Source organism: Venturia canescens, chromosome 1 (genome assembly GCF_019457755.1).
Source record: "Venturia canescens isolate UGA chromosome 1, ASM1945775v1, whole genome shotgun sequence".
Lineage (NCBI taxonomy): Eukaryota > Metazoa > Arthropoda > Insecta > Hymenoptera > Ichneumonidae > Venturia > Venturia canescens.
In genome coordinates this window covers 3,442,452-3,514,540 of record NC_057421.1, presented here as the reverse complement: position 1 = coordinate 3,514,540, position 72,089 = coordinate 3,442,452, and the positions used below count along the sequence as shown (strand labels likewise).

The window sequence follows — 72,089 nt, the reverse complement described above, 5'->3', positions numbered from 1 at the left end:
AGTCAAACGTTCAACATTCAACTATTTTAGTGCTATAAAAATGGACAAATTTGAGTCAGTGAAAAACGTGTGGCATATTCAGTGTCAAACTAGATGCGAAATCGTGAAGAAACGAAGAAAGTTAATATACGATTCAGCGAAGTTTGACAGCAAACATCCAACAAATATTCCGTTATAGGGAAAGTGGTCTTGCATTCTCAGAAAAACTTTATTATAAAAGAAATAACGTATTTCATTTTCAGCACTTGGTTCCTTAACATGACTATATCATGGATTTATGACTATATCACTGTGCACGGAGAGAATTAATTCTGAAAAATTACCGTCCAGTAACGATAGTGCGGTGACAAGCTGCAATTCATAATCTTATTATTGTGGCAAAGAAATTTAATTTTCCTGTGAAAAAAATAATATTCATTGTTTAGAGGAGGCACTTTTACCGGAGCATTTAGTAAGCTTTGACGTCACGGTGAGTTTTACCCCGCCGTACTGCAAAAATTTCCGTACGAATGTTTATGCTAGGACGCGGTTTTTCCCATTATTTTTATATGCTCAGCCTGAAGTGTGTAAATCACTGTTTCAGTGTGCTACGAAATTTGGAATCAAGTGATCGATACCTGCGTTAGGGCAAAGACATTTAACCGCGACGCACCGTAAAATTCGCCAAGCATTTTGTAAACTTTAGTACACGTACCGTGAATTTCACTATCTGCAATATTTACTATTACAAAACTGAAAATTCCGCAAAATAGTGAAAATTTAACCGTGCATTGCTGGAATAAATATTTTTCGTTAACTGGTCAGTGAATTTACAGTGAATTTCACGCTAAATATTACCGTTTAATTCTCTCCGTGCGAGATTAAAAAATTGAGCCAAAGCTGAATATCATTATGCATGGTTTCGTGAAAAAGTAGCTGAATTGATGGAGAAGAATCTTAATACGATGAGTTTATAGTGATAGGAGAAAACGCTCGGGCAAATTAACGACGGTCTTGTTTCCCTCAAGCCGTTGTTATACAAAGTCTCTGTCCGCGTTCTCGAGTGTCGGGGCTCTCAAAATCGGGCACGCGAAAATCTTATTCACCCCGGGAGAACGATATTATACGAGCTCGCGAGTGGGCGTCGAGCGGCGCCACGTCGCAGCTTTTTACTATTATTAAACATTTTCCCTCAAATATGTAGCAACTCCTCGGACCCACAATTTATAGGCAATATCCTGGCCTATTATTCCCGGCGAGTGAGAGCAGTTATGTAAAACAAACCGGGTCGTCTAAGTCATCCCTTCGGACCGGCGGATCTTCGCGGACGAGTAACAGGAGGGAATAAAACGAGCGGGAAAAAAGTGAAACAAGAAAGGAAGCGATAATAAAAAACCTCGGTATAGGTTATTTTTGGTGACACCGAGTAAAAAAATGGGGAATAAATCTAAAACGGATGTAAATTTCCTGAAATTCAAACAGCCATGAATAGAATTCGGGAGCTATTATTTTTGGGAACAAAGTAGAGAAAAGAAGTACCAAGATTGCTGTAAGCTTGTGAATAAGGTTCACAAACCTCGTCTTTTTGAGGGAATGTCGTAACATTCCGATTGAATATGTTTCGCTCGAATTTACCGGCAGATCAATCGCATGCAATGCAATAACCCTAAACAACGTTTATCTGCATTCAATCTTTTTCATGTACAAGGTACATTATATACGTGCAGAAGAACGATCGTATGCACGTGTGCCAGAGGGTTGAAAGACGAGGAAAGGCCTTTTGTTTTACCCTCTGAACTCGAAGCACAGAGAGTAGCTTTTTGGAAGGGGTCTTGAACGCTGCTGGAACGTCCGTTTGTCCGGCCTTGTCGGGTCTGCATCCCATCCCCATGAGCCCGTCGCATTTCGTAGAGACCCAAAGCATCTCCCCATAAATAAGGGATGGAGTCCAAGAGGGAGCAAGAGGGAGACAGGAAGAGGGCAAATAGAGCTGGGAGGTCAGAGGGAGAAAGAAAATCTAGTCGACCCTCGCGTCTAGTCCAACGACTGTGTAACGGCATGCGAGCCCGTCGCTTCAAGCCCCGGATATAAATACGGCCTCGCGTTTAGGGACATTAAGTTTCGGAAGGGATACGTACCGGTCTCTCACCCAGGCTAGCCACGATGTAATATGGTCGCTGTCCGTTTTCACACGAGCTTCGATCCATATTCGAGGGAGGACTAAACAGGCGTATATGCTTCTACATTTGGATTGATGCTACGCTCATTTTACGGATGATTTATTCTTTGATATAGACCTATAATTTTTGTCACATCTATCGCATTCTAACATCCGAAATTCATGGAGCATTGGAAAAAAATGAGAGTGATATCGGTACGTGGGATTCTTCGTACGAAAAAAGTCCTCCAGCAACTAGGTAAGGGAGTTTATTTGCATAAAGATGACGTAAAAACAAAATCCCATTCACACGAAATCCATGAAAAATTAACACTGAAAGGCAGCGTCTTGAAGCCGAGTAATGAAAAGAAAATTCTCAAATGACCAAGCCAAGGCTCGCAGAGTTTTCGTACTCGAGATTCTACACGAACCACGTTGACTCGTCATTGCTTTACAGTACGAACACAAAGTTTTATTTTGTACTCGTGTTTCGTTATTTTTCGACTGCCATTGCCTTTGTTTCAAGAGCCGTCAGGGGGTTCGGACTGGTGTATGGAGACAACGGTCGTTTGGCAAATTGTCGTGGCCTCGACCACTGAATCAGGAGGGCAGAGAACTTGGTCATAGGAATTGGTCGGAAATCCTGTGGGGGATAAGCTCGCAGTGAGAGCAAGAGAGCGAGCGAGAAGAGAGATGCAGAGCCCCGAACCTCTGTCCGGGCCGATAATCCTTGGTGAACTTGAGACAATATCGATTCGCATCGTCAACGATCGATCTTATATAGTCATAGGCGAATGTGAAGGTGGATACATCGAGATGGAACTCTCACCATAACAGGAGATATAGGTTTGTTGGGTGATTAGTGGGAGATGGTCGGGAGAGCGTAACGAGCTTTGGCTACCAATTTCGCGGAGTTCGACCGGAGAGTTCACGGCAGTGCTTCAGGCGCACAATCAGACCTTACCGATACGAATCTCGTGCTCAGCAACAAAATGGCATCTTCCATCAAACTCGAGACCGGGGAACTATGGAAATTACGACCTTTTGATTGCCATCCAGGCTTTCGTGTACGGTTAACTATGCTTGCGGAAGTGCGTGTACTCTGGAATCTCTCAGTATCAGCGTATATGTTCGTGCATATGTATGCGTGAGAAATTTCATGCTTGTGTCGAGATGCGCTTCTATGCGAAGCTTATTCCACTGTTCGTGATTGCTGTAGTTCTCGCGCTGGATTTGATATAATCGTGTAAGGACGGGGAGCAAGGAGGCGGGGGAGACGAAGACAGAGAAATTCTCGTACTTCAAGACCGATGAGATGCCTCCGTATCTTTAAGAGTCTTGCCCTAGGAACGTACCTTCGACAAATTAAATTTATATCTGATCGTAGGATCACTGAATCTGGGAGCTCCTTCACTTGGAATCACAACCTATACGCGGGGAAAGTAATTATTTATAATTAACCGCAAGATTTCATTTTGAATGTAGGGACAAATCGATATTGAATTTTCATTACGGTTATCGGAGCTTTGGAAATGAAGTTTAGAATCGATATTATCGTAATTTTATTATTCGGAATTACGTTAATTGGTATGTGATTCAATTGCTGACTAAATTCATTGAGATTGCAAGATTTTTGTTTAGCGAGTGCTGCATCAATAGATCGAGCCAATATTTGGCAATAATTTTGGCAAACGTAATGAATTCGGAGCTCAAAATATACACGCGGCCCGGTTCAAAGTAAATCATTATTATTCTCATATAACATTGGAATAATTGGTATGCGCAGAGTGTAATAGCAGCTTGCTCGGTGATACTTTACGTCTGAAAATATACTCTGGGTGTATGAAGCGATAGCCATTTATTATATTCTTAATAACTAGTCTGACCAGCTTCATCCGTTTCTCCTTTAGGAGAGAGAAATGGCGGGAGTTTTGTGTGGGATGAGACGCGACGAGGAGAACATGCACCCGTGCGCCTCGTTGTCGTTTCCCGGCTTGCAATTTTACACGAGTGACAAGCTCGCCTCTGTATCAGCTATTTCGTTTCCCGACATATGCGAGCTCACAGTTTTAACGTTGCTACGGACAAATAAGAGTGGATAAAAAAATAAATGAAGCGGGGAGATCTGAAAGGGCTGACAAAAAAGATCGCTGTCGCGCGCCCTTCTCTAAATTTCTTCCGTATAGCGACGTAAAAGTGAAAGAGCATAGACGCAAAATAATCGGAGCGAGAGCCGGAGCAGACTTCTCTCTGTCTTTCCTATCTGCGATACGTCATCCAGAATTGGCTGCTCTTCGTTGTCTGATTTTGGCAACCGAATACATTTTCCTCTTGTCCCCATGCGCCTTCCTCCAGCGCGCACGATTCTTTCATTCGTGTCTCGTCTTTCGACTCTTCGTCTTCCTCCGTGGCGTTCCTTCGCTTTTCCTCACATCCAATCGCCTCCGTTCATACGTGGTGAACGCGCACACACACACACACACGATACAAGAGGAAAGAGACTCTCTCCCGTTGAAACTAAAGATGAAAACGAAGGAAACAACATTTTTCGCTGACGTTAAGAGGCGAAACGAGTATCGGATTTCCGAAATTGGATTCCTTCCTTGTGGCGCCAGTTATGCTTTCGTATTATCCAAACTTTAGCCTTTCTTCCGCACATACACTCGAATATATACGCCGCTTTTGTAATATATAGTTGCATTACGTACAATAGGAATAGTTTTTCTTGCGAATCCCACCCTGATTGGGCCGCATAAACGAAATACTTTCGCCACTTTCGTATCGCATCTTCAGTGTCGTATAATGTACGTATATAACAAGAGGATCAGTCGTGTTGTTTAGGAGCAAAAGAAACTTGGACCGAGAGCCATTAAGCCATAGTAATCTCACGGGAAATCTAACATTGCCGAGGAACGTAGTTAATCGAAGACAAGACAAAGACGAGTATCTATGTATTTATCGATGTATATATATATATATTGAGAGTTATAGAAGTACACACGGAGAGAAAATCAACGAGAAACCCTGCTCATGTAAGTAAGTAGATTTATATATAGTGCGTTCTACCGTCGGAGATCAGTCGAAAGGGATCTGCCTCGGAGCATTCGAGCACGTAGCAGTTCTTCTTCTTTCTCTTAGTCTCACTTCAGCTCTCTCTAATTCTCAACAGTAGTACGATTTTGGTTTCTCCGCCCTCGTAATACTCGCCCCTTCCTCCATTTTCCTGAATTTCTCGTTTATTATTTAAATGGCTTATTCGGCGCCGAGCTGTCTTACGGGCCGTCACGTGTCACGTAGAAGTCCTAAACTATTTAGGCCCCACTCGCGATTCTCTTTCATTGAATTCATTACGGATTATTTGGACCGGACTGGCGGGAAATCCGCAACTGCCTTTTGCAGTAGCTTCTCAGCTACTTGCACCTCTGCGTTCGTATATCGTGTTTTTTTATTTTATTTTTTTGACTTTTTTACCAGCAGCCTAGAATATAACGATATCAGGGCTCGAGCACGTGACGCCGCGCGATTGATTTCTTTAATGTTTTTATTTTCACCTCGCTGCAGGATATTGAAGGGAAAATGTTTTCCGGATAAGACAAGAAGCTCGTCCCTTCGCAGGCGTTTTAAGGAATAATGTCGCTTGCACTTTCGGATTACAATCTTTATGGGACCCGGCGGAGAGATAATGGATTCCGCGGGAAAGTCGACCAGTCTCCTCGATTACGAGCGTGGAAGGACGAGAGGGCAGGTGCTTCTGAGACATTGATTTCCCGTAGATTGCTTTCGGTATTTTCGACCCTCTTCCTTCCTATCTCTCTGGCCCTGGCTTCGAATCGAATACAGACGGATCTTTGGTACGGAAAGAGAGACCTGATAAGAATTCGCTTCGGTTGCACAAAGGTTTTATTTTAGTTTTATTCTCAGCTATCGAGAAGCTTCGGATTTGGCAAAAATTTTACGATCTTACTCATTCCGGTTTTGGCATCATGGATTGGCGAGCTTATGACGGAGTGAATGACGTTTTTTTTTTTACACGAAATAAATAGTTGTTTGGTCTTGAAAATTTAATCATTTTCACACCGGAAAATGAATCACACTGCAAAAACAGTTGCTGTTTTTCACCTCTGCACAAATGCTGTGGCAGTTTTTGTGAAAAATTACTTTAAATTTTTCTGCGGAACAAGAAATACGTTGGTAGAATCGAAAAATAGAGAAATGACGGGAAATTCTTTATACTCGAATAAAATTTATGGGTTTACCGAGCGCAAGAAACAAAGGAGAAAGAGAGAAAGAGCGGAAGAACGAGGTGGAGAGATTTCCGAGAATGGAATGTCACTGGACAATCGGTCTATCGAGTATTGCCCGTGAAAATATCGGAGTAACAACAAGTTCTTGGTTCGTTCCCTTCCCCGATAAAATCTCGTGATCTTCGTTTCGTTGCGACGAGCATACAATAAAAGAGATAAAAGATTTGCGAATTCGAATAAGACGATTCCGCACTCAGTGGAGAAACGATATTATTTTCCAGTGCATGGAAAAAAGCCAAAGCGTTATCGCTCGTGAATTTATGTTACGTTCTCTGGATTTCTCTGCACCCTTTTCTTATCTCCGTCGTATGATCGTTTCTATTTTCTTGCATTTCGGCTCGTTTACGACACACATTTATATAAAATAATAGTTCGCTCGTGAGACACAAAAAAAACGTTAACGAAAATCTTATTCCCAGTATATCGAAGCTGAGGAAAAAAATTCTTCGACACACGTGACATTTTAACAGCCCATAAAAAGATTATGAAGACTTTTATGAAAAAAGACTGCACTTTCGAATGCATTTTTGTGCACTATTTCATCGCTCGAAAAGTGCAATTGCTGAATTATTAATGACGAGAGTGCGGCATTCAGAAGGCCGTTATTCCATCTTCCGACTCTTTTGTTCAGCTCTTGTTAAAAAATGTGCTTCGGACTCGAACGGGTGAATCAAATTAGTACTAGCATGCTGATGTACCGTGCGACTTCGAAGCATGTAGCGAAAATAACAATGTGCAGTTCTTTGATTCTCCGGTATCCCAATATATTTTCACAAAGAATTTCAACTTTGTTTTTCACAACTTTTGTGCAATATTTATAATGAATCTGAATGTAGCGGGTGATGGACAAAGGAGAAAAATCGTGGAAACATGAAATTTAATGATGGAGCAAATATTTTTTTTCTCGTTTCGGCCGTGCAACAAAGAAATTTTCTGAGGATATGAGTTCGGTGTATCATTGAGTCGTATCCACTCGTACATCGACGTGAATCTATACGCCCGATGGAAAAGAGCTATTTCGAGTTCGTGGTTTTTCCCATTCGTTTCCATCTCTACGAACAATATAGAAGCTTTTGGTTCTCACACACGGAAACCCTCGTGACTGGTAATTAAATGAACGTGACTACAAAATTGTCCATCTGTTCAAAAAGCAGAATCAACATTACGTTCAAACGGAAGTAAGATTTATCGCCACTGATAGCCGCGAAAACACGCTTTAATTTTTTTACAATTTGAACGTGGAACTTTCCAGCCAACATCAGTAAACCTTATCATTTACTGGATCTAGAATCAGATGGAAAAATGATGCTACATCGGCAAGCAGTCAGAGATTTTCTATCAAATGTCCATTTCCACTAGAATTAAATGGCAATGCCTTGGATTTGTAGGTAGCGCAAGAATCGTCGGGCTCCTGTATCTCAGTGCGAATTACCGGTCATTATTTATTACTCGTGGCGCACGCTGCACTCTCAGCCGGCATTATCGCTGAGATAATTATTTGCTCACAACTATACGTGTATGGAGAATCATGAGGATTCTTCGCGTCATTGACTTTACACGAGTATTCCACTCGGCGATCGTTAATAGCAAATTATCGTTTAAAGCGCAGGTTAATACTGTACACGAGAGGAAATGCACATGCCAGATGAGAAGGGCTGGTGAGCCGCTCGGGAGGTGGGCGGAGAGATATTACATTACTCAAGCTATATCATAATAAATAAACTCGAAAAACAACAAACGTGTGCTTTTAGCAGCCACGCGCAGTCTCGCGTTTGATGTTCTCCACCAGGCTTAATCTACCTACCCACTTAAATTGCGCTAAGATACTGATAGCATACAACCTCTCGAATTTCTCTCACTCAATATTGTCATTCTTTTCAAACAATGTGTGTCATCCAACACATGAACCATTCTTAACCAAAAATCCCACAAATCCTACTTTTGTTTAATCGAAGTTCGGATCCTTATTGAGTTGCTATTGAATTTGATGATTTTTGTTATGAGGACATTTTTATAGCATTCGTTCGAAAAATTGTGGAGCTGGTAGCTCCTGGTTTTTTGGGATCAATTGAAATTTTCAAAATGTTTTTTTCCTTCTTCTTCTATTCGGAAGCTCCATGTTTACTACACGATCATTGTCGAGTACGTACATTCATGTACGAAACGTTCGACGCCACTTACATAAACTTTCAGTGAAATGCTTTTAAAAGCTCCTACAATCTGTGGGAATTTTCCCTTTTCTTGTCTACCAATAAATATATGCAAACCTGTTGGGCCATATTTCAATGTTCGTATAGCGATTTGAATTTTTCTACGACATTAAATTGATTGTAATATTTCATAGTTTTGAATGAACTTCCAGGAACGTGAGCATAACAATCGTCTTTGAGTGACTGATTTTAAACTATTTTTAGTTTGGAGTACTTGATTGGGTCCGTGTCTATCGTTATATTCACTATTCTCCTGCTTCATCCACTGAATAAACGTTTTAACTCCGGTACGGTGAAAGTCTCCTGAACAGAGAAAAATATCTGCTGATTCAATGTTTAAAAAACCTTATAAAAAATTGACCCGAGAAAAGTGAGGTCTAGATTTTTAAACCCAGAAGGATCATGGAATGCTTCGTATACAACATCAGTGAAGCTGCGAAAAGTGTCCTCGGTATAATATAAGTTTGTTGAGAGGTGATTTAGAAAATTTGATGCGGAGAGTAAATTCGTCCCAACGCTGATGGTATATAGCTGGAGCGAAGGGCATTCAACGAGGACGAGAATCAGCAGTTGGTACAATCCTGCTATCTTCGGAGATTTTGAGAAAATTGAGACTTCTCTCCGCTCGGCTACCTTTTCTCCCAGTTGATTATTTTTTCCTTTTGGCGTCTTTCAACCTCGTCGTTGATGCCATCCGTGCGACGATTCTCTCTTCGTTGTGCACCTCCTTTGCCGTCGTCATTCTCTTGCGTCTTTCATCGTGACACGGTCCACCTCCGCGTTGGTACCGAGCAAACTACGTCCACCCACTTCCCATTTAGCGCGGAACACCTCGGCTCTGTTCGCAATCGAGCATTGCCCACTCCTCACCTTCCATGTCCCGAACGTCCTTTTTCTCGTAGCATCCTTCGCACTGATTTGTTCGTCACCACTTCGCGAATCATCATTTTTTTCCTTGCGAGTCTCCGAGCTTCTTTTCTCGGTTCAAAACTCTTCTATCCCAGCGTCGATTTAATTGATTGTTGTCTTTTTAAATTTTACTCAGCTTGTTTGACAATTCAAACAGTTTTTGTTAGTCTTTCATGAGCGCTGAAAGAATTTTATATTTCGTGGGAGCAGCGCACGAGCATAAAATCTATTTCAAATAAAGACACCATCTGACTGATGAGGACGAAACTATGCTACTGGTGGTTAAATGTTCCCATATGATCTCACGGTTACTACTTGCCTGATCCAACGTCCCATCTCAGTTTCTCCAATTCACATGGGAGCGAGAGCAGGAGAGTAAGAGAGAGAAAGGTGAGGCCCATGGACCCATGTCGTGCCCACTACCGAGATCATATCTCCGCCAATTACGCGGATCTCGTTGGGGCACTTTAATGACCGCAAACGAAGGCTGCTTGTCTCTCATCGCTCGTCTATCTTTCTCTCTATCTTCATCTTCATCTCTCTTTTTCTCTTCCCCGTGGTACGTTCTCGCTCCTTATACATTCATATCTGAGTCGACAAGGATGTTCGCAGGAAATCTCCAGTTGTAAAGTGTAAACTAACTTTATCTTTTTCTTTACACATTAAATTAAACGAATGAAGTATTTATGGGTTTTGGCCTAAATGTATACACCGTGAATGTTGATACGCATTTTTACATGTGTTCTTTGTAAAAAAAAGCCGTTTCGTCACATTGATCAAATTGTCGAGAGCGTTTTTGTTCCCTCAGCAATTCTTTCCTAGTGGGTAAGCATCGATTGTCTGCAAATATTGAAAATTTTATAATGCAGAAATTTCAATTACACATTGGTCGATATATTGGATGTTTAATGCTACTTTTGACAATTACAAGAATGAAGCGAATAATCGATCGAATTATTCGAATTCTGTTTGGATACAACAACGTTTCGGAAAAAAACTTTATTTCAACTAAATTTTTAAATAATTATCCATCAACGGTTGTATTCTATTTGAAAATGAAACGAGCGAGATCAAATTGCTTATAAAACGGCCGAATGGCACATGACAATCACCACAAAAGCATGCTTTGAGCACAAGTGTGGGTTGGAGTAATACAAAACACCGGCCATAAACGTCTGCTCTAATATAATTGAGTGCATGGATTTGATTGTTTTGTCGTCGCGATTCGCATAAAGCGGACGAACCTTTACAAGAGTTTGCTAATACGGAGAAGGATATAAAACAGTGCATTAGTGCGTGTTCGTGTTGAAGCTCGAATGTGAAAATCCGCCGTTAGAGTGAAGGAGGTTAAGTGACTCAGCGTCACCGAGAGACGTTTAGACAGTGATATTGCCCTGGAGGAAAATCAGACGGTGAAACTTACATAACTTGTGTGGTTTGCATAATCTTGCACCTACTTCCTGCAATAATCGTGCAATTCCCGGATTCGTACGATGGATCGTGCGAGTTGTGGGACTTTGTACATTTGCATTAGAGAGCATGTTTATCTGTTCACGTACTTGAGGCACATACGAAGAAAATGCAAGTTCCTATGAACGTGGAGATCGTTGAACGGATAATACTTAATAATATTACTTTGCTACCGAAGTTCCTGATTGAAGACAGCTTTACAGGTCACTTACTTTCCACCTTGATAATGCCTATAATTTGTCAATTTGAGAACGCATGAATAAATAATTGATACAGTGCAAACGTTTCATGATCAGGGCCACGAGCAAGACCAGTTATTTGCACATTTCCATTTCGCTGTCCAAGAGAAACGTATCTCTGCGGGACGTGTGGAGAGATTCCAAGACGATTATACACTACACGTTGAGTGAACGGAATGATCAGTTCCTTTTTTGAATCCTTCGTCTGGCGTTCTCTCTCACTCTCTCGTCGCCTAGCAATCGGACAACGTGTCTCGAAACCATATCTACATTACTCTCGAACGTGAATCCGTGTGACTTTTTTTCGCGTGTTTTCAGCGTGTGCGCTGTGAGCACACACCGTATGATCATCGGATAGGTCCCTGTTATGACAAGTTCGTGTCGATGGGCTGCAAACATCGAAACAAAACGAAGAAAAGGAAGCTGGGAGTTCTGTTACTATCTGCAATGTGGATTAATGCGAGTTTCGCAGGCTTCCTACATCCTCGTGTGCATGAATCCACTTGTGAGGATTCTTCCTTCGCTCGTTTTCTTTCCCTCTTGCTCTCATCGAACGACTGGTTATCGGAAATCGCGACCGGTAAAGATAGGAACGTTCGTAGCGGCGTCGTAAAAGTAAAATAAGAAGAAAACGAGGGAGTAGAAGAAGAAGAAGCTGCAGAAGGATTGTATATCCATACTGGAACGTTATCAGCTTCTGGACGGCTCTATCCGCCCGCCGTTGAGCTGGCTCTCTTCATCCAACGCTTTTCTACGGATACCAGCGGAGCTCTTCGATCCGAGACTCCCTAGTAACTTCTTCCTCATCCTTTTTTTCATTCTCTTTAACCAATGACTGCGAAGAACATCGCCCTCATGCTGTGAAAACTTGGTCTACTGCGTTTTCCTCCCGCTGCCACGAGGAAGCCCTCCTTTGCGCACGGAGATCGTATACATAATCCAAGAACCCTGCATAGTCCCGTCTCTCCTTTGTCCCTCTCGCCCTCTCTCTATCTATTTCCCTGGGCTGATCCCTTTACCGGAACCCGAGCATGCAGCTTAGTTTATCGAGACTTAGTGATAGTTACGAGGGCTCTCACGTAGACTTTTGCTCACCGCTTACCGCGGGAGGTTGTAAAGCAAAGCGCAGTGGAACATGCACGCATGCCGGGTGGCTTATTGCTTTCTGGTATGCTAATTTTTTATTCATGAGCAACAGAATACCGCGATGCTAGTAACAACATCGGATGATATCAACGATTATAAACAAAATAATGGATTCCCATCATGCACCTGTATCCCTCTGAAATCTTTTCATTTTCCAACACAAAAAATCCTATGGAATTACAAAATATATATGTTTATGGACATAACGCTGGAGACACACTATAAACGGTATTTAGTCGTAGGTAATCGGGTTTGATTGAATTGCGAAAGATCAAAGACTGAAATCCGTACCTTATAGCGATTGATCTGGGTGCTGGCACATGTAAATAGAAACATTTGTGCACGTGGAAGAAGAGAGCCGGACAGAAGTCCTTTTCGGCCCGAAGGAGAGAGTATTGAGAGCAAGTGGTATGGAATAGCTCAGCGAAGCTACGTTGCACGAGTGTAGAAGAGAGCTCACAGTCGGAGACTCGAGGAGCGATCTTTCTCGGCGGATGGTCAGGTGTGGTTTGCGGCTTGCCCCTCCGCCAGTTCTCTTTTCGTTTTCAGAGACGCAGAGCTCCGCGTGCTCCAGGTCGGGGGCTCTACCTCTATTACGACGAATTAATTAGGAAAGTCGACGTCATAAAACGATGCGCCCAGTTCTGAGAAGCGAGGTATACCGAGGTTCGTATATGCTCAGAGATAGAGAGGTTGGTGTTTAATTAATTCGAGTCTGGCGGTGTGCAGTGGACAAAGGTTCGTTCCAACTCTCTGGCAGGGGGGCATGGATGAAGCTCGACTCTTGTATAGAGTTGAAATACTCTTGGGCCTTGGACGTATAGGGTCATCAACGGAGCGATTTGGTCGCGCTCAAGACTGAATAAGATAAAGCGGATTTTGGCTTGTATATATGTATGGATATGCGATGCTATGCATATTATTGTATGGAGCGGAGCAAGAGATATAGAGATACTCGATTGGACTCGATTCTGTAGTATCTATTTTACGGAGAATGTTCTGCCACTACGAAAATGTATTCTTCCGTATACTCGTATATACTCGGATCAAGTGAGTCTGGTGGAAAAAGGGCGGATGTGATATTGCTTTGGCTGTTAAATCATGGGGCTCACCTTCCTTTTTTCCTACCGAGTAATTTATGTGTGTGTATGCGTGTGTGTTTATATATATAATGAGTGAGAAGGAGGAATGGAGAGACAGGAAAAGAGACGATACAGAATAATATCTACACTCGACTCGAGAAAAGCTCGGGTGCACGAAGCACCGAGTTATCCTATGACCGCAACCCTTCGGAAGTCGTAAAGCAGAAGGAGCACCAGTAGCAGTGCGCGCTGAGGAAAATGCTCTCGCGAACGGGCATAACGTAAGGCGAAGCCTGTAACTTGTGGCTCGGTGTGCGCGCCGAGAGACCGGGCCACCTTAAAATTTCCTATATCGCTCCACAGGAGAAGATCTTTACCTCTGTCTCTCTTATTCTCTCCTCTCTCGTTCCCGTTAGCACCGAGGATTAGGCGAGAGCTTCCTCGGACGCTCGCGTAAATTTCCGTATCGCTCTGGGACCGTATATTTCGAAGGTGCGATCGTAGATACGTATATATATACGTATGCAGATACGGGAGGATAGCACCGCTCGCGAATTTTCTTCGTGGAATTTACAACTATTTTATTCGAGAGCTTCCGGATGAGGGAGCAACGTAAGGATATTTTTTTCGTTTTTTTATTTCCTTTAATTCAGTCGTAACGGTTTTCCCGTATTATAGGACTTTCGAATTTTTATTATTCCACGCTTGGGGTATTCCGTTTGAATATATTCGTTGCCAGCACACGCTGCATCAAGCGCATCATGGTTTCTCGATTAAAGTCTCTTAATTCGAACGTTATATGTCTTCAGGCGCATTATTCGCTATAAAAAATGAAAATTTCAACTCGTATCCCCGCGACAAGAAACCTCTCAAGTTTAGGGATTCACTGTCTGTCGCACTTTATGACTTTCGGGCTGTAGCACAGCCAAACTTTTGGCATAATGGATAAAATTATTTCGCGTTTAACTAGTTTCGTCTGGTTTCGCGTGCTTATAAAATATCGTCTCGCATAACTACCCCGGACAGTTCGTCATTCTCAGTCGTAACCCACACTCTCGTTACGAATGTAATTGCGTTCTTGGTATTTTGCTATGGGGAACGTTACGAATGTGCGCAGCTCCCCCTCCCCTGCCCTTCTCATCTTTCTCTTCCTCCCCGGACCGTTTTATGTCTGTTTATTGTAGGAGACAAAAGCCTATAACATCCTCTCCATATATACGTACATGGCCAACGTTAGGGAAACCGGGGAAACGGAAATTTGCCGTGAAATTTTCGTGAACTCGGCGCCTGGTTAGATTCCCTCCTAAACATCACCCGAATATACTAGCCTTTCCTCCTGAATATGCCGCGCGGCGTCCCAACTAGTGAATAAGCGATACAGTCGTTGACCCTCTAAGAAAGCGACACTCTCCCATTCCTGGCGTACACTCCAGCCCTTCCATATTCAACCCAAATTGATACAAGAATGGCCAAGAATCGTTGGAGGATCAACTATTGTACCGCTCGCCTTTCATGGCTGAGGGCAAACAAAGTTCGCTCGCATAATCTCGCTATGAACGAGCAACGGAGAATTGTATCGCAATTTGGGTTAGCCTCGATTCCAAACTTACCCAGAGCGTGTGCACCAAGAGTTAGCGTATACTTTGGGGGTGCGAGGTCACGGTTCTGCTTAACGTTGCGAAAATAAATTTCAACCTTTATCTCGGTTCTCGTTCGGGAAATCTTCATTTTACTGCAGTCTCGAAAACGAGCTTCTCCAAATTTGCAAAATACGGTTTCAAATACGCTTTTGGCTTTGTTCAGTTTGGCAACATTTTTCGTGCCAACTTTTTTCCATGTCACACAGTCTCTTATTGCCTAAATCCATTTTTTTTGGGTTGTAAGATTACTCAAATAAATATAGTAAATTAGCGTATCTAAAGCATGTTTTCTGAAGCTCTTTAAAAAATTGACAAAATCTAAGGATTGTAAGAATCAGATTTTCAACTTCAGAAAAAAATTATCACGAAAAACATGGTAAACCAAGAAAAATGGTCACTCCGACAGGTCGAAAAATTAATAAATTACAAAAAGAGCTATTGATGTAGAATAAATCCATAATATTTGCAAGCCTCGTGTCTTTGCCTCGGTGTAACTCATGAAGCTAGTTTCGAGGCGATAAAAATTTCAGCGTAATCCGTGCAGGAATTCACCAAGTTCAACCATCACTTAAACTTACTTCCGAATGTGAGGTGTTCGGCATCGGGTATCGCAATATTTTTTCCGGCATGAGAAATAAACGACATTTTTTATTTGGCAGCTAAAAAAGAGGGGAAAGATCGAGGAGAAATCCCCGACGAGGGCTAAGAAAAAGAATGATGGTTGCACGATGTGAAAACGAGAGGAAAACACGGTTGAGACTTCTCGAAAGTTCGACAAGGGTAAAAAGATCCATCGTAAGATATAGGGGGGCAGGGGGAGAAAAAGATAAGGCGAGAGAAAATGGCGGAGCAGAGTGAGCATATATATCGGATTGGAGAGATAGCTGTGGATATTCAGGACTGTCAAAGTGGACCATCTGCGTACTGTCAGCGCACGCAGCCGGCTCGGTTGAAATATATTTCTTCAGCCCCGTACTGGCTATGTCCTGGCTATGAAAAAAACCTGGGGCTTCTGAGTTATTGGCGAAATGTGGGAGAGCAGCCGTAATGAAAAAATACTGTCACGCAGGTATCGAAATACGGGATGGGTACACGCAGAGAGCACATACAGCAAAGAGAAAAGAGGGAAAGAGAGACGGAGTCGGAGAAGGAGAGGCCGGATTCTGACGCTGTGTAACTGGCTGGGGGTTGTACGCCGGTGCTCGTTCGGGGGTGGGCTTGTCATCGCGATACATTTTCCTGCTTTTGCCATGATAAATTCAATATGCCCTCGGAAGCAGATCCAGACTGATAAATGCATCGTATAATTCCTTCACTCACATTCATGTGAATAAATACATACGTATATGGGGACTATAGACGAAAATGCCATAATCAATCTGTTTTATCTTACAGGGATGCTCAAGATTTATTGAACACTTTTCATTTCAAACACAAAATCAAGCCGACCGACTGATCACTCAAGTTCATCTTTTCGCGAGAATAACATTGTAAAATGGAAGTAAACAAAAATTTGTATGAAATAATATTATCAAATAGAAACAAATCTTGGGAAAGCTATTCGAAAAAAGATCGTATACCTCATTGCCTCGCAAACGATTGAACTCGCACAAGCATCAATTAGCAGGATCCATTCGAGTCGAGTACATCTAAGTAGCTTGCAGGAGGATTCTCAGAAAATGAGATAGGCGTCTCGTTGTCTTGAAGTAGTTTAACACCATATCATTCCCTCTGGGGGCTTTTCCCTATTAGCGTGTAGGTGAGACGATAGGAGGACGAAGAAATTGCTTGATGGGTAGGATTGGCGAGATACTTCGGGCATTAACTTCGTGAATGCAAATTCGCTCGACGGTAGAAAGCTACGAGAGAAGAGCATCTCAGCAACTTGCTACCTCTCACTGGAGATGGCAGGGGCGGAGTTTCATCTGCTCAGGTCCACACGCTGGCTCTCCAATTAATTACAGTTGTTAATTGGTCCGCACTAAGTTGAGTTGTATCAGTGGTCTCTTCTGTCAGTCGATTAGGTACCTCCTTCCATATGCTTCTTACACCATGGCTTAGGTGTATCGTTTGATGATGTTTTCTGTAGAGAATGAGAGCGTGAGCAAGAAACAGAGCCATCAAAGTGTTCGTATCCCCTCTTACAGCAATCGATGTATGCGTGTGTGTGTGTGTTACAAGAGGAATTCAGAGAACGTATCATAATTCATTAGAGCGATCCGGTGCCTAATGGGGTATCGGTTGTCGTTACCCTAATTGATTGCTATCTATGCAAGTCTGCTAAAGCTCATATTGAAACCGACCTTTTTCACCGTGTATCATGGAACCTCATTACCGTACTTAGCTAGTATTTCAACATTAATCCTTGTTGGAATGAAGTTATGAATTCAGCTGGGAGTCAAAAGGTATGGATCGTAAGTCTATCGTTCTTGAAACAGGAATAACCAAGTGAACGTTTTGAATGTGACGACCAAAAACATGTCCATTTTCTCCAGCGTCAAAACGTTCATTTTAAGCTTTAAGGGAAACTCGTAATGACGGATTGTGTCATCATATCAGTATAGCCAGAACACACCACTCGGTAAGATCGCAGTTCATGAATTGTTGGAGGTGTCGAATAAAAAACTCATCACACAGTGTTGTTTAGACTCTTTAGATATGGCCATTGCATGACGGGAGCGACGATTATTCAATAGGAAATTAGAGCGTGCCGTTAATGAGATTCTACGTTTGAAATCAATGAGTAAAAACCATGGACGTAGGTAATACATGGACGGAGCCCTTTTAGACGAGGGGGGGTGAAGCCTCAGGGGCAAGGAGAAAAGCCTTCGCAGCCATCATGGTTTGTCAGAATTAGACATATTTAATAGCGGTATATATCAACTTGTGTCTATCTTCGCGGTGCGTGGTGTGATTTTACAAAGCTATCCCGTGACCGCAGACAAAATTAATACCGGCGATCGATCATTTCGCTTAACTCATCATCGTAAATGATATCTCAATTACGAAATATAATCGTTTGTGTCTTATTATCGATTGGAGGTTAGATTTTTATTTGCGTATAATAATTGATTGGAGGTTAAATTTTTTTAAAACTGTTTATCCCTACCATATGATTAAGCCGTGAAAATGTACATCACCGCCGCCATATCATGGAAATTCTGAAAGAATTTCTGATTTTCGGAAAGTTTTGATTTTCGTTTCGAAGAATGTAAATTAAGTAGTCCGTTTCGTTTCGGGCGAGTCATTTGAGATTGTTTTTCATTAAAATAGTGGCTTTCTCGCGGCACTGTATCACCGTCTCATCGCTGAGAGTTTTGGAGAACATGTCTGCGAGTGCCGGATGTCGGTAGTTATACAGCGCACGACTACTAAATCACTAATACCGGAGGGTGTCTCGCCGAAACGGGTGTATGACGCAGACACGAGCACACGTGAAAAGGCGTTGAGTCCGGTGTCTCTCGGAAGGAAAGAAGCGTGCTGTAGGCCGCAAGTTTAGCACAGAGAATGCATATTAGTATAATATATCATAGAGAAACGGACAGAGAAAAAGACAGACTGAGAAAGTGGGAGACTCGTCGTCGTCCTCGTCTAAACTCTCGTGTATCATCTCCGCTGATACGGTGTAGGAGTAGAGAGAGAAAGAGAAGGAGGGTTGGCACAATAATATTATAAAGTACCAACCGTCATCCAGGAAACTACCGACCGGTAGTTCAAAGTAATATTGTGCTCCTACAACATTTCGCCAGCGCACTCCTTCATAATATATTATTGCTGACTAAATTGATATTCAAACAAAACTTTCGTAATGTACCAAAACAAATGAATTTATGTTGCCGGAAAGATCACGCTGGTCTAAATATATTTTTCAAAATTAAATAAGGAAATGGAGTCCTTCTCCGGTTAAACTGGAACATCGTTTATTCCAGACGAAGAGTTATAAACGGCGGTGATGATGAGTCGTACAGAGCCCACCTCGAGAGGAACCTTCCTAGAGCTTACCGGAAGTTAATGAAAATAGAAACTACACCGCTGTTGAGAAGAATCACTAGGAATGATTAGGTCCAGTTGGATCTTTTGGATTCGTTGTGTCTCATCATCAGTAGTAATGAAAACCGTTAGGTTTTGTACTCGAACGCCTAAAATTTTATAATCAACTTCTTTTCTTATGATTCTCCAGCGTTAAATAAATATCCAAAGATAACATGCCGGTATGGATTTGAAATGAGCCCAAATTTTCGTTTTAGCCTGAAACTCACTGCAGCAAAGTCACTGCCTCCAATATTAAAAACGGTGCCTAAGCTTTAGGTGTTTCCGAACGGTCTGGTCACTGAATCGGTACGTAGGCTGGCACGGATCGTTGTTGATACTCGCGTGGGTCCGCTCTGTTATTCCCACGTGATGTTGAAGGGTGTACCAAGAAACCTAAAACCAGATGAATGCCCACATATGAGCAGAGCATTGTGTATTCGAGAGCGTGTATGTAAGTGGAGTGTAAATCTCGAGACAGTGGATGGAACTAAACTCTTTGAGATTCTAATCCAGTAATGATACAGTGCACGTAACAGCTCTTATAGTAGTACAAAGCGAGTGTATCAACGGCGATGCAGTTTTGATTAGCAGTATTGGTTACTGAAGCGTTAATAATGAAGCAAAATAAAAAAATTTTAAAAATGCTCGAGGGACTGCAATCTTCAAAAGCTGGCAATCCGATGCACACAGGTCCAAATATTGTCAAAGAATTATTCGATCGCTCGCGATTGGTCGAGTTCCAAAAGTGCCGAGCAGTGTAGCCTTTCGAGGGCAACACACACATTAGGGAGAAAAGGATTCTTTTGTAGGCCGTAAAACAGCGCGTGCTCGCGGATGCAATCCGCGTCAACTATGCTCTCACTTTTTATTTTCCTCATTGTTTTTTATCCTCTGCCTCTCGACTATACTCCACGAGCTTTGCTTTGTTGGCCTGGGTACAATGAAGGATGCAACCTTTTGTGAAGCGAAAATAGGACACAGTGTATACCTCCCGTTTAGCCGTACACGTATACATACGTGGCTTCGCAAAAAAGCACCGTTTTAATACCCTTTGTCGAAGTAATGCACGTGCGATCTGGAGTACCTTTGTATAACATATACACAACATGCAGTGTAATACGTACCGCTCTGTTTTCGGTTTGTACACTCAGCAGTGCTCAGAGCTACGAGCATCTAGTGTGAGTACAATGTACGCGTTCTCCACTGCCTCTTTCTTCTTCGACGTGCTGTAGCATTACGTCTAAGTAGGTCTACGCCTCGAACAGCGGATCCATATTATACTACCTCGATTCTCAACGACTGGAAGTACGTCAGGCCATGAGGCTGACACGATTCATCTCATTTTCGAAAAAGGTCGTAATGACGTGCACCGGTCTCTTGACTCGCGATGTCGTCGGATCTTCAGTCGAGAGAATTCGCCCCAATCCCGCTTCCCTAGCAGATATTATTTTCGGGTGTATAAAATACGAACGTCTTTATTCTTATTGGTGGTCAAATTTCGATGGTGACGGAAGCACATGACGGACTTGCGGCCACGAATTATTAGGTCATTTTTAATTCGAATCGTTGAATTGTCGGGAAATTGTTACGAAAATATTTGCGATTTCATCAATATTTCCTATTCGTTCAGGAGACCCCGGTAGGCGGAAGTTGAAAGATTGGATTCCCATTCCGTGAATGGTAAGCGAATTTTCGGGAGATAATATCGGTCATTGAAATCGAATTCCTTTCGTACGAAATATCGCTTATGAACTCATATTGACTGACGCGCAACGATGCATAGAAGGGTTGAAAGCTTTCGCGTGGGTCATCCTCCGATTTATGTGCGCCCGCGTGATCGTTTGCGCGTCTCTTTTGCATCGAATGTATATCAGCCGTGGCTCATCGATTTACCGTTTATTCTATTTAGTAAATTGAAAAGGGGTTTGCCCAATGTATACGAAAGGGTGTTCTTTCGTTGGGGGAGTTGACATACGCTTGACACCCGGACAAAGCAAAAGGCGGACAAAGAGCTTTGTTTTTTTAGATTGGCTGCTGGTGAGCGTGATTCTTTTTCCTCTCTCTCACTCTCCCTCTCTACGTTACCTCACCCTGCCTAACCCTGCTCACACTCATATAAAATATGCGAAAAAAATAAGCGAAGGAAAATTCGCCTCGATAACTCTACTATAATTGCCCTTATATTGAATACGAATTGAAAATTCAAATTGACTTTCATCGCTATTCATTTGCTCAATCGACTGCGAATAAATCAGCAATGAGCGGAATGGGAGATGAAAGAAAAAGGGAGAGAGAGCGAGAGAGGGGAAAAGAAAGACTATTTTTCGCCGACTTTTACTTATGCATTTTAAAAAGATTCTCTTTTATCACAGATGCTTGCCAATGTTATTTATAGGCAATTATTACGAATCTGCGTGCTCGATTTTATAGCTGTTACGAAAAAAAACGTTAAAAATAAGATCGCGGGGCGACGATTTCCCGATCCAGTCACTAAATCGAACGACGATTCACTGCCAGTAGAATCTTTTTGTATACATTATCTGTACCTATACCCCTCTACGTGTATATTTGTACATACATACATAGATATCGTAAAACCTTCGATTTTCCGGCACACATACTCGCGAAGAGAGTGCATTTATCGCTTATTGAACGCGCGTGCCGTGGCGCATTCCCCATAAATCTTGCAAAGGTTGCATGAAGTCGTTCCGAGAGAACGCTGGGCAAGATCCTGTAACGCACACTCTGACTCTCACTCGATGCTCCTGGGTGGCAAAACCGTACATAATCGATATCGGATATTCACCGAGCCCCATAAACTTCAAAGAGTTTGAAATATTGTGGAAAATAAAGAACATTATTACCGTAGTGTTGGAGAAAAATATTTGAACGATTTGAAAAACTGGGAGAATTTTCTCAATATAACGTGGAATCGCCACGTGTTATTCGATCGAAATGTTGATCAATGTTTTCTCCTTCCTGCAGCGAGGATTCCAAAAAAAACTGACTCAATATTATCGATTAATTTTTACATTAATCGAATTGAGAAAATTTTTACATTTTACTTATGCGAAAACGCTCAAGATCCCACCAGCATTGAAGAAAATTTGCTGAGCTCGCCATTGACAGAGATTTTCCAACGTGTCGTCAAACTCGAAAAGACTTTACGCAGTTTTCATCTTTGGAGTTTCTATGAGACCTGCAATTCTATTGTTAGATTCAACTTTTGTTTTTTACTACCGTAGGCGGAACGCTCGAATTTTCCGGAGAGCAACAGGAACAAAAAAATATCAGTAGTTCGCAGGCCACCGACGGTTTCCTTTTTCTTTTACCCACCGGCAAAGCCGAAGAGAACGAATGGAGAAAGAAGCTTTCGGAGGTATGACCAGCCTGCGTTGTCGAGGGTTCGCCACCCCTATTAAACGCTACCTTTATCTACGCTTTTTGTAATCCTAAAGAATGGCGGCGAGCAGTAATTCAGGAGCATGGGCGGCGGCCGTTTTCCGCGATTTTATACCGGCCCTGAAGCGGTAGAGCGTCCTTGCTTTATTTAATACTACGATTTATCTGTCGTATTGGTTCTGTTAATAATGATTTGTTGAGGGTACTGGCCGAGCTGTACGGCCCGAGTATATCACACGAGTGTATCCGTATACACTAGCTCCGTAATGATACATACTTTGAAATTTATATTTTCGATTTCCGAAAAAAAGGAATACGAATAAACAGCTTCATGCAGAGCAGAATTTTTCCTCAGACCTTTTAAATCCCTGCGTTCGAATAGGAAAAAGGTAATTTTCAGGAAAATTGCACCCCGGATTGTCGAACGTAACGCAAAATAAGTTGGCTCCGTCTTGATCGACATTGATCTTGCTCGTAATCGTGAAAAATAAGTGGATAGTGAAGGTCTCGCGTATTACAATCGTTATTTCCGGTGATTTGATCGCCTATCTCTCTCCCACGCTTCTCTCTCATTTTCTCTTGCGGTAGGGAGCTCGAGTAGATGAGTCGATCTCTCGGTACTCGCTCGACACTTTTCCAATCATCCTGAGTTGGCGCGTCGCTGCTTATCCCTTTTCCTCTTTATCCCGTTCTACCACTTTCGTCGCAGTTTTCTTAGCCATTCGGTGAATCCTCGAAAGAACTTCCTATTTTGTTGAATTGGAGTATAAAGTAGCTAAGGCAGATAGCGAAGTATGTCGAGTGTGTGTGTGTGTGTGTGTGTGTGTGTGTGTGTGTGTGTGTGTGTGTGTGTGTGTGTGTGTAGCAAGAGGGAGAAGGCAAGGGGGTGAATAGCGGACTGTATAGATAATAGATAGGAAGTAAGAGAATGAGAGAGCACGCAGGAAGGAAAGAGCGATAGAGAGGATCTTCCAGGATACGGTGAACCGACGCTATACACCTCTTCGCAGGGATGGTGGTTGAGGGGCATGACGTATATAGGCTCACATAGAGAGGAGAATGAAGCAAAGTGCTGTGGTAACTGTGGACGTTGGCTGCGTGGCGGCGAAGCCAGCCATCTCGTCTCGCATACAATGGACGTGGAACAATACTAATCGCATCAAACCACTCTCCGGGAGGCACGTACACATGAGAGAATTGCCGATACCGATAGGGAGACATCTCCGGCATGGTGATAGACAAACGCGGTGGCCGCACAGAGACGAGAAACACTGAGAGCTAATCCAGATCAAGGGATACGGTCCCATTGAACCTTTGGTGTCGAATGAAATGCATCATCCGGACGTCAAGTCATCCGGTGGGATATTTGACAAAAGAGTGCGTTTACAAATTTCCTGTGAGTCTTGATTAAAGTCGGGTGGACGGTATCGGAACTTGGTCGAAGAATGATTTATCAATGATCGTTTGGATGGTAGAACGGGAACTTATTCTACAGGTCAAGGAAAGCCCCAAAACGTCGCGACCTTTTGAGTCTCGAATTCAATACCGTCTCATTCAATCCCATAGGCCAGGCCCACGTCCCGCAGACTCTCTTGTGATCGGCTAATTTGAATAATTCACTGAATATATATTCATCGTATGTCATCGACAGAAAAATTAATCAAGAATCGATTATATCACTGGGATATCCAGAGGGACCATCGAACTACGCCAGCCTCGTCCACCCTCTTGTTTCCTTCATTCATAGGGCACGCAGACTCACACCACGCGCTTCACTCGCACTTATCGACTCTGAAGCAGATTCGCTCTCATTCCCACTTTGTTTTTTTCTCTCTCGACTTTTTCCTGCTGTCGATCTCCGCACTTTCACTCTCTTTCTCTCTCTCTCTCTCTCGTTCCCTTGAAAAAGAGATGAATGTAATTGAACAGGCGAATAGAAAATTCAAACGTTGATTCTCGGACGAATGGGCCGCGAGCCCGGGGAACCTCGTTTCATAGTGAATAGATATTTATTCATTGGAACGAAGGACTTCGGTGAGTCGATTACGAAACGCGATGTCGTGAACTATATCTGCATACAGAAACGTATCCATGTATGGAGTCAACGAAAAAAAAACTCTGCACGAAAAATAAAATTGTTTTATACGATGACGTCATAAAAAAAATTATGTGAAGTCCTACCGATTGCTATTCTTTCCTAGCCATGTCTCAATAGAGCTAAAACAGTATTCGAACATTCACAGAACGGCTGTAAATCCGATTGTCCCATCAATAATTTCCAGCCTGGAAACATTTCAGTGACTTGACCTTTTGGAAAAATGGTCTCTCGCCTCAGCTGGATCATACTCTAAGTGCACGATGTCCCAATTAAATCAACGGCATATCTTTGTAAAATGTTGAACTATCCCGCTGCGATTTAAATTCGAAATAAAAGTATCACATTATTGAATGTCGATGCCACGAAAGGTCGAGTGGAAGGAGCAACAGGAAATTTACGTTTGACGATGCCACACAGAACTTTCCTGTTCATTACAACTCGTTCGGTTACCCACTAATTATTGTAAATTAGTGATTCGCCAGTTCGATAACACAATTCCATACAAACGTATACAAACATATAAACAGGATGGTATTCGAGTCTGCCATCACACAGCGCAGTGTACCGAGAGTACTGTATCGGACAGCGAGGAAAATCGAACTGGTGGAGGCGTACTACAAGTGGAAAGGTAACAATGAGGTATTGTATTATATAGCATCTCTCGCCACTGGCCGAGGTAATTAGAGCGAGCTCCACGATGTATCCAACAAATGGTAGACATTTACCGATACACAAGTAAGCCGCAGCAGCGTCACGTCTCTCTCTCTCTCTCTCTCTCTCTCTCTCTCTCTCTCTCTCTCTCTCTCTCTCTCTCTCTCTCTCTCTCTCTCTCTCTCTCTCTCTCTCTCTCTCCGCAAGTCGTGGGAAATATCCAAAACCCTCGGTCTCTTTCGTTCCCATCGTTCATCGTACTCTGTCGTTTTGTTTGTTCTTCGCGTCTCGTGGTCTATCGATTAATATGGGCAATTACAATGTGTAAGCCATTGACGAATACGTATATTACATGTGCAATTAAACTGGCGGTCGATGCCGGACAAAAAATCAATCGATCAATAAGGATTTATAGTAGGAATTTTGTGCACGAAAAAAAGTTTCACAGTTTGTGGGAAGAATTGTAAAGGAAAAATCCACCGTTCCGTGGATAGAAATTTGGGATAAAATGGCATGTTTTTAAATGTTTACTTTATTTTGTTTCCGTGAAAAAATTCTTGCAAAAAAATGCTCCGTAAATGAGCAGGAAAGGTAATCGACAACGTAAATTGACGCAATTTCAAACAAGTTTGAGAGAACTCTTGAAAATCGTACGAAAATATAGAAACCAAAGACGAGTTCAGTTTCTCGATTTCATGCCCTGAGAAATTGTTTGATCGTACGAACGTGTTTACTTTGAAATCCTTTTAAAGTAAATCCGCATATGCGTGGGAGAACGAAAGAGATTACAAGGAGACGATTTTTCAGAAGATTGGGAAGGATGCTGGGAGAGAGAAAAAAGTCGTAGAAAAGTGAGGCACGAGGGAAGATCAAGCCAGCCTCATTTTAATCGATCCTGAAGATCTTGGCTCACGCGATCGAGGAACGAGCGGAAATTTTTATGTGTAAGAGTAAAAGAACGAAAAGAAGCAGCAGCACAAAAATTGCGAAAGAGGGTAATAAAATAGGAACAATAACATTTTATCGATTCTCTTTTCCCGCATATTGCACTGGTCTGCGTATTTCTTTCTTTCCGGGAAGAAAGACAGGGAGTGTCAAGTGGCAAATCTCTGGGCGTCGGTGTTCGGTTACTCCTCATGTGTTGTCGCGTCACTTTTTTCCACGATGCATCTCTGCGTGATCGTGAGATCTGCCGTAGTCATCAATTATGCTCGCGTGTGTATGTAGGGTGGGGTTGGTAGCACGTCTCGCTCGATTATTTTACTTTTTCCTCTTGTTTTCTCGTCTGCAGTTCTTATCTCTTCACCGTTTTCATTTCATCTTTCCTCTCTGTCTCTTTCTCCCCCTCGTTTTTTCCCTCTATCTCGCGGCTCAGTTGCGAAAATAATACCTTATTTTTCAAGAGATTCTTCGCGATACTCTCGCGAGCGTGTGCGAAAATTAATATTATCGAACGATTCTTCTCACTTATTTTTACTTTTCCTTTTTCACGCTGTATCCCAGTGAAATATATGTAACGCAGCGTTCCATACACGTCGAAAATGGTTATAGTTCGTCGGCTTTCTGTCGTATCGTAAAGCAGAGAGCAGCAAGAGAAAAAGAAGGAGAAAGATCGAGAGAGAGAGAGGAGCGATGTACGCCCACCTCGAAGGAGATATGCATCTCGTGGCCCCCGGGCTCCCTACCGGTGCCTCCGTATATCTGTTGCCTCCTAAGATACCTCCACACATTCGTATACGTATCGATATACGTGCGTACACATAAGTAGATATCTGTGCCTACGCCAGCGTATAACTTAGGTAGATTCATACCTACATATCTATAGTTTTTACACATACACAGTAAATCTGTACGCATGTACATGCAGGACATGTGTATTCCAGTAATTGCCGATCGAATCATCGACCGTTCGTACGTATATGGACTGACCGCATCGCTGCTATTCCCTGCTCGCTCTCGCGTCGACGTCGTAGTCGTCGTCTGTGAGTTGAATTCACCACCACTGCGCGGATTCCAACTATCCATTATTGCACGAGGAAAACTTTCGACGAACACAAGATTAAATTGGAATGGTAGTAATACTTCGATAGCATTGTTTTCTCAACAACTTTGCGGACAAACATAACAGTTGCGCATCGAGAAATATGTATCCAATGCGGGGATACTGACTCAGTTATATTGATTCATTTTCCCTTCGATTCTTTATACTTGTCTATGTCCTGAACACGTTTGCTTCAGTCTCATCGTATGTCGTTTATGCTTGTTTGAAGCACGGATCTGAGGACTTTAGAGTTTTTGTTGAAAGAGGCCGAAGTTTGACCTCGATTAAGGGTTGACGATAAGTAATCGATCTTCGGGTGTATCGTTGTTTTATAAGCCTGAGATTTTTCGTTTTTTTCAGAACTTTGATGGTATTTCAGAGCTTCGATGATGCAGACTGGTTTGTCACAGATTTTTTCCTCTTTCAATAATTTTGCTTCGTATTTGCGCAATAATTCTTGGAGATTGAGAACGAAATGGATGCTCATTGTGAATTGGAAGCAGGGGATTTCGGAATCCCCCGAGATCATTAAGGTGACGAGCCGTGAACTGTGGGCTCGATTTCGATTTTTGTTAATCAGGTCATCGGGTCTGGGAAGGTTATAACTGCGGATGAGAAGGGAGAAATGGAAGAGGAGACGACGCTCGCGGACTCTCACAATTGGTGAAAAACAGCTAGATGAGTGAAACGGAGCGTCGGGCGCCGTTTCACTAGCAGTAATTGTGCAAACGGTCTGTACGGTGGGCTTAATTAATTGTCAACCTTAATGAGGGAATAAAGGACTGGCGGCGAGTCTGCGAAGCACTCTCCGTCCGTCCATCTTCCTCTCTCTCTCTTTCTCTTTCACTGTTTACCCTTTTCTCTGTCTGCAAACTCCTTCGCTCACGTCCTCGCCGCACCGATATATTCGATTAAGCACTCGACGTACAGCACGTTCGACCTTTTCACGGATAGCAGGTCTTACCGACGATATAAATATAGCTGCATATGTACTCACGATATAATATGTAGTCTGTACTTTGGCCATTCGTGATCGCGGCTCTCTCATTCTAATTATTTCAAGGTCAACGTTCAGGTGGACTTGTGCACGTATAGTGAATCCCCAACGATCAGATTAAAGTTACGTTGCTTATACACATATCTCGTTTGCTATGCATACTTGAGATATACCGAGGAGCGGTATTCCTCCTCGGGAAAACTTCATAATATTCATGAAGACAAAGAAAAAACAATATGAAATTCTATCTGTCATCGTTACATTATGTACGATTCGAATCAACCCTCATGTTTAATTCAACTAAATTAAATGCTCGGCACCAATCAATTTGAAATTCTCCGCGTTCGAATGCTTCCTCACAAGATTAACCAATCAACCCCAAACAGAGTGTGCTGGCTCTGTATCACTCGAGACGTCCCGTAATTTCCTTACCGTCGGCATTCTCTCCTCGGATATTTTAATTGTTTTGAAAGTTTAATAGCGATGCATCGTCGAGACTTTTCATCCTGCTTCTCGCATGTTGAATTGTTTTAAGATTACAAAGACCAAACAGGATGAGAGAAAACAACGGCGGGATAAAGATTGAGAGAGAAAGAGAGCGAGAGAGCGCATAATAATCGCACGAGAGAAGCACTTACGCGCATTAAATAACAATATTAGCATAATTCACGCACGAACGACCCGCGCATAGCCCCGAGTCCCGTTATATAGGCTCTCGAGACGCGCTTGCATGCGGCTGCTGTTGGTCCTCCTGGCGGTCCAGCGAACCTCTCGTTCTTGCCAGCTCTTCGTACTTGCTTCCTCTCCCTCGATCTCGGCACAATCTCCAATGTACACGTATACACCTCCCTTGCGAGATGTATACAACTATATATAGTTGACCAGGAGGACCCCAACGGGCTGCATTTCAACGCATGCGTACGTACACTCATAAATATACAAATATACACGTGTACATATGAGGATTCGTATTCGTATGCGGATACGTTATGAGTGTGCATACGCGTATGCATACCTTCGATATAAATCTCGAGGGTTCACTTCCTCCGGCGGCCATTCACTGTACGTATCGTAGAATAAAAATATTAGAAAACAATCTGCTTCGAAAGAGCCAAGAATGAAGCCTTGGCGATGCTGAGTTCTCTCTTGAATGAAAGGCCCTGCCCTCTCGCTTCATCGATGCCACGATATTGTGTTTCGAGTGGATTTCGTATGCTCCTTCCTCCCTCCCTCTCTCTCTCTCTCTCTCTCTCTCTCTCTCTCTCTCTCTAGCTCAGTTTCCCTCTACATGCCTCTCTAAAGACTGCATTCCTGCCTTTTAAGCAGGCATCACGATTTCTACGAGGCCAATTATATTGTCGTATGCCCTCAAGGTATTCAGCTTCCGAAACCGCTCTATGTGTTCTCTCCGATAATGTGAATAGGGAAGCTCGAGTTATTTCGTCCGAAAATACTTGTGCTCTACTAACTCCTCGCAAAACATAACTGAAATTTCTTTTGACCCTCCCTCGTGGCTTTTATTCCAACACCGTTATGCTTCCCAATATTTTCGTGCCACTTTTGTGAGTTTTCTGTTCAAAGTCTCTCCGTGCGATTTTTAACTCAGCGAAATGGAGATCACGTCACAAGGTCTTGGACTTTCATAGCAACACTTTTTTCAGTTCGATGATCTCGTGTCTCCAATCGCCAAGTTTGTGCAAAAATTTCACAAGCAAATGCAATAATGTTGAAAACGCAATGGGAATGCGACGATCGTTTATCAACCTAAGATTTATTGCAGAATGCGTTTTCTACGCACACATCTATAGAGAATCTTTTCAGTCGCGACAAATTTCGCAAGATAACGTGCCTGAAATCAAGAGAGCGAGGTAGAGTTCAGGGATTCGTCTCACTCCTTCCCTTTATATTAGTTTACTCTTGCTGCAATTACACTCGATAGCACTCAGGGGAAGACTAAACTTGGCGAAAGCGGGCGACATGATTTCTCCCGAGGAATAGCGAGATTCTACGTTCTGCACGTGTACACGAACAACCCCGAAAATTCAGGCGTGCATTTGAACATGTACGAGTGTTACGAAGCCGACTTATAGTTCAACTTGCGTTTAATATGTATCCGTGATTATACAGATAGATAAGTGAAAACGTACGAAGATTCGTGGGAGGATTTAGGAAAGGGCGTTGGGTGAAGGGGGATGAGGTGTCCTCAAATTCATACGAGTGCTCCTTACTCTGGAACGACTTGTGATTTATCCATGTTAGAAATGTGGGTCAATTTGGACTGCTACCCGACTCTCTGTGAGCGTACCATAGAAAGGAAGCTTTCCTACATTTTTATCATTTAATTCAATCTTCATAAAAGTCGTCGAGATACCGTCAGAATACAAGAAAAAGATCAAATCAACTGAACATGATAGTAGAAAATTACGTTCCTATGAAGTAAAAATCATGATTAAAGGGAACAAAATCAAAGTTTATGGCTTCCCATGAAATTTTGTGGATGGGTCCATAAACGTGAGTCGATTCTAATAGAAGCGATCGAATGAATGAACAATTGATAATCACTTCAAAACCAAGGCACTTACGAATAATGCTTGCGCTTAAAGCGATGTAAACATCGGACGTTCAACGATCTCACATTCCTACAGGGCTATTCGTTCTAACGAATTCCGTACGAACGAGCAATTCTTGAATCAATAATGATCCATTCACGAGACCACATTGAAGAGGTCCAAATTACCACCTACTCGACTACATATGGACCTGGATGAATCTGTGTATAGACACTAATACGTCGTGGTGAATTCAGCGAGGCGAGGATCGTAATTTTATCGGTGGGCGCGCTCTCCGGCTTCTGGCAAACAATTTCAGACGCTGCGCTTTCTGCACGATGCAAGGCGAAACGTTTTATACGTGGCGGGTAAACTCCACATACATTCACATGGCTCTGATAGGCTTTATAGGTGGAAACGATATGTGTCGTCTCTCGTTTATGGAGAATGTGAAAGCTCTCTTCCGAGCGCAGTTCATTGCAGTTTGTGCATCCAAGCACTTTCACGCCACAGAGCTTAAGACGCAAAACTTCCCTCTATATTCCATTACACTGCAAGCTTAATAGACGCCCTCGCTGTGTTCACTTCAAGTCTTCCCATCTTCTTATAAACAATCTTTTGCTCCGTCATTCCTGATGTGATTTCCCACCCTGTGGACAAAAATGTAGATTTTGCTTCATAGCATTGAATCTTTTTAATCGCTCTAATGAGGCAGCTCTTGATGATTTTTTTTTTTTTTTTTGAGGAAAAGGGTTCAGTTGATTGGAAACGTTTGACTGCATGAAAAATAAACTTCACATTCTTAATTAGTACTTTTCTCTCTCGTCGGTAGAGAAGAAATGACTTTTGTTGCAATGTACTTAGCAAGAAACGATCGTTATATTTGCTTTCTTACGCATTCTGTTGTAAATTCCCCATCACAGAGTTGGAAAGTAGCAATTTGTGGAAGTGAGTTTTTTCTCGAAAAAACATTTATGAGGAATCGTTTAGTAGAATGAAGAGTACATTATTACTTAATTGGCACTTGTTGCTTTCTGTCATATACGGAAAAGATGAGATCTTTGCCGAGAACGTAGCGACGGACCTTCGTAATTTGTTTTCACACATCGCTTTTCATAGTGTGTACAAGCGCAAGATAAATCAAGAGAATCGATGTGTGCGTATACGTGTGAACATATGAGACATCACGAAAATAAAACTCGGGAGGCTCGCAGCGTACGTAATGAAAAATAGCGTTTGGTTGTTATTTGCTTCGCTAATTGACAGTTGTTATTTCTTATTTTCTCCATCGATTCCGTTAAATGAAAATAAACCTTTAAACATATATTGGTAACCCTATGAGTGCTGCTATTACACGGTGGTTATGAGCTCGAGGTCAATTGACGGTCATTTACCAATACGATTATTCTGATGCAGAAGATTTATTCGACTGCTGGTACCGAGTCAACGGCGGCCAGATTTATTCGGTTGTGTATAGCGTTGGATCATATAAATCTCGAGGAATCATTCGCGGGGTGAGTTTGCAAGTTAGATTGCTAACTCCCATCTCCGTTGAAAATAGCCGGCCAGCTCTCGCCAAAGGAGAATTGATACACGTATGTATATAGTAAGAGACGAAAGGTTCTCGTATCAGCGAAAAACCGTTTCAACTATGTGACCCAATTCCTTGATCGAGGGAGGAAATAGCATCCGAGTTTCTGCTCGTTCGCTGCTTTTCTTCCCTCCCCCGCCTCTCTTTCTCTCGCTCCTTCGCAACGTGTCTTTGCTTCGGTATGGAAGCTCCCAAAACTATCCGCTTATTGGGCAGAAACGTCGAACCGCGTGAAACGACTCCGACTATACCTTCTGGAGACTCGTAAAGGGACGTGAATCGAGGAAGCATACGTGTGGTATGCATATACGATCAAACGGAATTGTAAGGCTTCGGGGACGCGAGGAATGCGAGTGGTTAACCGTTCATGCATCATCTACCGCAATAGTTGCAAGTTCGCGCGAGGCGTACGGACAGGACAATGGGATAGCTCTTGGGAGGAGAGACTGGCCGGGGGAGTTGTGCGGATATGGATGAGGAGAAACTCAAGATGTGAGAAATAACGGTTAGATCGAAAGCGCGAGAAAGAAAAAGGGAGTTGAACGGAATAAGGAGCAGTGAGATTTCTGCGCTAAAAGACGATTCTAATGACAGTTTTGATAGCGAAAATTTTAAGATAACCATGAATTTGGAATTTCGTAAATGAAGGAGATTCGTTTTTGATCCAGCTGCCCACATATAAGGACGGCGCTCGTGTTTGAATCCGTATGTAGACAGTGCGCATGTAACTTCTCTATACTTGGTGGAGAGATAGCCGACAATTCGATTTCCAGAGTTCCCGCTTGCAGCATTTGGTCGTTTCCAACAAAGTTCTTATTGGTCTCATGCTGCTCTACTATCAGCGTGTATGTGTGGGTTACAAAGTTTTGCACATCATATGTCACCGGTCTAACTGCGCCGGCTCTTTCTCCCTCTTCGTCTACTTGCAGCACGGGTCGTTGCACCGTCTCGGGAACAAAGTTTATTTCCATTCTTCTCAACGAGTTTGTAGTGAGAAATTTTGAGATATAAATGTGAAACTCATTAAAGAGGGGAAGAGAATAAATTACGAATTTGGCAGTTTCGAAACGGCGAATTTCTTGAATTCGTTACAACTCGCGCTGATATTTCAATTATCAAATTCCTCCGGATTCATCAGTGATGTGGATCTGACAATTTCAGTCCTTCCGAACAAGCGAATTATGCTCATGGAGCTTAACACTCATTTAATAATGATAATCTCGAATAAACCGCTCGATAACAAGGATTGCGTTATGAACACTGTTTCATTTATTGTTTTATTAACTCCGCAATATTTGTAATCTCATCATCACTGGAGTTACTCGGAAAAGCTCGTTTTCTTTTCTCCCCCACGTACATCTATATACGAGGAAAGAAAATAGTTGAATTTATCGCACCCACCCCTGGGATAGTAAAATTGAATCAAGACTTTCTCTTGCCTTTCCGCATCCTCCTGCCTATACACCGAAAACTGTGTATATTTATATATGTTACGGTATATACATCGTCTGATTTCGTTTCGTGCAGTAACGCAAGCAGGCGAGTTATAATAATTTGGGCTCTCTGTTCCGGTCTTGTTCTAACAAACTTTCCAAATACGCTCTCGACGTTTTCTGCCATGCGCAAGATCCTTTGCAACATAAAGGAAGAGGCAGATAGAGAGCGAGAGAGCGAGAACGAGTATACAATACCCGTGGAAGCGGGGTTCAAACGGGACCACGGGAAGTAAGGCCATAATTATGTTTTATTTCGCTTTAAGATACAACCTTATCGCATCGGTCTGCGTGAATTTCCAAGTTTAGTTAAGCAGCCACGAGATTTGCCGCCATATTGTGAACGGCAGAGGGAAAGAGAGAAAGAAGAGGAAAGAAAGAGAGAGAGAGAGAGAGAGAAAAGGGAAAACAGTGGATGGTTCGGTGTAGCGCGTTGTATTGTTTCGTCTGGTGCTGCGCCTCCCTTTCCTGGTGGATAAGATACGAGAGAGACGCCGCCGGGAGCACCAAAGTACTTGGCAAAATGTAATTATACTACGGATAACTCCTTGTTTCTATTCTACTTAACTGTTTACAGATAGGGGAGCAACGGAGGTGGAGAAAGCGAAAGAGAGAAGCAGTGCATTTTGCACCCACGCGCGGTACGTGCCCCCTCTCGCGGCTCTCTTAATGGACGATGGAGAATTGTATAAATTTTCGTAGCGCGGTGAACGCCTCTTTTGCACAATGTGCCCGCCACGTATACGGGCAGCGTAGCATCCTGTGTTCTCCGATCGAATAGTTCACGCAGCGGACTCCTCTCTAACACAATTTTCATAGTGCAACGCCGTGAGAAAGATCACTTGACCGTGAAAGATATTGCCCCGCGTTTGCACATGTGTGCGCTAACGTAGAACGAGAAAAGATGCGAGGCAATCGCGAGAAAATGAGGAGAAGAGAAAACGTCGGAAGAGAGAAAGAGGGAAAATACACACGTTAACTCTTTCGCGAACGAGCAATCTTTTGCTCGCGGCTTCTCCGCAAATGCTCGCGCGATTCTCTCCCGTCTCGCTCTTTCTCCGCGTCCATTGTTCCCTCTCACTCCCTCGGTCAAGATGTTCGGTAATTCCGTTCATCATAATGTTCGAGAGTAATCGTGAACGCGGTCTTGTGTGATGGGCTACGCGAACGAGAGGATGCACAAAAGTTTCACGCTCGAATGGAAACATTACACGTTTCGTTGTTTCTCTCTCGTGGGACCACATATACGTACACACACGTTGCATATTATACTGTCTATCCGCGGGTGCGGACGCGCGATACACGTCTCTTCCACGCTGCTTCCATATTATAATATCTTGCTCCTTCTTCTACCCTCGATCTCCCTCTTTCTCTCTTCCTTACTCCTCGTCTCTCTTCCCCGCCCCTTTCCTTCGCTACGAGAAAACACAAGGGTACTCGTCGGGATCATTTTGCCCCGAGGAGAATGTGCATCGCGCGTGAGTGCACGGGGGAGTACGAAGGAAATAAACCCAAGCGTCATTTTTCGCAGGAGTGAGATAGATAGATGGCGTACAGGGAGAAGAATGGAGTAAAGAGTGGTAAGAACGCCCGGGTTTTGTACCGCCAGATATTAGATTGTCAGTCAGATACAAAAGGGGCACAGGGGGTTTTCTGCCTTTAGCTACCAAGCAACTACCATTTTGCTGCTTACTTGAACCAAGCGCCAACAACCATCTCTCCCGCGCATCGACCATCGTCGAGCTCAATGAGAGAGAGAGAGAGAGAGAGAGAACAAGAAGGTACTGACGATACGAACACGTTGCTATGACCAATCACAATCTCATCTGTTGCATCGGCATTATTGGTGGGCGAGTTTCAATTTTCGTTTTCCTATTTTAATATTCAAGTAGTAGATGTTTAATTATCAGTTGATTTATCTGCGATACTTCGACAAAAACACTCCGAGTGAGAATCTTTTCAGCCATGGTTTTCCGCGCATCAGCCACAAAAATTGATTCCTTCACATGATGAAATTGTCCTTCAACAAAGATAGAAGAGAAAATCTCGAATTTTCCAAATCGATAATCCCTCCATTCTGGCCCACTTGACAGCAGGAAACAAAGTTTGAATCGAACAAAAAAAATGTTCTCGTTTGCGGTGGAGCGGAATCCAGCTCGATCGCCTCAGATATTCATTTATGTGGGCGCGTGTGTGTGTGTGTGTGTTTTGCACACTGTGTATGGGTTGCTTGCCGCGGAATAATATACTGATTTTTCTACCGGACGGACAAAACCACTTACCTGCACTCACGACGAGTTGTTACTGACCTACGGCCATACGTGTATATATAGTCGGAAATCTACAATGTACGTATGATGCATACACATTCACGTATTTGAACCTCTCATTTGGTTTTATTTTATGCAATATCTCCGGTTCTGTCGGAGCATATCGAAACTGCGCATATTACGTGTATGTATAGAGAGAGAGAGAGAGAGAGATAAAATATTTTGTAAAAATATATTTTATTTCTCTCTCGTTCCATTCGAGTGACTATCATGCAAAACTCCACCGAGTGGAAGATCGCGATGTCCTCGAGGTATACAAAGAGAGGACGAGAGATTGAACGAGAGTAGAATAGACCACTTTGGGATCAGACCTACAGCAAAGTCGTGAAAGAACATAATAGTTTTCCAGGTCTATTGCCACGGGAGAAAAATATCCGGGTTTAAAAGGAAATGCGCAGCTGACTCGGCGTTATTTCGAATAATGCAACACCGTTTCAGCGCTATCAAAATGGAGCAATATTTAAGGTAACTCATTACGTTGACTCCCTTTTCATAGTTGCGTGCGCTTAAAAACTTGCTCGCGGTAGAGAAAAGAATCGTATTGCGTTGTTAAATTCCTTACAGTATGCTCGGAAAACAGGTCCTCGGCTCTCATTCTCTCTTCTTAGCGTCCAAACCGCAATATTCTCCGCCACTGATTATGTCTATGTTATGCGCTCTTGCAATAGACCGCAAGGTAGTTTTGTCAAAGCCGCAAAAGCCGAAAGGTCTCTCGGCCGAGTTCTATTGCATCGTTCCGTTACTGAAATTAGCATGGGCGCGTTAACTTTAGCCATAAAACTCAAACGTCGTGGCATCGTCCGCTCTTTGCTGCGCCTCTTTCTCTCTTTCTCGCCTTTAAGTACGCCCGATCCTTATGGCTCCGCTAGGCAAAATGGCACTCTGTAGAACCACCAATAGTAAACATAAATGCTTATAGATATACTGAAAAATATCCACTGCAGAAAGCAAAAGGGCTCAAGTGACGCTCGTCCCTTCGATTAGCCTCGTCGATCGCGCCCTTCTCACCTCGCCCATTCACTATTTCCCGTTTCAATATGTATTTCGAAAGCGTGTCTCTTGCCACTTGTACATTCTCCAACGACGAGAAATATCCTATGATATATTTCGCTACGTCTCCATTAAGCCTGCGCGCTATTAATGCACTTACGTGCTTGCGCGCTCATGGAAGAGGGCTAATGTTAATACCTACTCAACTCGATGACCCGGGCTTTGAGTACACGGGTACGAACATAATAGGGTATAGTTATCGCTGAAGAGACAAGGGGAAAAACGGAAGAATCGTCCTCCCGTCGCGAGCGTGCTCTTATCCCGTGTTCTCTTACGTCCCAGGACACACGTTAACGTGATCTTGAGAACATCCTTTTTCTCCTTCAATAGGTTCGTGAATACACGGGCGTACAAAGGTCTAGGCTTTCCAAGAATTCTCTGAATAGTGCGTCGGAATGAAAGTGCTGTTTGCATGTTCACCTGGGAGTGCCTTTATTTGTGGATTACTCCAATAAACTTTCTTTCGAAATTATCAATGAAAATAGAACTTTACACTCGATGCTTTTCACTTTCAACAGTCTATTGGGGCTGCATTTTTTGAGTAAATCTTTGTTTAAATACTATGCCGATAACTGATCTGAAGAACTTTTTAGCAATTTGTTATAAGAAGAGTAAATTCGCACAGCAGAGGAAAAAAAGTGGGCGGAACGCAGCGGATACTTTATACACAGAATGGAGGCGATCGTTTGAGAGTATACACATAAAAGGAGCCACGGCGAAGTAGCGCTGTCTCACTCGGCCCTTCTCGTCTTCGGCATTTTCTGGAGAAGAGCTCCGGAACCCTCCACCCTTGGCAACCCTCAGGTAAGCTTATCTACGAGGAATTGCTTCCAATTAGCGAAGTGCACGGGTTCTCAGAAGCAAACTTGAGAAATTTGCGTTGGAGGGAAAGCCGGCCTCGAGAGCGCGGAGGATCCTCGTGAATAGAGAGGACGGCTGAAGACAATCGACTGGGAAAGCTGTACGCCGAGAAGTCCTGATTCGCGTTACACGAATTTACCTTCGATTTCGAACCTAAAGTTTGAACTCCAAAAGATATTTCAAGATTGTTCGAACTTTGAAAATATATTGATGCTCGAGTTCTCCTGGCAAATGGAGGAAAAACGAGGTTGCTAATGTTCTCTTTTGTTCTTCTCATTCGTAAAATCCACGGCGATCTTCTCTTTACGAATGTCCCTGGAAACATTTTCTGGTTTTATCACTGACATCGGAAACTTCAATGTCACAATGTTTTTCACCCAAGGAATTCTTCACTCCGTAACTATTTATGAAAATCATTCTTTTCCCTTTCTTTTATCACCTCAAGAGATGGAACAATCTCCGTGATAAGACGTACTTCTGACGATAGAGACACTAATAGTAATCCACCGAAACGTCTTGCTGGACAGACGCTGAGAGCCCAGAGCAGATTTAACTTAGAGACTTCATAGCTCGTATAACGCCGTTGCAAAGTGTAATCAGGACCTTAGTAACAGCTGAGACCCTGGTGTAGGAATGAGGAATATGCCGAAGGATGTTGTATATGAGAAAGGGGAGATCTCGTGCGCGATCTCGAGTCGAGGAGAACCGGCGCGCGCGGTTATCTCGTCTACGGCACCCTCGACGACGTAGATTTAACGAACCCTCACTCCTTTTCTCGGCCTCTCTCTTTCCCGACTCTCTCTTCTCGCCCGAGTTTCTCTAACATTATCTCATTTCTCGCAGAGAGTGTGACCAACCGAGTTGGATTCTGGATCCAAATTGCGTTAAAACGAAAGCGTCGCGGATAGATAAAACCAAAATATGAATGGATCTTCATCGCGTCATAAAATTACTTCGGAAACGAAATTTTATATTCTTTTTCCAAGTTTCCTGAGAATTCATTATTATTATTATTATTATTATTGGCCGGTTGAGTTCCGAGAGGAGTTGAGCTCAATTATCTTCTATAGAACGAAAAGCATTTCACTGGAGAGAGTAACTTCGTAACGAGTGTGCAAGGGCAAAAAGCCTTTTACGATTATCCAACTTGCTCTACACGAGTCTATCTAATATCATAGCTTTCAGGTACTAAAAACGATCGGGCGAATGCAGTTCGGCGTCGAACTCAGCTTTATGGTTTGAGCAATCAACTGGAAGATTGTATTTAATTTTAAGGCTTTACATACACTTGTGATCGGCGCAAAAATCGAAAATTATTTTATTAGATATTCTTCAAATGCGCAATGTCTCAAGAGTATTCTGACCGAATTTTTCACCAAATTTGGGTATTTGAACCGACCGCCGGGTGCGCGCGGTCGTCTAATACTCGAATCTTTAAACGCGATTATCTCAGAATCGTTTTTTTTTAAATATCTTTACGGTGGACACGATTACTAAAAAACTATTAATTCAATTCATATCGAATTTATACCGCTTATTCACTATAATAATAGCTAAGGCCTGGACAAAGGATTTCATATTTTGTTGGAAAAAAAATTGTACCAAATAAACCGAAAATTTAGCACCCCAAAAAATGAATTTTTTGTCAAAACCATCGCCATTTTTTTTAAATCAAAATTTTTGCAAATTCTTCGTCTAGGCCCAAGCTATGACTATAATAAATAACGGGTATAAATTCGGTATGAATCGGTTTAATAGTTTTTTTAGTTATCATGTTCACCGCAACTGATGCTCAAAAAAAGGTACTACTGGAATAGAACTGGAGTTACGCCATTTTGAGAAATTTTTCGATAAAAAAACTGTCAAAATACATGAACACATGTACTAATGAGTGTCGTTTACAGTTTTTCAATAAACAGTTGTTTTCTTGTCGAAAAAAAAAATCAAGAAAATCACGTTTTTTCGCCCGCTGCAAGGCCTTAAAATCAGAAGAAAAATTTAACGAATCCTCATCATTTGTCTGCATTTATGTGTAAATATAAATGTCACCAGACAAGCAAATCTGCATCTTCTCAGTCAATACGTCCAAAAAAATTGGATTTATTATAAAAAAGCTGCAATATCACGATGATTTCCTGATCGATTTGGTCGAGCACCGAAGAAGTTCAACTTCCAGGCACAATATATTGACTTGCGAACGTGCCATAGGTACAAATTCGCAGTTATATGTAATACCGTATGGTAAATGGGCAGCGAAACCTTTCTACGCACGTGTTACAGAATTCGCATGTATATTTTGGAGCGGTGAAAGAGAGTGAATGCAAGCAGGAGCTCATGTGTGTACGACTCCGGAGCTACGGAACGGTTAAACTAACTTGCGAGCGTTGAACGAAGAGGGAAAGTTCTTTTTCGATGGAATACGTTTGGAAGCTTCGCTGTACCAATAAAACGTCGAATCCATCGAGGCAACGTTTTAACGCACATGTTACACGCTTCGAGGGTGAGCGAGCCCGGAACATGATCGACTCATTCGCGCTCTCTTTCTATCGCTTTCTTGGGGTCGCTCGGAATTCCCTAACACAGGCGGTATCCGATCGTTTTTAGGGTGTGAGAACATCCACGGGGGTCGGAAGGATAAAAAGATGTGGAGGGAAAAAGGACCGAGGAAAAATGGAAGGAAGGGTCGAAGCAAAAGAAATCTTGTAGACGAAGAAGAAAAAGGAGCGAAAAGAGTCGAAGAAAAAAGCTCACGTATTTCGCAAGCGATTCACGTTCGGGAAGGTGACACCCCAATAACTGGCTTCGAGATTTGTGGTCCTCGTGAAACGAGAAAAGGGACCCAAACTTATCGATGATTTATCGGCCTGTTTATTTATTTATCTCGTGCTCGAACGACTTTTCGACTCCAGCTGGCTTCCCTCGAGAATTTTTCTTGCAGTCAGAGGCAGAAATTCATGGAAATTCGAAAAAATTATTCAATCTCTTTGATTCTTTTTCAATACAAAAACCAGGAAGCAAGAAAGATGAATCGAATGTTACCATCGCTTATTAAAATTTCCTTTACAAATATGCTACGCTCAGGCTTAACTACGAATGCCAAAATCATTCACAAATGCCGACAGTTGCATCGTTATGTAAAAAACAAAACGCAAACACTTCAAAAATGTTCATTTGCTCGTTTGATTCTCCGCAGACACGAGCCGAAACATCCAGTTCATACAAAACCTGAAAACGAATGTTTCCGTGTCTTTCGCACCCCATAAATTTGCTTTTCGACGTTGTATGCCCGGAGAAAATGCCACACTTGAAATTCTTGATAGCTTTAGCTCGAAAAACGAAAGAAAAAAAGCAAGAGTATAATGTCCTCTGGTTTTCTCGTTATTCTTAATGGTTTAGCGAGTCTGACCTTGTGCTTTATCTCGACTACTTAAACGGTAGGAGCCGCGTGTCGGGTAAACTGTTGGTGGGCTCGTGCATACAGCTATTTCTAGTGTTGCAGCGCGGCGCGGGGGTGGCAATACATTCGGGGTAACCTCGAGCCATTACAATGGCAAAAAGCTGTGAGCCAGGCGAGGTGTGGCTGGTTCGCGGGAGCGTGGGTGGCCAGACAAATGGCACTATAAATAAAATGCCTGGGAAGGAATTAAAAGTCGCGAATGTCGCTGGAAACTGCGTGCAGCTAGTAGCTACGATACGTGCATAAAAACCAGCCCTCCGCCGCGGCGTTGGCCGTGAAAAATTTTCTCCAACAGATCGGAAACGTGCCGTCGTCGGGAGGCGAGTCGTTTAATTCATTGAGAATTAAAGGAGAGAAAGAAAAGCAGCTGGGATGTATGAAACTTGGGAGAAAAGAACATTCTCAACATTTCGATAGCTTCGGTTATAAGAAATATTGAGACTCGTACTCGTTGAGGACGATACAATGACGCTTATATATACACGAACGAGAGATTGGTACGAGAAACTTTGGAGGCGGAGAGAATATTTGAAATCGGGGCGTCGAAGTGGCCACCCGACAATCTGTTGCTTTAACGACTGAAGTTCTCGACGGAAAGAGCTGCTGTTACCGTTTTCTTTGCGTAATACGAAGCAGTGGAAATGTGAGTATGTATCTCTTCGTTTCTTTTCTTCCCGCACACACTCGTTATTTCCTCCAGCTCTTTCGAACACGTACATTCGCTGTGCATTGTTGTAGCCGGTTTCTCTACATTTAAAGTTCGTCCGAAGGCCGTGAAGCGGCGCACGAGCAGCACACCCGAACGCGCCTCGTACAGTGTAAATGAGTGTGCTTCAGTTTGTCCGGTCGTAGACGCGTTTTTCTACTGTCTGCCAGAGGCAACTTTACTACTTACCGTACTATCTCTCGCTTCTCGGAGCGCTGGCGATTATGGCCGTAGTAGTATCGGCGAAGCTTTGCTCGTGCACGCTTGCCGGATTACTTCCCGAGACGTTAAGCAACACAAAAAACGCTCTCGGAACTCTCGTGGAAGCAACACACCGCGACTAGCTCCTTTAGCTAACTAGCCGAGTGCATCCTCGATGAGGCAGTTTGGAAAACATTTTTGAATGCTCATTTCGTCTCTCACCTTTTTCCCACGAAATCGAGTTCCCATCGACTTCCCAACTCCCTTCCTTCTTCTCTTTCTCTCTCTCTTGTTTTCTTGCCAGTCGTCCTGCTCTCTCCCTCACAAAGTTGCATGCGCTAAAAGTTTGACGCTCGCGCCTCCACGGCTCCGCTTTGCCTCCAAGAACTAATGATGTAACCCGAGTAATTGCTGTACTTGATAAACTACACTGGTCGAAGAAATAATAAGCTGTAAACCCGAGTTTTTTTCCTGAAGGGCAGGATCGATCGGCTGATTCAAATTTTTCGAATTGCAATAGTCGAAACGTATTAGTTCAAATTGTGCTTCGCAGCCTCGAGAGAGAATTCCATTTTGTTCGTCTGGAGGCTCTGAAATGATGGAACTGCTTGCCTATGAATTCAGGCTCATGAAATCCTGCACTATCTATCACTCTCAAACGTACTTTTTGTACGGCAACGACTAGAAACGGGATAAACGTATGGTGATGCCGATGAGGCGAGGGCCCTTCTCAGTGGGATGTCTTTTTATATGCGCACAAACAGTGGAAGGGGCCAAAGCTCCGGATTTTCTTAAATCGTAATCGCCGCTGTGATGCGAGCTTCCATCCCGTACTGAGAGATAGGGCAGGAACTTAATATTGAGAAACGAGCCACAAGCCCGCTTACGCCAAATCCATTCACCGGCAAGATGAATCTCTGTGTTTTCTTATACGTCTTCTCAGGCAGATCGCTCGTCGCAGCTTTTCTTTTGGGTGTTGTCTGTTCTTGAGTGAAAACCCGGCGAATAAGGCTGAATGTCAGAACGAAAGTTGGGGTTGTGGGCATTCCATCAGGGAGGGAGGGAGGGAGTCAGGGGGCGAGGGAAGGGAGGAAAATCCCTGGTACGATCCGAACGCCCTTTCCAGGCAGCAAGATCTACACAAGTGTGATTTTTCTCGGAGCATAACTTTCCATTCTTATTGTTCTTTTATATAAAGCCGCATTCGCATCAACCGGGTTTCCCAAAACATGAATAAACGTATTGAATATAAAACGGAGATAAAACAATGTCGAATCGTCGCTTAAAATCACGTCGGTCTTGTATCAACGAAAATTTATTGTTTTACATTCGATACGTGAATTTCATTCGTAAAAAACTGCCCAAAACTGGTCCCATGTAGGCACATTCAGACATTTTATTCCCCGTGCCCTCGACAGCACTGACCAATCACCTTTAACGAAGAGAAATCGAAGCCATCGTCAGGAATCCAATAGTTCTTCGAGGATATAAAATGGCTTTGGAGCAGGAAGAGCGTTGAGTTTTCCATCGAATCCCAAAACGTGATGTCCATATCTGAGGAGAGCGAGAGATTTGCACTTTTGCTCGTTTATCCCAGTATAACCTGTCGCCCCTTCAGCGAGAGAAACGGAGGCGCCAGAGAGAGAAAGAGAGAAAGCTCGAATAAGGATATAGAATATGTAAGTATTCTTTGAAGAGAATCCCGCGAGGAGAATCGTACGTGAGAGTCGGTGTGTTGGAGAACGCACGACCCTCTTATTTTCCGCGCTCAACGAAACTTCTCGGGAATCCCGGATGATGATCGAAATCCGCCGTTGACGCGCGTGTCTCACTGCCGTAGAGAATATCCCTTGGCCTCCCATCCTCGTCGCTCTGCCTGGTTAGAATTTAACGACGAGGCTTTGGCACCCCTCGTGCGGCGGCGGCGGTACAGAGGGCGCGGATGGACCATCGTTGGTAGCCGGCGTTGGACGTGACGGGGGAAACCGCTTCGCCGAACGGAAGCAGCCGGAAACCACAAAAGAGAGGGCGCTCGGTCATTGGCACGCGCGTACGAGGGAGAGAGGAGAGAGCACCGAGAGAAAGAAAAACTGTCGCATATAGGCAGCCGTTGCTTTCGTTTTCGTGCGTACGTACACCAGCCGAAATACATCTCATCCCACTTTCCTACCTTTTACCATTCTCCCGAAGTCTTCCTCGCTCTCGCGCCGCTCAACCCGCACTACGCGCACTCTCGCTAACAATATTACGTACGTATTTTACATTTTCCCAGATGCGTTTTACGAGCCGCTAGCCCTCGAGAGTTTTCGTGGGGTTTGCTCTGTAGCCCATCCTGCGTGTAGGTGTACACACATAAATCCATATATATATATGGATTCATAACTAACTCCCTCGTCTCTCGTGTAACTTCTATCTCTCTCGAGGGCTTTCTCACGGGATTAAATTTTAATCGGGACTCCACCATGTATTTGCATATTATGAAATATACTCTCGCACCCACTGAAAATGAGAATCTCTGTGCATAGCTCTTGCCTGCAAGACGTGCTCTCAGTAATTTCATGGAATTTCATCGTTCGGGGGGCTTTTATTTTACAACGTTTTACTAGAAAAAACCTATGTTTACTTTAATTAATCCGTTAAAATCGAGCTTCGCGGATTAAAATACGGTCTTATTTTCGTAAGAAATGTAATTGCCCGCACTGCAAACGCTTATGAAATCCGCATGATTACATTGGCAGAAAGACTTTATTCGCTGATTAAACTGCAGGAAATTGGAGTTAAGCGTTGCGCAGCAAGTACGAAGATTCGTGCAATACTCTGAATAGTATAATATCCGATGAGTATTTGCTCATTCCACGTGATTTCATACCCGAGAAATTCTTGGGAGTTTGTTGTAAAACAACAATCCATTACGAGCTTTCATCGTCGAAATGTTCTGCTTCCTCCTAAACGCTTAAATTTCGTAGAAAATGAATGATTTTTTTCACCTTTTTCACACAGAAACTTTGCCCAGTTTAAATTCGACGATTATCCACAATCAATATTCGTTCTCATGCCCCCTCGAGTCTGATACTCCCGTTTCATTATCAAAGCTCCGACGCTTTTTTCAACCCTATTCTGTCGGAAGTTGAACTTTCGAACTTTCACGAGTTCGAAACGTATGCGAAAAATTCAGGGTATTGCCCGTGATATATGCGAAATTAGCAGGATCAGGGAAGGTGTTGGAGGCATTCAAACATGAAGATTCCTGGCCATTCTCACCCAACGGGTGACTTTGAATATTATGTTAATCGTTTCCGACATAAATCTTAAGGTCACCCCGTGTGCTAGCCGGATTTTTGAAGGTTTTTCGGAATTTTTTCGTGGCGAGGAAAAAAAACATTGACTTTCGAAATTCGATGGGTTTATTTATTGGTATTTCCGCTCTATGATAGAATTTTTAAACTCTGATATTTCGGGTAGATTCGGTATAAAACTACTCCACAAGAACCACGATTCTGGAGGATTGGTTTATCTGAGATCAAAAAACCAAAGAGCCTTTTGATTTGTAAAGCAGTGGCTATCGCTTGAACTAAAATCGTACAGATTTATTAAAAATTGAAGGATTTTCGTGCTTTGAAATACAAAATTTCAATTTTCAAAAATTTTCCGAACCGCGAAAATCCTTTCATTTTTAATCTTTCCGTATGATTTTCGTTCAGGCGATAGCCGCTGCATAAGAAATCAAAACGCTCTTTGGTTTTTTGATCTCAGATTAACCAATCTCCTGGAATCGTGAGAATTGGAGAAACATATCGGTCTCTGTGGAGTAGTTTTACGCCGAATCTACTTGAGATATCAAAGTTAAAAAATTCTATCATAGAGTTGAAATACCCATAATACGTGTTTTTCCTCGCCGCAAAAAAATTTCGAGAAAACCCTAAAAAATTTGGCTGCCACACGGGGTGACCCCCTTGAACGATGTTTAAATTCGCTTTTTTTTACTTTTTCCTCGTTCAAATTTATCGAAATCCGTATTCATATATGCACACATGTCACAGTCGAGAAGTGTTTTGTAGAAAGGAAGTATTTAAAAAATCTAAAAAAAAATGTTATGCTTAAATCTGTTCTCATTTATACAACCAATGTTTTGTTGTCTATTGAATAAAAATCACATATGCAAAGTTCTAGTATTTAAACAATAACGAAATTACATCAGTCTATGAATTAATCTGAAGTGTGCTCGAATGGTTGTCTTTTGTTTGCTGGTTCGTTGTCACGAAAACCGTTTGAAAACAAATCAGTCAATGGTTGCACAACTTCGAGACTGACTGGAGGTGTTCGGTTCTCGTCATCACAATTACTGTATCAAAAACGGCAGTATTTTCATTGATTCCGTCACTTGAATCGTCTTCAAACGATCTGCAACCTTGATACGGTTAAACGTGTTCAGCTGAAGCTGGATCACGGGCAGTCAATTTGTTCTTAAGTACTAAAGTGAAAATTCTCCAGAAACGTTCAGGTGAGAAGTTTTTCACAAAATTTCCATGATCTTTCATCTACAAGTCGCACTCGAAAATGACGGGGATTCATGACGTTCGTTAAACAGGAGGATTAATTTGCTCATGAACGAAGAAAAATAATTTCGTACTTTATTTTGTACAGGAATTTTTGAACAAATACACAGCCAAGAGACAGCCATGGACCGAAATAAGTTCAATTTCAACACCAGACACGTCTCGACGCTTCGGCGTTGTTTTGTCGCCTGTATAACGGTCGGTCCTCAACAATAACCCGTTATTCCATAAAAGCTGCGTTTGCGCATAGCACAAAGGATACAGCGATGAGTTTTGGCAAGTACTCTTCGCCCCGCCCGCCGCCACGTTTATCTCTATCTTCCGCTTTCCCTTTCGCTCAGCCACCGCCGCCTCGCGGTTTATTCATATTTTATTCGCAATTCGCAAACTCAATTACAGCTTCGGCGTGAGGACGAGGCCAGTGCTCTCTCTGGCTGATGGCGCGAGAGAGGACAACATGGCTGCGTGAATTGTTCATAAGATAGAGCCGGGGCGAACGCGCAAGTGAGAAAGTGAGGGGAAACCAGCATTCGTGCGGGGCAGCATCATACCTATGGGAATGATCGGGACAACCGGAGCTCAAATTTTATGAAATAATATTCGAATGAAGCGTTTCTGAAAGTGAATTTCGTATCAAACTTTCTCGTGCATTTCTTTTTAATCAACTTCAATCTGCACTCAAATGGAAATTCATATTTACGTAAGCGAATGAAATGCTGCGTTTCGAGCATGAATTCGAAAACATTGCTCACTGCTTCGAGCCACCTTCGTTCGAATGAGAATCCACGAGTACACAAAGAACTTTATAGAGTCATGGGAACCATAAACTGACAATTATTGAGAACGGAGTGATAGAAACGAACCTCTAAAGGAATTGAGTATGAATGAATATCGCAATGGAACAGGCCGGGCTTAGCAGAGCACTCCAGGAATTAGGAAATCAAATTAAATTTCAGAGTCTTAATTAAAGGATTGCAGGCTTCAATAAAAAGCATGCGTATTTGTGCATGTGAATAAGCACGCTCTAATCAAAGGGCTGAAAAGAAACAGTCGAGGATTTTGATTGAGGTAAATGAGCTCGTTCGAAATGAGATAGAAAAAAAAGAAAATTCAATTCGCTTTCTAAACTTTCAAGCATCTTCTGGAAATAGTCTGCGGAGCATCCTGTTTTGCTTTTGAATTATTTAATAATACTTCGATGTACCAGTGGGGAAATAAGGAAAGCGAGTAAATGGAGAATTGAGCTCCACGAGAGATGTGAATCCTGGAAAAAAGACGGGAGATCCATCTGAACAGGAAAGCAAAGAGTTTGAGAGGATGCTGCACTGCAATAGTCGGAGCTGGAGTGCGAACGACAGGGAGGGATTTGATATTACGCGGTGACGCGCGACCCGGAGTGTCCCATCGACGGAGAAGACGAAAAGTGTATAAAAGTGTGTATAGACAGAGGGAAAGAGGGCGAGAGTTTATAGACGAGGAACGTGAGCGTGAATGAGGACAAGGACGAAAGTAGAGAATTTCTGTATTTCCTCACAACGCTAATGCCATTCTCCGAAGCATCGTCGCCACGATATTGTCTTTGCTACGAGGATGTTTTTTCACCAGTCTGTATGGGTCCGTTGGAGCGTGTGCGTGTGGTTTTATAGTTGCCCGACTTCCGTGCTTGGCCCATTAAAGCCTCGAATTATTTTATAACGTGGCATGCGAGAGAAATACCAAAAGCGGATGTGCCCGGATAAAAGGAAGAGAGAGAGCGAGCGAGGGAGGAAGATATAGCGAACGAGGTAAAGGGATAGAGGGAGTAGCGGTAGGTACAGAAAGCTCCTGCCGGCTGCTGAGGGAACGACCAATTCCCCAGTACGATATCGCCCGCGAATCCCGTTCCTGGGGATGTATTCAGTTGGTTTTGGCGCCTCTGCTCCACCTACATACACATTTTGTATCGCGAATGTTTATGTGTGAGCACTTGTATATGTATTATACAGGTAATTTCGTGCGAAACGTTGCAGTTACTTGACAGAAAGTTCGTCCCAGTATAAATGCTCTCGAATCGTCTGAAAAACGTTCTGAAAACGTAGCTTAGAATCGAACAATTCATTGCTTCTTCATTCAATCAGTTTTCAAGAAAGCTGTTCGAATTCGACGCAGAAACATGGACAGGAATCTCTTGGCTCGAAATGAAACGTCCCATGCAACGTGCAAGGGGTGGAAGAACGAAGCAAACGCGAGACCCCTCGTGTGGTGTTGTGCACGATGAAGATACCTCGTCATTTCACGAAATGCTCGTACACTCGTGGTAATAAACCCCTAACTTCCGGCCTATATACCATGCGCATAAATATATATGCGTCCCCGTCTATATACTCGACGGCACATAACTCGTGTCCGTCGAAAAACGAAGGCGAACGGGGATGATTGCGAGAGCGGCCGGAACACCTAAAACGTGGAACACTTATTCCCATGGCATAGAACGAACGCGTACTTTTTTTTATTGTTAATTTCAGCCACGTAGACTTCAATGTACCAATACAGAGAAGAAAAATTTATTCCCATCAGGTGCTTCGGTTCGTTACTTCTGTCTCATGGCATCGTTTCTCTCAACGACGTATCACACGCTCGATGCTTTTTACTACTCATGGTTTCCTTCTGTTTTTTTTTTTTTTAAATTTATTTATTTTTTGTTATGTTTTCTTCGCAATCTACGGAATTGAGAGTGCAAATGCGCGAATTTACTCACAGAGAAAATCCTTGAGACTGTGAATAAAAACATCAAACTTTGAAACTCCTCGCGATGAGATGGATTTTCTGCTACTTTCTTTCCTAAACGACGTTAACCTTTCACTTCGAAAGGATTTAAAACAAAAATTGGGCCTCGGGGAGCACTGCGAAAGGGCTTCGGGAGCCCAAGTTTATATGGACGGTTTTCACGTTTGAGCGATTTCTCCATTCAACATTCATCTATATATCGGAACGGTGAGATGAGAAGCTTCCTCGCACGAGTGTGGGTGACACATAAATCCAGCCCTCTCTCTCTCCCTCCGTCTCGCAGGAGCATCGCTGACGGTGCCAATAAACTTTGGCAATCTTTACGCGATCAGGGATGCAGAGAATTCGACATCCACGTACAGATATATCGCACGCGTGGCAATGCAGAACAGGAGAATCTCGATCGGAAGGATAAGGCTGCAGCAGAGGAACGAGCGCGTCCCTCGAGATCGCTATTTCTCTGGTACGGCGATCGTTAATTTTGTATTTACTTTTCATTACACCCTACCGTTTTGTGACTCACGCAGGAATGATATTCGGCGATAAAGATAAGCAAATATCTCGAAACATCAATGGAAATTGAATTGTTAATAACTTTTATGCTTATTTTTGTTTTAGAGAATTTTTATTTCTTTTCATCTGCATTATAATTTGAAAATATCGTCGTCACGATTGTTACAGAAAAGTTTATTCTGTCTCAGTGCAATATTCGCCCGGCACGATCAACCGGGCCAATCTCCAGAGGGTCGTAAAAAATGGTAGAAATGAACGAACCAGCGAGATCTGTGGCTCCTCTTTCACGCTCATAACAAATTTCGTTTCGTATCTCTCAACCACCGATATTGAGTTCACACACGATTTTCCGTCGGACAAGGGTCAGGTTTACAGCACCATGGTGTAGAATAAGAAATTGAAACAAATAACAAAACATCATTCGTGACTTCAGAAAAAAATGTTATAAGATCGAATGAAATTTCAGTGAATTTTTTATCTCAAACTGACCGCTGCAGAAAGAATACGAACGATTTTTGGATGAACTTTCTTTTGTTCCGATGAGTTTATACTTTTGGCGAATTTTAGACTGAAAATTCATTATTTCAGATTTTTGTTTTTTTCTTCTCCACGTGTCTAGGGGAAACGTCTGTTTTATCGTTTTATCGGCGGTGCGAAACTCTGTTTTACCAACAGACTTCGATCTCGTCTCAAAAGTCGTTGGGAAAAACAATGATAAATTCAGAAAAGTTTGTTTTTTGTTTTTCCAAATTCTACATCCGTTTACTCGTGGTCTGATGCGTGTTCGCATCGGAGTACTGACTGCATCACTCGTCTATATTGGGATCAAAAGCCACGCGTCGTCTCTCGGCACACAAAGAGTTGCTCAGTGTCTCGTTTGCTCTTGCGCTCGCTTTCTCAATGCGGGCACATACGGCTTTCAGTTTCTTCTTCGCTTTTGCCATTTCCTCGCTTCATTCCTTCGTCGGGTTCTCATCGCACACGAGCAAACGTGATTATTGCTATTCTCGTTGTTTTCTAGATTTACAACCGTCTCGTTCGATAATCCTTTCGTGGTTCGTGTGCATTTTGAACTAATTGGCCACATGGAAATTTATATTTCTCGGGAAAACGTCACTGCGAATCATAAGCCGAATACGAAAGGTTTCAAGACGCTTGCAATTCACTGGTTACGGGACGCTTCATCTGCCTACAAAATGCACATTCGGGTAAAAAAACTCCCTTTGGTCGGCCTTTCGTTTCAACGAATCGTTTTTTTATGTGCGCCATTCCTCGTGCCTTTATGAAGCAACCGAAGAATTCAATAATCCGTTAATCCATGCCTGTATGAGTATGCCCGCATTCCTCGCTTCAATTTGAAAAAATTGCCTAAAAGTGAAAAAATAAAAAGCTGTCGAACCAAACGAGATACTTCTGATTATTCGGCAGTTCGATGTTTTTCGTTTTATTGAAATCTGACGAAAGTCGATGTGGAATCTGGTGTTGAAACTTCAACTTCATAATAGGTGCACCCAGACACCTAACACACGCTCAGGGCACTCGTAGGTGTTGTCCACTGTGCCTGTATTTTTGCACTCTATTCGATGCCATATCGGCGTTACCCGCGTCTCCATGCCCTGTCACGATATTAAAAAAATATCGAAAACGAACGATAGAAAGAAAATAAATTGAGTGAGAGACAAAAATCAATGAACAAAATGAAAATAAATCACTCGATGGGTGCAACTCCCTCAACATTATACTTTTTCATTTATAGTCACGAAACTGAATAGATAGAGAAAATTACCATTTTAACAGCCAATAAAGACAGGCTAATAAAATTGGTTCGATGCAACTCAACTTCTGATTTTTTAACTGCCACGTCAATTGGTGATATTGAATAAAGGCTCAACCACATTCATCCACTCCTAAGCAGATTTAGTATCCTTTAAAATACGTGAAAGTAAGTTGATTGGGGTCAAATGCACAACTTCCGGATGTTGATTATAAAGACAGTCGGAAGTTGAAAAAAAATGATTATATTCGGAACTAAATATCTTTCTAGATTTTTCTCGTTTCTCGCGACCGACGAGTTGACCTCTTCTGGGCTTTCCTCGGCTTTTATGCCCCGGGTCAGCAAGCTCCTTTGCATGAAAGTACCCTGCAAGTCTCCATCGCTCCCTCTCTCTTTCTCTTTTCTTCCTACTCTCCTTCCTTCTGCTCCTCTCTCTCTCTCTCTCTGCTTCAGCCTTCCTCCCTTGAACGTGAATTTTCGTATTTATGAAATCTGCTGTGCCTTGGGCAACCCCTGGCAACGGACTCGAAGTGCATTGTTCATGAATAATAAACACGCCTGACATATAATTCTCCTCGGAAGATACTAAATTTGTAAATATACCGACCCACTGAGATCGCGTACAGGAATATTTATAGATTATATGTGTATCACGGGGTTATCATGTATGCACGGAAATAAATATAGAGGCAATATGGAAATATCCGAGAAGAGGAGGAAATTCAAAGTCGATGAGAAATATTGGCAAGGGACTCGGTCAAGATCTACAAGGAGCAGGCCAAAGTACAAGTTACGGCCATACTATAATATTCTATACTATGCACAGAATTCTCTCGTATCTTCTGCACTCTACAAGGGTGTCTAAATTTTGAGGAAAAAAAATGAGGAGTCGATGAACATGAATTTTTTTAGGGTGCATAATATAGAGGATGACAAACATCCGACGTAAGCAACGTTATTTAACTTTATGAGAAAACACGAATCCTCATCACTATGAACGAAGGAATATGCGTTGCCTGTGAATTCTTTAGATTTACAATTATTTTTCGTGACAGCTACAAGTCTGACGATATCAGATATTAAACGAAAGAGGCCACTTTTGCGAATGATTTGCGACACAAAATTATCGTTCTGCTTATATTTTATATCTTTGAAAAATTCGACCTGTCCGATGTGATATTCGCAAGATTGATCGAAGGTGGGACTTCTCCGAAATAAACGAAACCCTTTAATTATTGTTCTCCGCTCGGTCTTATCTCAGCTCCAGCATTCAGTCACTTTGGTGAATTATTGTTCGAACTCGATGAGAAAGCTTTATATCTTTCTCTTATACGTTCGAAAGGAAGATAAAGCAGATGGGTATAACGATGAGAGAGACTCGAAGACGGTTCTCGCAGTGTAACTCGCTTGGGGTTACCACCCCAGGCTCTACTTTGGCCTCTCGTACGAGTGTATTGTCTTAGCGTTGTGGTGATAAGAGAGCAGAAAGAGAGAGAAAGTGAGGGAAGGAGATTCCGAAAAAGAGAGCGAGCAGCGCCGTTTCTCTCGCCCCGACTCTTACACGCTCCGTCGACTCGGCTAAAGGCGACGCTTAATTATCTAGCTAAATGAGATAACCGAGTACACGTGTGAGCGTTTGTGAGCCTCCGGCAGGAAAGGAAATTCGGCTCAAGGAGGGAACGCTTTGATAAATTGAATTGTACTCTAGTCTGATGGCCAACGATGAGTTTTAACGATACAATTCGGAAATAACATTTTTAATGCTCACTTAACCTTGCCTAGGGTCATGTAAGTAACTCTGGGAAGCTTGGAGCGATACTGACTCGAAATCATTTTGCGAAGAGCGTAACGATCGATAACATATAATAACGAAAACCTAAGATTTCTTACACTGGAAAAAACGGTTCTGCGACCATTGAACAAAATTTCATTCGGTTCAAAATAGTTAATTGGACTATATTTTTATCTGAAATAACCAGCGGTTTGGATAATTTACCAAAAAACAATGGAATTCGTCTAACCGTGTGGGCTTTTGGCCAATGAACCAAATTTTTTCTCGCAGTGAATGCATTTCGAGATGGTAAACGCTCAATGGTAACAACGTTGATCTCTATGAACGAAAAGGAGATAAGATTATTGGTAAAATAATATTGAATTAACGATTTGTTATTATTTGGATATTTTTTCCATGTTCGGTCCTCGCCTGCGTGTCGTTGAATCGGATCTTTGAGAATTCGGCGGTAGTAGTTGAGCCAGGGTCGTGAAGCACAAAACCATATGGCCAAGTATAATCAAGTAAAGCCCTTTGTATATATCAAAGCATGAGCCCCGGATAGATCCATTATATCGACTAAACAATTCGTGAACCGCAAAGCGCCAGAAGAGGGCTCCTTCCTCCTCGCGAACTTGTGCTATTCCACGCTTTTGCGCTTTCCGCTTTATACCTTATAGTCCTTATACAACCCTACCAGAGCTCGCGCCCTTCTGTTTGCCCTATTGATTATACAGTTATGTCGAGGCTGAACAGCCTAACTGGCGCCCTATAACAATCGCGCGACTTCTCAGACGAGCGAGGCTAGTTAAGTGTCTCGTGATAACGCACTTCCTTGTATCCATGCCGTCATGTGAGGTCCTATCCAAATTTCATTCTTGATTGCTTTCTGTTATCATTTTTGGTCGATCTCGTTTATTTATATTTCAATGTAAAAAATTCGCTTGTTATTCCTTCGGAATAAATGTCTGAAAGAGTTTTTTGAAAAGAAATTAATAGCAACTTCGAAAATGCTAATTCCCATGTGGGATTCGTTTATTACGTTGCTAATTAGTGATTGAAATGAATCAACACGAACCTTTTGAATTCGCTTTCGAATAGGAGGTCTGATCATATCAGTTTCTTGTGATTGTATCCGACGTCGAACTAGCTCATCATGGGAGCTGACTTTGAGCTCAACGTGGAAGGAATCTCAAAACATTACTATTAGAATCATGAGAGGTAAAAATACCTTCGGAAAGTGAATTAATGAAAATGGTTTCTCGCAACTCGGTAGAGAAGCGAATGAATCCCAATTATGTCGCTGATATTTCTGAACACACTCGCCGAGACCTCGTGCAAATGTTCTAGGTCTGACATTCCGAGAATTCGGAGCATTATCAGCTCGTATCTCGTTGGAAGAAGGCCACCATTGATGCAGTCTAAAAAAACGTTTAAATGAAAGCGCCGACGTTAAAGGTCTCGGCATTAAACGGCCGGTGTTAGGAGTGACACGCGACGTGGAAGACGCTCGTGACACTTGTGAAAAAAGAGGGAGAGGAAGACCGAATAAGAGTGGAAGAGAAGGAGAAAAAACATTGGAAGAAGAGGAGTGAAAAAAGGACGAGAGCACCGACGAAAGATTCTATTTTCGTCCGGACCAAAGACAGTTTAGCTGATCGAACGAACAAGCATACACTTTCGTCCGATTCCACAACGGAACGTCTTACAACACGAGGTCCAACGCAGCCTCAAGTTCTTTATGATTCTCACACAAATAACTGCACAATTACGGAAAAATAAAAAAAAAAAAAAACTGTATTCGTGAGCAGGATTCAGCGTTTTCGGCATCTGTACAGAAACTCGCGCTAATGGCTCGCTGACGCGTAATTTAACCGCACATTTTCCGGCTTTGTATGCGCGTATACAGTTGGCAAAGTACGAGAGCAACGTACAGCAACCTCTTAACCTCGCCGAAAATGTGATACAGTGCACCCAACGTGCAAAATATACAATGAGCACGCAAGTGCGTATGTGTGAAGATGAACCACATGCATGGCCCATCGTCTCTGCTAATGATTCGCTGATGATATTTAGTCCGGCTCAGCCGTAATGTAGCCGAGCCCCCACTAGCAGCATGTTCTCTCCGTCGCTTATATACATTCGCAACATTAACGTGTAGCGATGAAGATTCGCGAAAGAGAGAACGACGAGACTAAAGACCCGCATTTGTGGCTTAGCTCTAAAAATAATATCAGACACGACTGCTCCGCTCGTTTTAACACACGCCAACATTTCTGCGGCGATCCGATAACCGGTTTTGTTAATGAAATGCTAAATTTTACTCTGCTCCTTTCGAAGACGCTAGTAAGGAATCGGATCGCCTGAAGAAATTGACGAAATGAGCTACAAGAACGTTGACATTTTTAAGTGTCAGTTATAAATTTGTTTAAATATGCATCGATGGGGAACAAGTTCTGTTGAAAAATGAGCTCAATCGCTCAATTTCCAGAAGCGACTCATTTGGAGTTTACTTTGTATATCGACGTCGATAAAGATGGAATTCTATCTCGGGGGGGAAAAAAAAACATTTTTTGGTCGATTGTTTTTTTATAACAATTCTTTCAACTATTAAAGTAGCGCAACTGCAGTGAAAAATATAAAATTACTTCTGTCTGGATAATAAAAATAATAAATATAAGCATTGAAAGGTAATTCCTTGGAAATTTATTAAACGATTCAGACATAATCGAGTGCTGTGAAAACGATGTTCAAAAATTCCATTCGATGCGGTGCTTCGAAAGCTCTACATTTTTTCACGAAATTTATTTAAAAGCGCCCGGTTCGTCGTAATTGAAATTTTTACAGTTCGTTGATCTTTGTTTTTCTATCCTCGGCATGTTTTCAGCGACCCATCATGGTCGGTAGTGCGTGTGATAATTCACCATCGTAATCGAGTTTAACGTAGGGTGCCTTGCCTTCTTCCTTGAACTCCATATAACCCGAGACCGGACCATCGGGAACTCCTGGCGGTATCATATGCGTTGGAGGATCCCAATTCACAATTCCCCAGTCACCCTTTAGAGATCATGAAAAAATTTCAAATGTAATGTGATTCGGATTCAAATAAATGAGTGGATCCATTTATTAGTCGCAGGAGCTCTTATGTACGATTTTTTATCCTCAAAGGACTATCAATTGTTAAAAAATATTCCCAGGTCAAACGAAAGCGGTTCATTCGTTGATAAAACCAAATCATCTGTGGGAAATATTAATTTATATTTTCTTTTACTGATTTTCCCTCCAATTTTTAACTCTATAATAAGAAATTGACGTTCGAGTCGAAATTTAGTGGATTTTCGTTGGTCGAGAACACAAGAAATTTATATTTAGACAAAATTGAATCAGAGCCGTCCTTTCAAATTTTTAGCAAATAAGTTGGATATGCTCGTGTATATCTTGGAAAGTGAAAAGTATTTCCGGAGAGATTTGATTTTGCATGGACGAAAAACCTCATCCCATTTTCTCAATGGTTTCTTACTGCCAACGGTTCTTTCAAATGACTCGCTTTGAAATATTTATGCTGAATTTGTCCCTTAATAAAGAAACTCAACAAGTTACCGGACTATTAGTAGAAAATTTTCATGATTATTATTAGAATTTTATGGTAGAATTCTCACCGCTGTGAAGGGACATTTGACTGGGAATTGGCCTTTTGGAGTGCCAGCAGCGGTGATACTTTTTCCAATCACATCTTCGGTCAAAGCCTCGCATAAAGTTGTCTCGTACTCGATGGGCTCCATCCCTCCGAGTATGATAACGAATTTTAACTGAAAGAGATGCAATCAAAGGAAGACATTTTTTATCACCTATAAACTACTACCCAAAAATATTTTCATCTCTATACCTTACGTTAAGGTATCGAAGCGAATTACTTTGCAAAGCAGCCTGTCTAAAAAAATGTCAATTCAAAAATGAGTTCAAAGATAACAGTAAAAAAAACGTACGAGCATTGTCTCCGGTATATCCTTTTTCGTGGGTATTTTTGCGTTCAACTGAGAGGATTGCTGCCCTTTGGTAATCTCAACCGACCACGGGTCGAAGTAATCATTAGGAGTAGAAGAGACTTGAACACTTTTCAAGGTGACAACTGATGTTGGCTAGAAAAACAAAAAGGTCTAGTAAATTGAGAGTCCGATTTGGAATTTACTCGCAAAAAAATCGCTCTTCATTGTCATAAATATTGACGAACAATAAATAATAGTAATCGGTCGATTATCGGGAGATTGGAAAGAAAAAAGTCCTTACATCAGCAGCTACGAGCGTACTGAATCCAACGATAGAAATCGAAACTCCTAAAATGAGAGACAGGAACATGACGTGCGTTCGTTGGATCGACGACTCAACGATTCTAATTGCGATCGTGCATTTTATACAATTTTTTCGCTCTCGTTAGCACAAAATTGCGTAAATGTCGTGAAATAGAACAGGAAATTCAACATCCGATTACATTTTATTTCACGATTGTTAAATCCGATAGTGCTTCATTTTATGAAAAATATCGTTGCGACGTATCGCGCAAAATAATGCTTTTGATCGAATCGGGATAAAGCGTGGGAATCGAGGAATTACTCGCTCAATAACCACAAAGTAGCGGTTCATAGTTGCAAAGCAGGTGAACCTCGTTGCCCGCGCTATCGACGGAATCCATCACACGTGTGTCGTCCCTAGTTAGAGCGTATCGACTCAACGATCACTCGAGTATGAACGTCGCTTGTATTTTTATTTCCTGAAAATCTTCATTACGAAGAAAGAGAATCAGGAAATCCCAATAAATCATCAAAATGATATTCGATTTCGGCGATTAGTGGACGCGTTCTTCGTTCTCATTTCAAAATGTAAACGAAGTTCTGGTTTTGAGGGCGAATAAAAAGTTACACTTTTCTATTTTATTTTGAGAGCCAATAATTTGATGCTACATACCACTGAGACGTTGAGAATGTAGCTAAAAATAAGCCCACTTTGAAAAGCGAGAAAAAAATGTAAAAATCCTCTAATAAAAAGTTCATGAGCTCGAAATGTATCGAATTATATCGAAATATCGAATTCTTGAAGCCTCTTTATTCGTGCTGTGATTGGTCGCTTTGAAATCTCGAATTTAAAGTCCTGCTCTTAGTTTGATAGTTTCAACTGTCAGATTGACAGTTCGTGTATGCGCAGTTGATTATATCAACCAACAGCGTTTAATTACATGGCCCACAGAGAAACAGCACATTCAAATAAAAAAGTATTCGTATTCGAGTGTAAAATAACATAACCCATGTTTTTCAGGCTCCAGTTTTTTTCAGCACGAAAATAGGAAATAATATTTACATTGAATTGAAATGCGAATTGCTTTTTATTTCGTACTTCGAATGGTAATAGATTTATCGTAGGATGATTATGAAAATATACGAATTTTCTCAAGGTCCGAAATTTCGTGTTAATTTTACAAATTTCAGTGGCGAGGTCGACGGTTTGTGGTAGTCAAAATCCAGGTCGACTTAATAGTGATTTTTTATGCCCAGATCGACAACAACTACATGGCTTCTGTTGTCTAGGTTGACGACTTCATGTTTTTCGATGCCCAGGATGACGTTTCTACTTCCTGTCTACGTCGACGGCTCCAGATTCCACTATCTAGGTCGACGGCTCCATAGTTTTCAATGTCTAGGTATATTTTTCCTTGGTTTTCGATGTCTAGGTCAACGGCTCCATAGTTTTCGATGTCTAGGTATATTTCTCCAAGGTTTTTGATGTCTAGGTCGACGGTTCCATAGTTTTCGATGTCTAGGTATATTTCTCCAAGGTTTTTGAAGTCTAGGTCGATGGCTCCATAGTTTTCAATGTCTAGGTATATTTTTCTTTGGGTTTCGATGTCTAGGTACATTTCTATATAGTTTTTAACATCCAGGTCGACGACTCCATAGTTTTTTATGTCTAGGTATATTTTTACGTGGTTTACGACGTCTAGGTCGACGGCTCCATAGTTTTCAATGTCTAGGTATATTTGTACGTGATTTACGACCTCTAGGTCGACGGCTCCATAGTTTTTAATGTCTGCGTATATTTCTCCATAGTTATCAATGCCTAGGTTTGATAGGTCTCGATATCTAGGTACATTTCTCCATAGTTCTCGATGTCTAGGTATATTTCTCAACGGTTTTCGATGTCTAGGTCGACGGCTTCATAGTTTTCGATGTCCAGGTGTATTTCTCCATGTTATTTGATGCCTAGGTATATTCCTCCAAGGTTTTCGATGTCTAGGTCGACAACTCCATAGTTTCCGATATCTAGGTGTATTTCTCCATGGTTTCAGATGTCCAGGTATACTTCTCCACAGTTTTCGATGTTTAGGTATGTTTTCATACAGTTTTCACACAGTTTTCGATGCCTAGGTATATTTCTTCATGGTTTTCGATGTCTAGGTCGACGGCGGCAAAGTTTTTGATATCTAGGTCGACGGCTCCATGGTTTTCGAGGTCTAGGAGGTCGACGGTTCCATAGTTTTCGATGTCTAGGCCGACGGCTTCATAGTTTTTGATGTCTAGATATATTTCTTCATAGTTTTTGCTATCGAGGTCGACGGCGGCAAAGTTTTTGATGTCTAGGTCGACGGCGCCATGGTTTTCGAAGTGTAGGTCGACGGCTCCATAGTTTTTAATGTCTAGGTATATTTCCCCATAGTTTTCGCTATCTAGGTTAACGGCTCCATAACTTTCGATGTCTAGGTATATTTCTCTACAGTTTCCGATGTCTAGGCCGACGGCTTCATAGTTTTTGATGTCTAGATATATTTCTTCATAGTTTTTGCTATCGAGGTCGACGGCGGCAAAGTTTTTGATGTCTAGGTCGACGGCTCCATGGTTTTTGAGGTCTAGGTCGACGGCTCCATAGTTTTTGATGTCTAGATCGACGGCTCCATAGTTTTTGATGTCTAGGTATATTTCCCCATAGTTTTCGCTATCTAGGTTAACGGCTCCATAACTTTCGATGTCTAGGTATATTTCTCTACAGTTTCCGATGTCTAGGTCGACAGCTTCATAGTTTTCGATGCCTAGGTATATTTTTTCATATCTTTTGCTATCTAGGTTAAGGGCTCCGTAGGTTTTGATGTCGAGGTATATTTGTTTATAGTTTCTGCTATCCAGGACGACGGTTTCATAGTTTTCGATGACCAGGTATATTTCCCCATAGTTTTCGTTATCCAGGTCGACGGCTGCAAAGTTTTTGATGTCTAGGTCGATGGCTCCATGGTTTTCTTGGTATAGGTCGACGGCTTGATAGTTCTCGATGTCTAGATACATTTCTCTACGGTTCTGGACGTCTAGGTCGACAGCTTGATAGTTCTCAATGTCTAGGTATATTTCTTCATGGTTTTCGACGTCTAGGTCGACGGCTCCATGGTTTTTGAGGTCTAGGTCGACGGCTCCATAGTTTTTGATGTCTAGATCGACGGCTCCATAGTTTTTGATGTCTAGGTATATTTCCCCATAGTTTTCGCTATCTAGGTTAACGGCTCCATAACTTTCGATGTCTAGGTATATTTCTCTACAGTTTCCGATGTCTAGGTCGACAGCTTCATAGTTTTCGATGCCTAGGTATATTTTTTCATATCTTTTGCTATCTAGGTTAAGGGCTCCGTAGGTTTTGATGTCGAGGTATATTTGTTTATAGTTTCTGCTATCCAGGACGACGGTTTCATAGTTTTCGATGACCAGGTATATTTCCCCATAGTTTTCGTTATCCAGGTCGACGGCTGCAAAGTTTTTGATGTCTAGGTCGATGGCTCCATGGTTTTCTTGGTATAGGTCGACGGCTTGATAGTTCTCGATGTCTAGATACATTTCTCTACGGTTCTGGACGTCTAGGTCGACAGCTTGATAGTTCTCAATGTCTAGGTATATTTCTTCATGGTTTTCGACGTCTAGGTCGACGGCTCCATAGTTTTTGATGTCTAGGTATATTTCTGTACGGTTTTCGATCTCTAGGCCGACAACTCCATTGTACGTATATTTTTCTATGGTTTTCGATGTCCAGGTATATTTCTTCATAGTTTTCGCTATCTAGGTTGACGGCTCCAGAGCTTTTGATGTCCAGATAAACTCTACGGTTTTCAATGTCTAGGTCGGCAGCCCCATAGTTTTTTATGTCCAGGTATATTTCTGTACGGTTTTCGATGTCTAGATCGACGGCCCCATATTTGTCGATTTACAGACATTAGGGTGTGTCAATAAAAAAATTGTTTTTTGTCTTCAAAGAACATCCTTCAATTGTTCCAGTGTCATAAAATATGATGCCTGTCCAAATTTCAGCCCTTTAAAATATTTTTTAGAGGTCGCTCATCCCGATTCTCTCTGTTTCCCATGTAAATAACCCGGGGAGCACATCGCTGGCGACTTTGGAATTTTGCAACCTGCAGACTGGTCCATGTCTGATCATTCCCAAAACAGGTTTTTGTAGGAAATCGAACGCTCTATAAAAAAGATCTCTTATCATTTGGTAATAAATATTCTCTTTCAACAGTTATTCACTGTCAAAGTTGAACCGATAGTAGATTTTTAACTTTTGCTACTTTTCCAGCGAAGCTGTTAGATTCATCAGAATACATTGCAAGAACTTTTTTAAAAATCACGTCATTCTCATCGAAATTATCTCAAAAAAAATTCAGATTGTCAGAAATTAATAATTTTCTGCTTTCCGAACTCATTGTTTGAAGGCGAATGGCGTTTATTATTTGGAAATACTTTGTAATGTTTACTATGGATGGAGATTCTAAAAGACGTTAGAATTTTTTTAATTCTCTGTCAAATAATTTTTTTTATTATTAAAAAAATCGCCTGGAGCTACACCGTAAATGTAGGTCCTATGTTATCGGCGGAACGGAAAGACTTATTGCTTACTTCACTCCACTTCACTTTACGCGTTCGCTTCGGTTGACTTTGCTTTGTTCTGATTTATTAGAAAAAAGTTTAAGGAAGGATTTAAGTGAGTTTGTATCTAAAGATTCGCTGACATTTTTCAAAACTTTCATGTACCCCACGACTTCCTGGGAGTCGATATTTCACTGTGGTCTAACCACAAAGATATAAAGAGAATGTGGAATCTTTTTACAAATCTGAGGGTGGTGAACGGTGTTGCAGAGTGTAGTATTGCGTCAATAGAACGATATAATCATTGTTTAATGAATCATGAGGAACAATTGCAGCATTTTATGAAGGTTGTTCAAGAACACCGCCAACGGTTCCCAGATTGTTAAAAAAAAATCTGAAATGAACATTCTTTTTTTCATATGGGCGTTTGTTATGTTTATTCATTTCTATATGTACGCTTGCAGATTTTCAATAATGCATGCTGTCAAGATGACCCCACTCAATGAAAAAAGTCATTCCCCTCCAAACAATGAATTCGGGATACAGTAAATTATTAATTTATGACAATCTGAATTTTTTTATGAGATAATTTTTGTAAGAATGACGTGATCTTCAAAAAAGTTCCTATAACGTATCGTGATAAATCTAACAGTTTCGCTGAAAAAGTGGCAAGAGACCTTTTTTATAGAGCACTCGATTTTCTACAAAAACCTGTTGTGGGAATTATCTTACATTGACCGGTCCACGAGTTGCAAAATTTAAAAGTCGCCAGTGATATGCTCCCCGGATTATTTAAATGGGAAATAGAGAATCGCGATGAGCGACCTCTAAAAAATATTCTAAAGGGCTGAAATTAGGATAGGCGTCGTATTTTATGATACTGGAAATTGAAAGATGTTCTTTGAAGAGAAAAAAAAAAAAAATTTCGACAATACGGTAAGAAAGAAGAACGTGAGACGTTATTTCTAGAAATTCCTGCCAATGACAAATAAAAGTTGAAAAAGTGCAAACATCATTAACTCATTGAAGGGAACACTTTTCTATTGAAATTTTTTCAAAACTGATAGACAATCTAACGCTTTTTGGGATCGTTAATTACGATTCTTGTATCAGGATTGAAAAATTTAAGATGGCGGACGTAATATGAAGACTGTTAGATCAAGTTTGAATTTTGGAAAATTTGAAGAATTTTTTTGAAAATTCGAGCGTGCGGAAAAAACTTAAAAAAAATGATGGTACTCAATATCAAGTACAGGTAAAACAAATTTTAAGCACTTGGAGACTCCTTTTAAGAATAACCCAATTTGTTTTGAAAAAAAAACATGTATTTTATATTTAAATTATTTTTTCTCATAAGTATCTCATAATATATGAGCCCTGAAGAATCTATAAAGTACTTAAAAGTATAAATGTATTGCAAAATACAACGAAAAAAAGGAAAAAACTTGAGAAAGAACGTGGTACATATATGTACCTTCCCTCAAAGTGTTAATGTAAATGAAAAATAAATACAATAAGATTAAAATAGACTAAAATAGCGATCTAGATGACGCTTAATGAGAATAATGGGCTATTAACATCATTTTTTGAAGTTATCGAAAAAATGGTACACAGGATCTGAATTTTAACCTCAAATATTGGTTTGGTAGTTAAAAATACGTAGGAAAAGTATTACGGTATCCGCCGCACATCCAACTTTTTTATTTTGTGTGCCTGTGTAATTAAACATATCCGTAATATTGAATGAAAGGCAGAATTCTATAATAGAAAAATTTCCTCTTCTTTGAATCACAAAAAGTGACAGACAGCTTACATATAGAAAAATATTAGATATTGGGGTGATAAAAAAAAAATAATTTTTATTTTCGTTCGAAACCAAGCTCATAAGTTTCGTTTAAATATCAAAATAGACCAGCTAAAACATGAGTCCTTAATATTAATATTAAGTTAGTGCGCATCGCTCTTGTCGATTTCCCATAAGATACCAAAAAGTTCTTGGCATATTTTTGTAGAGAATTCAACGCTCTATAAAAGACGACCGATATCACTTTTCGATAAATCGACTCGGTCAACGATTATCCAAGGACAAAGACAAAATTCAAGGTCAATATATTTTTTTCTTCAAAAAACTCTCAGGTTTTTGAGTTCAAAGAGCCTGCAATGGACTGAAACTATGTTTGGAAGCTCCAAAAATTCGAAAAAACACACCTATCGATAGTGTGATCTGGAAACGCCAGACTTTTGCCAAACCGTAGCTGAGTATCAGCCACACCGTGGACCCAAAGACTCGACATACAGTAGTCACTTAGGAGTCAGAGGGGAGCCAAGGTGTAATTTTTTACTTGGGTAGATATCGAAAATTGTGGAGCTGTCGACCTAGCATCGAAAATAGTAGAAGAATATGCCTAGAAATCGAAAAATATAGAGCCATCCCTCTGTACTCGTGTTTATTCTTATTGAACTGCTCCGAAATAGGTTGGCTTCAAGATGCTGTCGCAATAAAAGGAGCGGTTCAGCGCTACCAGAAAACCGCTCGCGCGCTTCAGCGCGCGGGATGCACCCTAGTTATTCTAAAATATTCATCGAGGTGCTGAAATATTGCACGTCAGTTATCACAAGTTTTAAAAACCACTTTCACGTAACATGAACAGCAGCTCATTCGAAAATGGTACCCAATTTATCATCAACTAAATCTGCAGTCGAAATATTCAGCGATTGGCTATGGTCGAAGGATTATCTCGAGTCCATGTAGAGGGCCATGACCCCGCTCAAACTGCGGAATCTTTTGGTAGAAAGATAAAGGAATTACGAGAATGACGAGGACGACGACAAGAAAAGAAGTATAAAAAGCAACGCAGCAACACTGGCGCCACGGTAAGCTAGGAGCTGAGTAAGCTTGATGGTTGAGAACATCATCAAAACACGTTTTTAGCAGGCGTGTCTCAAATAGAATTTGGCGTGGCATAGAGTTCGCGGCGCGAAATCGGGAACAATGCGTTGCGTTTCTTCTATTTGATCTCATTAGTTGGCTCTGGGTTGAGCATCGTAGATTTCTCCCTACCGTTTGTAAGCGTCAGTCACGCATTCCCGTTCCGCTCGGTACTGCCGACGAAACGACTCGACCTTTTTGTTTTCAATGCATCGTTAAGGTAGTTCATGCACGAAACGATTTTCTTAAGAAAGTCTTGAAATTTACACAGAGTTTAAATGAGTAGTCGATTGACAGGCATATCAAATTTTAAAGGTTTTATCTTATTCGTTATTGAGATAAATATGCTTAAATATGAAGAAAAATACACAGGGTTATAGGGACTATGCGTAAAATATCGTTTTTCTTTTTGAAGGTTCGGGAAAAAAAACTCGAGACTATTATTTTACCAGTAATAAAGATATATTACGTTAAAGATAAAATGAAATTGGCAATGAGCACTCGTATAATCTCACATTTGCTTATTTCGGCATTTTATTTATTCTTGCATGGTTCGATCCATTCCTGTCATAGCCCTTTTTATCATTACTTTTATCTTGATCCATTTCCCGTTATGTTTTCCCTTTGCGCTCTCTAATGCGACTTTTTACGTAAAAAACTATAGTATTTTCGCCAGGAACGAATGAAATTTGGGGATCAGTCAGTGATGGATTCCCGATTAATTGAAGGCTTGTAATTTCACTCACCAAAATATAAGTTGAAAAAAATTATTTACAATTTCGAATTGATAACTCTGACATGAATTTGAAGTGATTATATCTTTAATTAGGGAGTACGAATCGATCGAATTTATAAACATCCATAAAATATGATTCTTCGGGCACGATCTATACTAATTTAGTCGGAGGTTGCTTCGCGAGGCTTTTCTCCACATCTGACAATCGTAAGCCAATAAAACGAATAACATTTCGACTGTTATTTTGTCGTTTGTTCTCTTTGTTTCCCCAGAAAGCAGAGTTTCCATTTTTTCAGTGAGCAGTAAATTGGTTATAACACCGAGAGCAATAATTGCTTCGCGAATACATACATTTTTTAACTCACATTCAAAAATCTACAATCGTCTGTCCGTTGACGAAATATTAACCGACCGGAAAAGCTTGTTTGAAAAATCCCAAACGAGAGAAAACCACTCCAATGCAGAATTCCGAACCAAATTAAAAGCTTCCCCATCAACAATTAGAGGCGTTCCATCGATATTTTCTAATATCCGTGCACCCTCCTATCAATTTGATAATCGTTAGAAAAAAACTTGCTTCCAACGAAGTTTCGCATGCTCTCGACGTGGATAATTAGGGACAGATCCTTCCATTATATTGCACGTTTAATGATCCAGGATGCATCCATCGTGTATTAGCATAATTTTGAGCGCGCATTTTCGATAGCATATTCAGGATCGTTTTCCACAATGGTTGGGCCTCTCGTCTAGTCATTCGAGACGTGCACGTCTGTAATAGTATAATAACGCATAAATGTGTGTGCACATAGTACATGGCAGTTATTCGCTTTCACGTACAATTCATCATACTTCCAACGCTTGTTGAATTTCCACGGGTTATAACATTTCTGTGGATCAGTGAATATTTGTGTGGACAGTTGGCAGATGGAAGGGCGCGATGGATGAGAATTCTCCTTCGAAAATGGCACAAGCTCGGTCCTTTTACAGCTCAATGGTTTCCGTCGTTCTACACTCGTACAAAGAGGCAACCCGGCGAACAATACTGTCCGGAACTCACCCTTTCGGGAGGCCAGACAACCTCGTGCATTGCCTCGAAAGCTCACGCACCTACAATAATCAGGTGTACGTGCATAGATCGCCATTGGAAACATTAAAATGATTACGACGCGTTCGCTACCGCGAGAGCTACCAAATTAATGGAAATTAGCAGTACAGTCTCATCCTTCCAGCTATTGCTTCCCTGCACACACGTATATTCGTGTGTGTTCATCAGAATAACGAATAGATATAAGGCATACCACCGAAAAACGAACCAGCAGCCAACCTGATGCGGTCATCACGATGGGCTCGTTCGTACAATCTCGTATTTGCATAAACGCGAGTCTTCCGATGATTTATCGTCGTTGACCCCTTCTATCCTTTGTTCACCCTCGCATGTTTTGAAAATTGTTGAAGTCCTACGTTCGAGGTAGTCGTAGGATTCACGTTCTAACTGCCTCGGGAATGGAAGGAGCTCTATGTCTGTGGGATTGCTGGATCAATACACGAAGAACCTGTTCGAATTCTATGGAGTGAGAGAGAGAGAGAGAGAAAATTCTTTAGCACGGACGATACACCAAAGTCTACGTATATTTTGCCGATGTTACTGAAATGCATCAATTGTAACTTCAGACACAAAGTTTTTCGTCGAGGAATTATTGAATAACTCGAAATGGGCATTGAATAATGGAAAACTTTCGAAACAGAAGGCAAAATCGTGGAGTCGTTAATCGGATTGGAGATTTTTTGGGCCGTTGAAAAATCCAATGGTTTCGAATAATAACCTCGTAGAATTCTTGATGACGCAAAAAACTCAGTCAGTTTCAGAGGTTTTTTTTTTTATAATGACGATTAAATTTTCGATACACTTGTCCGATGAAATATTTCTAAACGAATTTGATCAAATAACTTGGCGTTCGAATGATGAATAGATTGTACACGTCGCATTGCCATGTTTCACGTAGAAAAAAAGCAACGATTTATTCTGACAGACGTGAAACATATTCAGCACACGAATTTAGGCAAAAAGAATTCCTGGAAAAGTCGTAAAACACTGAAAGGTGTTAACTGCGGTTGGCTGGCGCCATAATAAAAACATATGTTTTATTCGGTGCTGCAATGCGTTGGGAAGTGCCATAAACTCATTCATAACCCTTCCCCCGGTTTCTCTCTCCTCACGTCCCAAGAGAGAGGACAGATATAAAACATCTCTTGGATTTATAACGTTGTCTGCCTGTCACCGATTAAAATGCGTTATGACATTGAAAAGCTTTGTTCCACGCGTGACTCAAACAATTTGCTATGCGATTCATCGGGACAATGTTCAATTAAGATCAATTACATTATCTACATTTTTTATATCAATTTATAATAGCACCATTGAACACTCTACAGACACGTTCAATGTACCATCGCGATTACGACAGTGACTGAGTCTATTCGACCAAATGTATGAAACATGAAACGTCATTGTGCAGTAGAGTGACCGTATAAATCACAATCTTTCTAACATCTGCGACGTGATACAGGTTATACCAAAGATCAATGAGCAATTTACCTTTTCTTCACTATTCACAAAGCTGTTTTGCCTCATACTCTTTTGTACGTTGAATAACGTCTGACAAATGGTTCCGATTAACTTCTTGTGCGATCTTTCCCTTTTCTTCGTCGAGGACTGCAAGAAATGCTCGCTTTCAATATATTATTCGCTCAAAAATGTACGCAAATTAAATTTTCTTTGAAACTTTTTTACTTGTTATGGAAATCAATGAAATTCTCGCACACGGAGAGAATTAAACCGTAATGTTTAGCGTGAAATTCACTGTAAAATTTGTCGAATATATTTGACTACGGGAACAAGTTAACTAAAAATATTTATTCCAGTATCGCACTGTGAAATTTTCAATATTTTGCCTAATTTTCAGTTTTATAATAGTAAATATGGCAGATAGTGAAATTTACGGTACGTGTGTTAAAATTTACAAAACATTTAGTAAATTTTACGGTGCATCACAGTAAAATGTCTTCGCCCTAACGTAGGTATCGATCACTCGCTTTCGAATTTCGTAGCATACTAAAACGGTGATGATTTACACACTTCAAGAGAGGGCTGAGCATATAAAAAAAAATGGGGAAATAGGCCGATACAGCGCCAAGAAACCCCTACCATGTCCCCAACATAGCCGCATCCTAGCATAAACATTCGTACGAAGTGAACAATGCATATTATTTTTTTAATAGGGAAATTCAATTTTTTTTCCACAATAATATCATGAATTGCAGCTCGTCACCGCATCATCGTTATTGGACAAGTAATTTTTCAAATTCAATTCTCTCCGTGCATTACACTGATCAAAAGTCCATAAATATTAAATCAGCAGATCGTTTCATATACAAAGTTTCAATTCAACGATTTCAAAGTCAAAAAAGTAACTATAAATATCGAATGGAATGTGGTTTCGAGTATTTCAGTTTGTTTTGTGCTTTTTTTTTAATTCTCTGATTGATTGATTGATTTTCAATTATTCTAGGGCAGAATCAGAGTCAATAATTGCAATTACTTTTAGTGGTGGATAAATTCGTAGCACTGTAACGTCTTTGGCAGTATTTTTATCGATCAGAGGTTTATCGGATAAAGGGAAAACGAAACAGCTAGAATCGGTGAAAGAAAGATGAGAAGGGATGAAGGTACAAAGGGACATTCACAAGAGTTTCACTCGCTTGACCGTCTCCGAAAGAAAAGCAGAGGAGCTTACCCGGATGAGAAATAAAAGGGAATACGAGAAACCGAATTTCCTTTACGTATATGCGATGAATGCTATAAAAAAAGAATGTAAACGAAGTGAAGCCAACCTCGCAGAGATGCGACGGTAATTAGACGAGTGCTTTGCCCTCGATGGTCGATAAGAATGACGGTGGGGGCGGGATTCGTACTTTTATTACTTAGATTATATCCTTCGCCTTGATCCTCCTCCTCCATCTTGGTGACTATCGAAGGGTCTTCGCTCTCAATTTTCGCTCGTTTTAAGCCACACCGCTCCGAACCGTGCGAAAAAGTCTAAGGAAAAAACGACTTTACGAGCTTCCACGTAAACCATTAAATTTAGCTCTCTTACGATTATTGTCACGTTAACTGCGGTCGATGTCTGCTCGAAATGTTGAAAACTGTTCATCCCGAATAGGAAGATCGTGGAATTATCCGCTTTGTCCGTGCAAAAAGTCGAAGTGAGTAAGTAAGAATCGAGTAATTTATGTTTTTTAATAATGCTCAAATGATTGACAGTAAAATTGATTCGACAATAAGATTCTCGTCGCATTAAAATCAGAAAATAGTCAATTCGGAATTTGATGCGACAGGAAATCCCATTTTGTATAATGAAAGTAGTTTTCCACGCTTTTAAAAATCTTGTTTCCGATGGAAACTCAAAAAAAGTCAGATCGACGACTATCGTCTTGCAACAATTAAACAAAACCACGGACTTGGAGGTGTAGCATACTGAGAAGCATTTGCCCAGAGACGCGGAGTTAAGGCAATGATACGGCAGTTTTCCCACGTAAGTTATTCCATGGATCTTGCAAATACTTCTCTTACCCCGTATCCCGTTGCGCCCCAGGCCACCTTCCATCTGGTAGTACTTTCACGTAACATTGTGTTCCAAACTTCGCGGAGTAAGTACCAAAATTACATCCCCCTGCGTTTGCCTACGGCCCTTGAGAAAGTGCGGGAAGGGCGCGAGGGTTTCTGGCGAGAGATGTTCTGGCGCGCTTACGGTTGTGTTCGCCAGAAAGATCTTTTCCATCCATATATATTATGAGATTCTTCGCGTTTCCCCTCGTCGCTTAACGATCTTTGTTTTAGTGCCCGGGGTTCTCACTTTGACGTGAGCCAGGGGTGTTAAGATCTCCGAGTATTCTCAACCCCTGAATCACATTTATGTTACTCTTATTTTTAGTCCGAACCTTTTCTCGATCTTTCGGAAGATGTGACTGAGAGTGCTTTCTTTCCGGACGATTTTACGCTCGTGGAGGCCCACAAATTCACGAGAACGAACGAGCCAAAGGCAAAAGTTTGTTTCTGTGTGCGCGGAAGATTAATTATTTCATCACGTATCTACAAAAGTACGTGGCCATGCAGCAACCCTTCGTTTCAACACTCGGCATTCCGAGTGATTTCAGGGCCAGAAGAAGGCACTAAAGTAGCTTGGTATTCGAGGACATCGTGTAATACCAACGTTACCGTTATATACGTACCTAACGCCTCTTTCAAGTTGCCAAGATAATCGCCCAAGTACGCAGCACTTGGAGGGAAGCTTTAACGGACGGTTATCCTCGTGTGATGTAGTTTTGAGAGAGTCTGCTGGTATGTACGTGTGTGGCTGGTTGCACCGGGCTAGGAGCGATATGCGGACATAACCGTAATCGTAAATACACATGGTGTGTGAAAACGATATCTTGCCGAGCGTACCAGACCCTCAGGGTGGGTTTACCGTTTTTAATGGCCTGATGACCTGTTACTGGG

The 72,089-nt window shown here is 41.7% G+C and overlaps 1 protein-coding gene across 1 annotated transcript; it reads right to left on the bottom strand.

Moving 5' to 3' along the window:
- Nucleotides 1-56,659: 56,659 nt before the first annotated feature.
- LOC122406847 (uncharacterized) lies at nucleotides 56,660-58,350 on the bottom strand. The gene is made up of 4 exons (XM_043412630.1): nucleotides 58,264-58,350; nucleotides 57,963-58,115; nucleotides 57,636-57,785; nucleotides 56,660-57,033 (listed from the first exon to the last, which is right to left on the bottom strand). The coding sequence occupies exons 1-4, from the start codon at nucleotides 58,330-58,332 to the stop codon at nucleotides 56,860-56,862; spliced, it is 546 nt and encodes a 181-aa protein (XP_043268565.1). The 5' UTR covers nucleotides 58,333-58,350; the 3' UTR covers nucleotides 56,660-56,859.
- Nucleotides 58,351-72,089: the final 13,739 nt, after the last annotated feature.

Coding starts and splice junctions, on each gene's coding strand:
- LOC122406847 (XM_043412630.1), bottom strand. CDS start 58,332: ATGTTCCTGTCTCTCATTTTAGGAGTTTCGATTTCTATCGTTGGATTC. Junction 58,116..58,263: donor GTACGCTCGTAGCTGCTGAT/GTAAGGACTTTT, acceptor TTGTTTTTCTAG/CCAACATCAGTTGTCACCTT. Junction 57,786..57,962: donor ATATACCGGAGACAATGCTC/GTACGTTTTTTT, acceptor CATCTCTTTCAG/TTAAAATTCGTTATCATACT.